The sequence below is a fragment of the Haliotis rubra genome, unplaced genomic scaffold (genome assembly GCF_003918875.1).
Source record: "Haliotis rubra isolate DU_JTF1 unplaced genomic scaffold, ASM391887v1 Scf1796, whole genome shotgun sequence".
In the NCBI taxonomy this organism is placed as follows: Eukaryota; Metazoa; Mollusca; class Gastropoda; order Lepetellida; family Haliotidae; genus Haliotis; species Haliotis rubra.
Genome location: NW_025765776.1, coordinates 1 through 72,089, shown reverse-complemented (window position 1 = coordinate 72,089; position 72,089 = coordinate 1). Strand labels below are relative to the sequence as shown.

The following is a 72,089-nucleotide window of genomic DNA, read 5'->3' as shown; positions in this document are numbered from 1 at the left end:
CTATATAGTAGAACATCAAATAGACGTACCTAGGTTCAATAAAATTACAAAAGAATGTTTACTTTTAATATTTTCACTGGAATAATCAGCTCCTGGGACAAGTCTTCATACACCTCTACTGCCGGGTATTTGTTCTCGAGAAACAACTGCTATTACCGCCTCACTTGCTTCTCGCTGTTGTTCTTACCCTAGTGTACGGAGATACAGCCTTCCTGGGTATTGGGGCATGTTCACCCAGGAGGAACTTCGGAGCTGGAAGTGTGGCTTAGGTTGCTGTAGAAACAACTGGAAGCTGTACCTCCGTTTGGATTGGTGCTCTCCACCAATCATTTGTAAGCAAACGGAGAAGTAAGCATGAAACGAACATATTTGTATGGCACGTCGTTTTGAGGCATATAGCCGTCTTTAAATATTGAACACAAAAATGACACATATGTATGTCAAGATACATTTAGGGCTTCTTGCCTCTAGGCAGGAGACCTATTGTAATCGTTCGGATTATTATTATTATTATGTTTTACAGAGTAAAGATAATATGCAGCAGAGAGCGTCAGGTGATCCTGGCACAGTCAGGCTGGTAAGGCTCATCATCAGCTCAGGGTCCTCGCCCCCTCTACACGCAGCTCAGGCAGCGAATGGACTTCTCCCAGGAAACACTGCCTAGTCGAACCCACCAAGAACTTTCCGGAGAATATGAAGGCTCCCCAACACTGCAGCTTTCTGCATTACCCAGAGTGTCAGAAGGGCTGTGCTCCCGGTGTAGAACCCGGGCACTCTCCTGATCTGCACTAAGATATCGGGGTACCGAGAACAATGGGGAGCCTGACGACAGTGTACTTGGGATGCAAGTGAGACATTTCAAAGGCGAGGTCCGCATATTTATCATACTTTTCCTGAATCTTGTCAATCACATTGCTGTCAAAAGGGACAGGAAATTCAATGAAGTAGTATAGGTAATGGCGGTAAGGGACCAGGCCCTTGGTACGGCCCTGATCTCGTACCCCCATATTTGTGATGCATGCAAAATGTCACGAAAATCAGCCAGATAGTTTAGGAGATACTGACTTTTGAGCGAGCATGGTTTTTTTGTCGTAGCACACAAACCATGAGAATTATTCAGCAGTGAGTGATCTGTAAGGGACTGTGTCGCAAGGTACAATCATCAACTCTTCTCTGACGAATGCTCTCAGCGGCCCGTCTTTCAAGTAGTACAAGTTTGGTTCGCCGTCTTTGATGTCGACCAGGTCTACGTTGTACGTTTTCATGGACCATATCGGATCGGTGGCGCATTTTCTGCTGTCTCCCTCGTATTCGCCCGGCTGGAATAAGTATCTAACGCTGACACGGTCCGGTAACGTTTTCTCCGTTTTATCGCGACGTCGTGCCACCGCCGGTGACGATTCGACTAATTTCATTTTGATGGCTTCGACGGGTCTTTTGCCACGAGTCTGGTGACTTCGTTGTTGATGGCATCCACCACTCGTGCAAGCGCACAACCCATTCCGTTTTTCTGTTTTCATGATCCATCAAATCCTGCGAGTACTGATGCGAGAACAGGCGTTCGGCTAGTGTGCAATTGAATCTCTCGACGATGGCTTGGCTGCGGTGAGCTCCCACTATACTTAGTCTCACCCATACTTTGTGTTTGGTCAGCAGCTACGACACAGCTCCCATGAACTCGCGTCCGGGATCGACTTACAATACCGTAGGCCAGGTCAAACTGCGTTTGTAGATGCGTTCCTAGGCTTTGGCGACTTCGTTCGAATCTTTGGTCGTCAACGGTTCGGCTTCCTTGTAGCGACTGGTGACGTTGACGATTTAAAAATTGAGCCCTTGGTACGGCCCTGATCCTGTACCGCCATTTCCTACACTATTGCTGTGGTGCATGCAAAATGTCACGGAAATCGGCCAGATAGTTTAGGAGATATTGTTTTTTGAGTGTCTTATCGTTAGGTGAGTGATCAGTAAGTATTATGGTATTAATTTTCATACCGTTAACATCATCAAGGGTGTTCATTAAGCCTCGGCTGTGATGTCTGCGAAACAATTTATCGTGAATCTTCTCCGATAATAAGTTGTTTGGTTTTCATGAGGAAGGCTTCTCTAGCCTGTTGCCTCCCTTTTTTTTATCGTTTTCGCTGAAATCGGGGATTTTACGAGACTTGGTTCGAATCTCTTGTTTCATTCTGTGGTATTTGGCTAGTTCCGAGAGCACCAAAGTAAACTCTTCCCCGGATATGTTACTGTCGGTGAGTGCAGTTGAAATGTGATCTTCTATGGTGTTGAGCTCTAGGCCCAATGGCAAAGGGGAGATAATTCAAAATTAATTCCAAAATTTCAAAGTTTGACAGCAAATATCTCAAGAACTAATTGTTCCAACACTTCCAAATTTCTTGTACAGATGCACAATGGGATTCCCAACAATTCCCAACAATTTTGGTCAAGTCGCTAAAACGTACCGTTTGGCAGTTATTTTTGTTTTCAGTTTTTGGCTATGTTTTTCAGTGGTTTTCTGAGTAGTTTGCTCCCAAAATGTGCTGAGCTCCAACCACCACATTCCAAACTTTCCATAACTGGGCCTATCTTTTCGAAGCTCTCTTAGCGCTAAGATAGTCGTAAGTGCCATACATTAGCATTAACTTACGACCATCTTAGCTTCGAAAATATAGGCCCTGATGTCCAGTAACCATTGCAATTTCTGCACAAAAAGTACCAGTAAGGTAGATGAAGTCTTGGTGATTCCAGAAGACTAATTGTTTTGACCGTAGACCCAAGAACAACTGACATACAGCCTTTTAAAGAGGGAACTATTTCTTCTCCAGAACTTCTTAAAAAAGGTACATGACCCCAGCGACCCCGGCTGTATTTGGAAGATCCGCTCGCCTCTCAAAAACGTGTTCTGGCTGCGTTTTGGACGATGATTTCTTGCCCTCAAATACAATAGATAGAACTAAAGCCAAGGAGCCCTCATCGTTGCTTTCAACTATATTTAGTTCTTATTGTTAGATAAATGATGAAAAAAGTTACTACAAACAGCACTGGATGGCGATGAATCGTTCTCCCCATTACTGGCATCGGTTAACGGACTTGTCCTCAGCTGATGTTGGAGGTGGATGCTGGGACTCGGCGATTCACGCTGGTAAAGGGCGGCTCTGGGCAGCACTGGAGGTGGTTCAGACGTAGAAGATATGTTATTTGGGGTTTCTTTGGGTGTTTTGTAAGGCGGATGTGTCGAGGAAGGTAATGAAGGAGTTGTAAGATGTCCGTGGAGAGTCGAGTGTCTGGTGGCGAAGCAGGGACAGACACCTGGAGGGAATCTGTATCAAGCTGCTGGGTGAACAGAAACAATTTTGAAGAAACTCACTTGTCTAAGGCGAGCCAACGTGTGTTTCGTTGTGGGGCCTGAAGTCCTAGAAACGCTTAGGAGTCAAGCTGCCAAACATGGTCACCGAGCCAAGGACTCTCCGTGACCAACGTTGCTCAACTTCAGTCGATTCGTGAATTGTGCTTCCTGTACAGGATCACACGCCACCACGCATGGCACTTGAATATATGTCATGCTTGTATTTATTTTTAATTTGAAACGTCTTTAAAACCTGCCGCTTTCGGTAAACACATTTGACATATTTTCCCCAACTGATTTATAATATGCAACATATGTTATATTTGACATTACACTCTCTCAGTAAAGTACAGGTTCTTCTACTGTTTTTAGTCCGTGATTCGAACCAATACTTACAGAGTAAGGCTTCTAATCGCCAGCATGACTCAACGATCTAACCCACTCAGCCACCATATGGGCTTCCACAAGTAATGTAAGTCTGACAACTGATAGTCTAGATAATGTACTTTGAGTGTAGACTAGCATGGCTCCAATGGTCGAATCTATGAATACTTAAGAAAGTTGTAAGCATTGCTCTAGCCTGAAACTACTACAAGAAATCAATTTTAAGTATAATGACGCAAAGACGTGACCGAGGACATCTATACTTGCTGAACTTTTATAGACTTGCATATATGTTTTCTCTTTATGTTTTTTGTACTCGTGAAGGTCCGGGTTAGAATGAACCATCAGTAACCATGCTTGTCGTAAGAGGCGACTAACGGGATCGGGTGGTCAGGCTCGCTGGCTTGGTTGAGACATGTCATCGGTTCCCGATTGTGCAGATCGATGCTCATGCTGTTGATCACTGGATTGCCTGGTCCAGACTCGATTATTTACAGACCGCTGCCATATAGCTGGATCTGCGCAATTGGGAACTGATGATATGTGTCAACCAAGTCAACGAGCCTGAACACCCGATCCCATTAGTCGCTTCTTACGACAAGCATGGGTTACTGAAGGTACATTTTAACCCGGACCTTCACGGGTCTTGTACCCATTAGAGTTGACAATGACAAAATGACAAACTAGAGAGTGAGGATGTGATCACTGAGTTTATTATACACAAGCTGCTACTTTATGGCATAAAACAACATTCGCTCACTTAGTATTCTGTAAGGTTTATTACCGTATATATTCACTTTATGTAAATTTGATATTTCATCCGGAGAGTGACACAACTGTCTTAAAAAAGGTCAGTGATGAAGTAGAATCACGGGTGTGCTGAATCATCATTTTGTATTGTTAGCTGAATACATTGTCCTCATTTTCTAGAAAGTGTCATTTAGAGCTCTTACAGTTCAAGGACTTTATAGTAAAATCTTGTTCCAGTGAAAAATCTTACATGTATTGAGCAATGAACTTGAAATGAAAGAGTCCTCAAAATTTAATAAAAGAGTTTGGTATATGTAACAGAATAAAAATGTTGCATATATGTACTGTATGTTAATTGTAATCTGCAAAACCCATCCCAGGGCTATCTTAACATGACCTTACTCTAAAACCCGAAAACATGCCAATTTCTCTATTTTACTGGATTGCAGAACTCCAAATCCCGGGAAACCAGAAATAGGCCTAAAATCAGTGCATAGCCGAGTTTAATAATATATACTTCATTATATACAACTTGTTTGAGGTGGATGTTTTTTAGTTGATAATTGATAATTGTCTTTGGGGGAGTTAAACTCTCGATGTATATCAAATTCATTTATTCGGTTACCGATTGATTAATAATGTACTCATGTCACACAGGTTATGAATCTACATGACTCTTTGGTTGTTTCAGAGGCAGCAGATCAGTGCATGGAATTCTCTAGGATCCATTCTCTATATGGATTTCAAACATGTTATGTTGAACATGTAAAACACTATCCAACTAAAAACATCTCCCGCATGCGGACTTGTTTGTTTACTCAAGAAGCAAAAGAAAATACATGTATGTGCATTATAGTAAACTGTAATGGTCGCATTAGGAAGCGCCCAGCTTGTCAGATTTGTAGATTTTAAATTCCATCAAACAGACAGAATTCTTAATTGTCAGATAGAGACAAGGGCTTCTAAATCAAACCCACCTGACCTTTTACTCCAGTCGGAATTTTTCAATTCACCCACATTAAAACCTTTTGAAATTTTGCATCCTCTCCTAGGAAAGTTGGTTGCAAAATTATACATTTATTACTTGATAATATAGTTTCTGATAACATGAGAAGGTAGAACAAAGAATTTCAAGTTAATCCACGCCTTATTGCCAGGCCTGAGAAAAAGGCACAGGTTAATTCAGATAATTTAATTGGTGTTTGTTGGATAGGTTCCTTCCACCCTACGCTTTGAGTTGGGACTTGCTTATTTCTCACAATACCATATCCCCCCCCCACACACATACATACCCTCTCCCCAGAGAAATCCTTTAACATATTTTCGTACTCGACGAATTTTCTTCACTTGCGATTTGTTGTTTGGTTGACCCAGATTTCACTTTGAAAGATATTTCTGGGAATAATGTTTGCCAACTGGTTTTCAATTGAAAATATTTCCTCCTACTATGCCACTAGGCGATTTATGGTCCTCCAACATCGTGGAGCAGCTTTCCCGTTACCTCTGACATAATCCATACTGCACTCAGCATCCTGCCAATCATGTCAAAGCTACCGTATCCTCAGTCTTTGCCAACCTGTACGTGTAGACACATGCGACATTTCCTTTACCCTTGTCGTTATTTCTACACGTCATATTTCATAATGTGATGAGTTCAACAACCTGTTAACTACCATCCATTTGTTATTAACACTTTCAATTTTGTCAGAAGCGTACATTGAGATACATCATGGTTTAGAATTTGATAGGTAGTTGCATCAGTTAAATTCTCCCTGTTCTGAAAGTTACAGCAATATTTTGTAAAATGTTTTAACATTAAATACCATCATGTTTTATCTCCATTATAAGTACAGAGGTACAATAGGAATGTACACTACTATCCTCGTTCTTACAACAATATTGTATCTTGTTTCTATAGAGGCAATATCTGCATTCGGAATTGAAGTCTCATATATTGATAGTTACCTATACTACGTCAGTTTACTTATTACTTGCTAGGATCGTTTCTTATCCGTGGTTCAATGTATGCTTTAATAGTCCATCACATATTTATCTATGTTGTTCGTTTTTGTGTTCTAAACTGCAAAGCATTTGCTGGATGTTCCAAGTTAGAAGTTCATGCACTATTATAGATTCCGGGCTTACATCGCCCAGGACAACATGGAAGACCAATACGATGAAGTAACTGTTGCAGGTCCTATGACACCCAAACGCAGTTACGTTGTTAGATAGTGTTTGAATCCGGAAACGTGAAAATATGAAGCGTCCATGCAAATGAAAAATCCACAAGATTAAAATCCACAATTTGAAAATTGTATGAATGGACCACTTAAAAGTGTTGACACACGTCCTGCCTTTCCGGTAGTACCCGTTCTAGTATGATTTGCATGAAACGTAGTGTTAATCAGTAGTCGCAAAGGAGGCCTCCTGCCATGCCTTGGCGGCACCACTCTCTGGAAAGGTTACACGGTTTGTTTCTTCTCAGAAGAACCCACTAACTGTGGTTCATGAGAAAAGTACAATATAAAATCACATATGATAATCTAATCAAGATGACAAGAAAAATAAGGTAAATACATACAGTGAGTGAGATTAGCAATGAAATATGTTAACATGAGTCTCATACAGCTGCGACTAATCTAAAGATGCTGTTGATGAATTTAGACAGGTTTTTCACATTTTTACTCTGGTGGTAGATATACATTTTTTCAGCACATATTCGGCCATTCGTAGAGATCTTTATACATATGTATATACCGCGATTGGAGAAGGGCTTCACACATAGAAAGTTAGTGGAAATCGTCACCAACCGCCGGGGAATTACATAGATTACACAAACGTTCCACTCTTGGGGTATCAGACCAGCGTCCGGTTTCAACTGGTAAGTTGTGATTTGTTCTAAATTTCAAGATTGGATAACGGACGTTTTAAGGTAGATAAAGGTATTTTTCAAAACTTATATTTTCTTTAAACATTTTATAGTACACACCTTTTCTGGCTTTGGATAAAATGTATTTTTATTCAGTCACAGAAAAGAAATACTTCTGCAATGCCTCGGTGGCACCAACTTCTGGAAAGGTTACCCGTGCAACCACGGTATACAGGGACCCAGTGTCCATGTCACATCCCTACAACGATCAAACACTGCCACAGCTGGCACCCGAACAATGGTAGTGAACCATCGGTACATTCTATATTGGTAATGAAACACACCCAAGCAGCAGGAACCTTCCCGGAGGTAAACTTATTAATATTGACACCAACAAGGATATTGTTATAGGTAGCTCTGGCACCATGACCATCAGGGACATTCCTATTGGTTACTATTAAAAGCATTAGTCAACACGTGACAAGTCGGCCGATGTTAAAGCTTGTTTCTGGTTCGCATTCATCCAGTTCGTTCAACCAGACGTACATCAGTAGGAAGGATATAAGGTGAGTTCTGGCCTTGTGATATACTGTACTGAACTGTATTATACGTCAAACAGGTATATAGTAGTTACAGTGTGGGTGTATTGGGGTGGGTGGGTGTCTTTACATTTTGTATGTGTATTATCAATGTTTTTCTAAAATATTTCACATCAAAGTTGTTGATTAAATAGGTATTTATTACAATAGGACAAAACTTTTTTACATCCATATGTACTATGTAAAATTATATTTGCTGTCCCGTGACATTATCCCACTTGTTGGGCTTGCAATAAAACGGCCAGGGCGGTTGCAACTCATGTTTGTTCTCACACATGTACGCGATGTGCCCAAATCCTGAAGTAGTGTTATAGACGACAGCAGATAAATCCCACACTGGGTCGGCTCTGCCCAGCTTATTCCGTGAGCGAAGGTTCTGCTCCACTGACCACATCGCGAGTGTGGGCTTTTCTCTTGTTTGTATATTAATCCACTTGTGAAATAAGAACAGAAGTGCCAAATGCATGCACTTGGGTGCCCTTTAACCATTGTTTTGCACAGTGATAAATATCCTGTCATTCTAAAAATAAATGACTGCGACAGTAAGGTGCAATGCAGTATGGCTTTACACGTCAGAATAACCCCGTATTGCAAGCTTTTTGTAGGGCTTTGACAGTGCGTATAAAAATATACACGGTAGGCATCATCTTGCCATTAACAAAAATGACCGAAGTCAGTTTTGTTGCAACACGTCATAAGTTTGTATGTAGCTCGACAGTTTTTGTTTCAAACTTCAATTGTCATTGTGTGACGTCACAATCGGAAGTTATTTTATGCATGTTTTGAAAACACTGAGAACCGTCGACGGATGGCCGTAAAAATGTACGTCTTTGAATGTTTTGTTCTGTATTTTTAAAATTGTGCGGGGTTGAGAGGGGTTTCCTTGGATACCAAACTGGGTTACTGAGTGTTGGATTGGATTTTATGACGTTGCAGAGCCTTCTAAATTTAGATTGAATGTTTTATGTGGAAGTTTTAGACAGATGATCTGTCCTCGGTCATGACACGCATGCGATTTTCCGTCATAATACTTTCGTAATCGGCAATTTAAGGTTCCCGTAGTGTTTTGTGCAAGGTTTCGTGGCGACAGACAGTCTCGTCTCCGCTGTCACTGTGCTGAATGAAAAATGACAGGTTTGTGATTTGCTAGCTCTAACCTACTGGCTTTGACCTAATTGGGCTGACCTTAGCCTAGAGGATATATTCGGGATATCATCAACTCTCTGAATTCACAATGTGCTGATAACTTGACGATTGGTATGACGGTGATATTCGCCGTGTATTGGAACCATGACGAGTTTCAGGATTGACGGATCTAAACAATTCTCGGCCGATCCACAATTAGGCTTCATGTTTCGTGTCTTGGGGTACCAGGACGAGTTTCAGGATTGATCGGATCGAATCCCAATCAATTGAAGCCCATTCCTGGTGTACCCCGCCGTGATGTTGCTGGAATATTGCTAAAAGTCAGTCAGTCATGTTTCAGAAGAGCAATCTGCAACGGAAATGTAACTTTTAATAATTTGACATATTTATTTGTCAATATTAGCCATTGTTTTCCGTAGTATTTCAAGGTAAAAGTTATTTGTACATATATGAAAACTTTATGTATTTAAGATTTACGAACCTTTGAGTGCTTTTTTAGGATTAACGTGCTTTGTCTAAGTCTGTGGTATTATAACAGGGTCAAAATTGGCATATTTTACTTCTAGTTTTTACTCAAATTCGAAAATACTATATTGTCTTCGGACGTGACATTGCCTTCTCATGTATGCAAGCGTAAAGTCATGTACGGACAACATGCTCAAACCAAATGCAGACCAAGCTGAGTTAGCTGTAATTTCTGCTCATCACGGACTACGGAAATGTCGCACTGGCAATCTAATAGTTGGTCTGGCATCCATTTTCACAGTCCGTTCAAGGTCTTGGCATCCACCTTGAGCCAACCCTAACCATGGAAGACCACATCAGATATCTATGAAGGACTTCTCACTGCCACTTCTAGAATATTGGTTCTGTTTGGCATCTTCTTACTATGGAAGACCATGTGATCAGATATCTATGAAGTAACAGCTTCTGGCATTTCTTAGCCACATATTGCAAAGATTGCAGAATACAACTTAGGTTCTGTTTGGCTTCATCTTCTACAATTTTCAAATCTGATGTCTTGCCTAAATGCCACAGCATCCTCCCTCACAAATTCCTGCTTCCGTACCTCTTTACCTTTTGGTGCCATCCTTCAAACGCCTGCTTCAAATACCCCGATGTGCTCCTTTCTTGATAGCCTTCAAATATGGCCTAAAACCCAACTACGCCCTAATTACTGACAATTGCTTTTAGTTGTATGTGCTTATAGTACGCCTGTGCGGCATGGCGATCAGCCCTATATACGTGATCTTATATTTATCATCAAATGTTATTGTACAAGGTGCTCGCGAACACATTTAGAAACATGTTTATATGCGTAACTTGTTTAGATCCAAATTAAATTGAAGAATCATTTATAATTTAAAAGCGTAATATACTTTTAACAAGTTTTAAATTAAATTGATCAAGGCTATCTTGATTAATCTTAATCGTTACCTTATAGTACATACAATAAGTTTTAACTTGCTCAAGATATCATTAACAGCAGTAAATATTTCGTACATGAGTTCACTTACAGTTTAGCTTTAAGGGCAATGCACATGTTCAAATTGGCAGTCAAAAACATTATTGATATAGATGATAATTTTGTCCCGTGTTGAGTCCGTCGTGGTTACAGCTATATTTACATATTTTCATAAATAATAAATGATAAAATAGATACAAACTACCATCTAGGTATATTGCCACATTAGCTTTAAAGGTATTTCACCATTTAGCACCGTTGGATAACGGTAAACAATTATACATATTTGGTGCTGATAGTATCACAGGGAGGACTCAGATCCTTAATTCAAAGATCCTGGCAATCCTGGTAAATCCGATATCTACTGACTGATCCGATGACTCTTTTAAATATTCTAAGTCAACACCAGATCTCCCATGCGGGGTTTCGAACCCGGGTCTTTGGCGTGACGAGCCAACGCTATCAATCTTTGTTCCGATATCTAAAATCTACACCAACCTTTGTTCTGACACCAAAACAGAACTAAAAAAGAGAGAGACTGAGATATTGCAGGGTCCAGCAAAATGTATTGTCTCAAACTATAATTATTAATGCAGGGAAGGGAATACTGTCCTTTAACTCACATAGTATTTGAGACACGTGGAATTTATACCTTCGGGATTCTAAAAACGTCAAAGGATCTGTTCGAATATTTGCAGTCTAAGAAAAGAACCGAATTTAATTAGGATGCGATTTTTAAACACTTTATATACTGTTATCCCAAATCACAAATTCAGGACAAAATGTCTCTCAATGATCCATCGGTCATTAGGTAAGTTGGAATTTATACCTTCGCGATTCTAAAAACTTCAAAGGATCTGTTCGAATATTTGCAGTCTAAGAAAAGAACCGAATTTAATTAGAATGAGATTTTTAAACACTTTATATACTGCTATCCCAAATCACAAACTTCAGGACAAAATGTCTCTCACTGATCCATCGGTTATTAGGTAAGTTGGAATTTATACTTTCGGGATTCTAAAAACGTCAAAGGATCTGCTCGAATATTTGCAGTCTAAGAATAGAACCGAATTTAATTAGACTGAGATTTTTAAACACTTTATATACTGCTATCCTAAATCACAAACTTCAGGACAAAATGTCTCACACTGATCCATCGGTCATTAGGTAAGTTGGAATTTATACCTTCGGGATTCTAAAAACTTCAAAGGATCTGTTCGAATATTTGCAGTCTAAGAAAAGAACCGAATTTAATTAGAATGAGATTTTTAAACACTTTATATACTGCTATCCTAAATCACAAACTTCAGGACAAAATGTCTCTCACTGATCCATCGATCATTAGGTAAGTTGGAATTTATACCTTCGGGATTCTAAAAACTTCAAAGGATCTGTTCGAATATTTGCAGTCTAAGAAAAGAACCGAATTTAATTAGAATGAGATTTTTAAGCACTTTATATACTGCTATCCTAAATCACAAACTTCAGGACAAAATGTCTCTCACTGATCCATCGGTCATTAGGTAAGTTGGAATTTATACCTTCGGGATTCTAAAAACTTCAAAGGATCTGTTCGAATATTTGCAGTCTAAGAAAAGAACCGAATTTAATTAGAATGAGATTTTTAAGCACTTTATATACTGCTATCCTAAATCACAAACTTCAGGACAAAATGTCTCTCACTGATCCATCGGTCATTAGGTAAGTTGGAATTTATACCTTCGGGATTCTAAAAACTTCAAAGGATCTGTTCGAATATTTGCAGTCTAAGAAAAGAACCGAATTTAATTAGAATGAGATTTTTAAGCACTTTATATACTGCTATCCCAAATCACAAACTTCAGGACAAAATGTCTCTCACTGATCCATCGGTCATTAGGTAAGTTAACGTGGTGACCACATCCAAAGTAACATCTCTGTCGTCAGGTTCAGGACTATATATCAGAAATGAAAACAAGTGTCACCCGACGATTACGGAGAGTGCCTAAATCCTGAAACAGATGGGGCATTCAGACCAAATAAACTCAACATGAAAACTCGTATGTTTTTGTATACCCAGTTTACTGCAGCTTACACATGCTTGATTTAATTTGTTGTATTCCAGCAGTATTTTTGCCTTTGAGGTCTATATTTCGCATCTTTTAACTGCAATTGAACATGCTTTCGACGAGGATTTGAAAGAGCGTCATACGACACTTGCTCAAACGTTTGAAGGGTGACAACATTTACGACCTAATATGACTATCAAAACGTTTTACGGTAGAAATATTGAGGGCTTTTCGAAATCTGATGCATCAGTGACAACAATGATGTCTGTTGGAATTCCTTATTTTGCCTTATAATAATTGTTATAGCAAGTGGTTTTTTTTCATGAGAATATTTGACTTAGGGAATCATGGAGTCGACGCTGTAGAGAGTGTGCCTGTAGAGAATGAACGAACTACTGCTAGTTAGTGTTGTTTGGGGAGTAAGTGGTAAGAAACGGTAATAATATGCCACACCCCTTACACTTATATGGTCTCATTTGTCAGTAAAGATTACTGGGCGAAACATACACCAGGACCAGTGAGTGGGGTTGTCCCTGGTCATTACTGTTAATCTGTGGACGGCAAAGCCAGTGCTGCGTGTATATGTCGCTGACGGGTCTGTAGGTTGTTTCGGCACGAAGATGCTGACTCAGATCAGCATCATTTACTGGTACTGTGAGGTAACTGTGAGGTAACTGTAAGGTAACTGTGAGGTAACTGTAAGGTAACTGTAAGGTAACTGTGAGGTAACTGTGAGGTAACTGTAAGGTAACTGTGAGGTAACTGTAAGGTAACTGTAAGGTAACTGTTAGGTAACTGTGAGGTAACTGTAAGGTAACTGTAAGGAAACTGAGGTAACTGTGAGGTAACTGTGAGGTAACTGTGGGGTAACTGTGAGGTAACTGTGAGGTAACTGTGAGGTAATTGTGAGGTAACTGTGAGGTAACTGTGAGGTAATATACTATGTCCAACTTGACATATGTCATCGGTTCTCATCGATGCTCATGCTGTTGATCACTGGATTGTCTGGTCCAGACTCGATTATCTACAGACTGCCGCCATTTAGCTGGAATATTGCTGAGTGTGGCATAAAACTAAACTCACTCACTATCTCAGCGCTACGACCATCTTAAGACTATGTGAGATACGATCGCAACGCTAAGATCGCCTGTATTACATTTTTACTAATTGTTACGGGATCCGACATATTTAGCAATCCCCGCATTCTGTATATCTTCAGAGAGAGTTGACGTTGATCTAGTGACTTCTTTTAATGGCATTAAGAAGTTGGTGTGATGAAGAACGAGGAGATCAAGCACGTGATGTTCACCTGCTTGATAACGCTGTTAGTAGCTTCAGCGAAACGTCTCTCATGTTTATAATGAAAACTTTGTATCTCCATAGAACTCTCCCCGTTGTTCATTGAGTAAGTGAGCTCAAATTTCTCAAATTGCAACATGCATTTCTAAGAAACAGCTCCCCTGATAATGTCATCGTTATTTCTTCTTCAACTCTTGGCCACTGGATGTTTGACAGTTTGTAAGAAGTGATGTTTGAATTCTCCTACCGAAAAGGTCATTAGCCCTTTATAGTCATAACGAATAAGCTCGGGTCATATTGTTATGGAAATGTCTATTTTAAAGATTTGCCAAATTTTTCAACTAATTATTTCTAGCCAGGTTCTTCCCATGTGAAGCCTGTGAAGACAGATACAGCAGGATTTTCACACGTATTTAGCATACACACCAGTCTGGGGGTTCTTCCCGACATATTGTGGCATTGTTGAAAAAAAAATGGATGAGAGCAGTATCATGAGCATATATCTAGGCAGCTGGGATACAATGATATGTGTCAAACAAGTCGCGAACCTGACCACCCGATCACGGATTGCTGAAGACCAATTCTAACCAGGATCTTCGCCAGTGAAATCGGATGGTATCGACTTTCCTCGCAGGACTGTGTGTACTTTTCTGGTCCAAAATAACATTCGTATATTTACTTAACTATCAATAGAAAATCCACTGGCAATCAGGACCACTGCAATCTTTTATTTAGTGGTCCTGATGAACGTTTACTAGCCAGGGACCATAGGACCAGCGTAGATTTCGCACACTGCTTGTATTGTTGAATATGTGGTTACCGATGCTCATGATGTCTTTGTCTAAAGCTGGAATATGCGGCGCAACGGTCAGCTAAAAAGAAACTAAAGAAAAACATCCTCCTCCACCCCCCCCAAAAAAATTAAATAAAATAAATAAATAATAATAATAAAAAATAAATAAATAAATACAATTTTTTTTTATAAAAATGAATAAATAAAAAAGTATAAAATAATTAATACCCCCAAAACACCCCAACCCCCCAGCCACCCAAATAAAACAAATTTAAAAAAAAGAAACAATAAAAAGGACAAAATATAAAACAAAACATAACCCCCAAAACCCAAAAACCCAAACAAATAAAATATACAATAACAGAATAAGAATTAAAATTGATTAAATAAAAAAATATTTAAACAAAGTAAAATGAGACATAACGGTCACGGTATTTTTCAGGAAATGGGTTCTACCTGCAAGGAAGAAGACCTGGCGGAGGAAGTCATGATGGCGGATATGGTTGGCCCCAGATCACCGGACAAACAAAGAGGACACTGGGCCTCGAATATGGACTATTTATTGTCTCTCATTGGCTTTTCTGTTGGACTTTCAAACGTTCTGCGTTTTCCATACGTCTGCAATAAAAACGGTGGAGGTAAATGATACATTGTGAGTGAGTGAGTGACTTTGGTTTATGCCCCTTTTTAACAGTATTTCAGTAATGTCACGGGTCTCGGACGCTATCAGCTTTGTTGTTTAACGCCGCACTCCGCAATATCCCAGGTATATGGCCGCGATGTGTATATAATCGACTCAGGGCCAGACAATCCAGTGATCAACAGTATGAGCATAGATCTACGTAATAGGGATGCGATGACATGTGTCAACCAAGTCAGAGAGCCTGACCACCTGATCCCGTTAGTCGCCTCTTACAACAAGCATGGGTTACTGAAGGCCAATTCTAACCATAATCTGCACGGGTAATCACGGTGAAGCACGGGTGTTAACAAACATAGGAACGTTCTGAAACCGAACCGCGTTTCTGATACGCCGAAAGGGCGTAATGTAAGGGACGTTAACGATTTAAGGGGCCCGATAAGAAGCACAAGCTGATATTATGCAACATGAAAGAATGTAGTCCACGTTTTACAAGGAAACTACACGTTGCTTTGTTTATATATGTTCCCCGTGAAGATCCGGCAAGACTTTGTCTTCTTTATTCCTTGTCTTTAGAGGCTACAAGCAGTGTGCGTAGTCACGACTGGGGGCTTGGTCGGTGCATGCCTTCGAATCCCATTTCCAAATGGTCTCCGTGGTTGGATCTACCACTGAAGACTCGTAGTTTACGGACTACAAAGACTGCGTTAGCCGACAGACAAATAAATGTTTCTTATGAGGTTGTCGTACAAACCCGCTAAATACGTAGCATATGGATAATTCCAAATTAACGTTTATACAACGGTGGTATATTACCTATATCCACGAAAGCATGTGGCAAATGATCAGTGAATACAGCTTTACCTTACGTTCTTTTAAGGTAGTAGTAGTGTCATAGCTATATTTTATCACTTATATCAGTAGCATAAACATTTCTAAGCGACCCATGGAAATTATGTTTTGAAAAATTCCCTTGAAACCCATTGCTTTCTTAAGAGGCGACAAAATGAATCGGGCTGACGCTAAATTACATGACATCGCGTGATGACGTGGATGGGTGCTCATCGTATCAACCATTGGGATTAATTACAGGTCACCGATACTGACGTACGAAAGAAAGTACACACCTGGTGATTTTCGTGATACCCCACAGCACTGTAAAGGATATCTGTAGTGTTAAGCAACTTTTAGAATCAAAATTCAAATAGACAAAACTGTTGTGTAGTTTCTTATGTACTTCAGTTTAGTTGGATTGCGGCATCATAAGTGAAAGTTGTTTATTTGTTTATTTTGCAGGTGCATACCTTGTCCCATACGTGACGTGCCTGATGTTATGTGGCCTACCTCTGTTCTACCTTGAAGTTGCCATTGGTCAGTTCAGTGGAAAGGGTGTGTCCCACGTTTGGAGCGTATGCCCTTTAATGAAAGGTGGGATCTGTGTGAATGTTTAATTGACATTGGAATTATAATCAGATCTTTTAGAATCGATATTTCTTAGACAGCATTCAACAAATAGTGAGGAAAGCATTTAGGCCAACACATCTGATGTCTCGAAAACGAATTTACTCGGGCAGTTTCGAATGCAGATTATTTGGAATGGGCGAATCCGAAACGTGAAAACCTACGCACGCTTCACTGTTATTCGACGTTCAAAGCTGGCAAAGGCAGAGTCAGAAAATGAGCTTTTATTATAGAATGTGTCAGTTCTCTATACAATTAAGTAACTTATGGGAGCAAATTATCTGATTTTAATGAAAATGTGAATAAACATAATATAGATATTATGAGTCAGGGTATTTCATGCAGACATATGCAGGCCTACCATACAAACGGGGAACAAATCATCAAAACTGAACTCATACACACCAAAACAGAACAAAAATCCCCAAAATAGGAAAATAACTTCCAAAACCGCAACAATATCCTCTAAAACCGAAACAATACATCTGTAATGGAAGACTAATCGTTTGAAATGGAAACAAAACTCACGTATCAGCTACAAGAGTGCGCGAGAACGGTCGCCGAGCGTACAAAACGGCTGTCTTCCATTACAGATGTATTGTTTCGGTTTTAGAAATATTCCAGCAACATCACGGCGGGGGACACCAGAAATGGGCTTCACACAATGTACCCATGTGGGGATTCGAACCCGGGTCTTCAGCGTGACTTCGGTTTTAGAGGATATTGTTGCAGTTTTGGAAGTTTATTTTCCTATTTAGGTGATTTTTTTTCTGTTTTGGGGATCAAGAGCGTCCTCTGCTGCAGCCCCCTATCTCTGGAACATTCTACCACTCGCCCTAAAAGAAATAGAATCTGCTGACGCTTTCAAAACTGCCCTCAAAACTCATCTGTTCAAACTCTCTTTTCCATAGACATTGTCTACAATCTTTTCTCTTTATAGCGCCATTGAGCAATATCTTTTGGAAATAAACGCTCTATAAATCAATTATTATTATTATTATGTTTTACAGATTAAAGATAGTATGCAGCAGAGAGGGTTCGGGTGATCCTGGCACAGTCAGGCTGGTAAGGCTCATCATCAGTTCAGGGCCCTTGCCCCCTCTACACGCAGCCCAGACAGCGAATGGGACTTCTCCCAGGAAACGCTGCCTAGTCGAACCCACAAAGAACTTTCCGGAGAATATGAAGGCTCCCCAACACTGCAGCCTTCTGCATTACCCAGAGTGTCAGAAGGGCTGTACTCCAGGTGGAGAACCCGGGCACTCTCCTAATCTGCGCTAAGATATCAGGAGGTACAAAACCAAGGGCACCGAGAACAATGGGGAGCCTGGCGACAGTGTACTTGGGATGCAAGCGAGACATTTCAAAGGCGAGGTCCGCATATTTATCATGCTTTTCCTTAATCTTGCCAATCACATTGGTGGTTATTATTATTCTTATTATTATGTTTTACAGATTAAAGATAGTATGCAGCAGAGAAGGGTTCGGGTGATCCTGGCACAGTCAGGCTGGTAAGGCTCATCATCAGTTCAGGGCCCTTGCCCCCTCTACACGCAGCCCAGACAGCGAATGGGACTTCTCCCAAGAAACACTGCCTAGTCGAACCCACCAAGAACTTTCCGGAGAATATGAAGGCTCCCCAACACTGCAGCCTTCTGCATTACCCAGAGTGTCAGAAGGGCTGTACTCCCGGTGGAGAACCCGGGCACTCTCCTGATCTGCGCTAAGATATCAGGAGGTACAAAACCAAGGGCACCGAGAACAATGGGGAGCCTGGCGACAGTGTACTTGGGATGCAAGCGAGACATTTCAAAGGCGAGGTCCGCATATTTATCATGCTTTTCCTTAATCTTGCCAATCACATTGGTGGTTATTATTATTCTTATTATTATGTTTTACAGATTAAAGATAGTATGCAGCAGAGAAGGGTTCGGGTGATCCTGGCACAGTCAGGCTGGTAAGGCTCATCATCAGCTCAGGGCCCTTGCCCCCTCTACACGCAGCCCAGACAGCGAATGGGACTTCTCCCAGGAAAAGCTGCCTAGTCGAACCCACCAAGAACTTTCCGGAGAATATGAAGGCTCCCCAACACTGCAGCCTTCTGCATTACCCAGAGTGTCAGAAGGGCTGTACTCCAGGTGGAGAACCCGGGCACTCTCCTGATCTGTGCCAAGAGATCAGGAGGTACCAAACCTAGGGCACCGAGAACAATGGGGAGCCTGGCGACAGTGTACTTGGGATGCAAGCGAGACATTTCAAAGGCGAGGTCCGCATATTTATCATGCTTTTCCTTAATCTTGCCAATCACATTGGTGGTTATTATTATTCTTATTATTATGTTTTACAGATTAAAGATAGTATGCAGCAGAGAAGGGTTCGGGTGATCCTGGCACAGTCAGGCTGGTAAGGCTCATCATCAGCTCAGGGCCCTTGCCCCCTCTACACGCAGCCCAGACAGCGAATGGGACTTCTCCCAGGAAACGCTGCCTAGTCGAACCCACCAAGAACTTTCCGGAGAATATGAAGGCTCCCCAACACTGCAGCCTTCTGCATTACCCAGAGTGTCAGAAGGGCTGTACTCCAGGTGGAGAACCCGGGCACTCTCCTGATCTGTGCCAAGAGATCAGGAGGTACCAAACCAAGGGCACCGAGAACAATGGGAAGCCTGGCGACAGTGTACCTGGGATGCAAGCGAGACATTTCAAAGGCGAGGTCCGCATACTTAGTATGCTTTTCCTTAATCTTGCCAATCACATTGGTGTCAAAAGGGACAGAAAATTCCAATTTGATATATATAAATTCATTGGCTTTATCAAAAAGGACAAGATCAGGTTTGTTGGCTGGAATTCTCCTCAGGCTGTATATGGGCCTATTCCAGAGAAGTTTGAAAGCATCATTTTCCATAACGCCCTGGACATGTTCAGGGTCGTGCCATGGATGGACCTCGGAGTCAAAGCCACAGGCATGTCGGAGACGGTAGTAAAAGCAACGAGCCATGCCATCATGTCGTTTAAGATATGCTGTTTGTGCCAAGGAAGGGCATCCACTGACAAGGTGTTGGACAGTCTCTGTGAATTCATTGCAAAGTCGACATTTCATGTTAATATTCTCTTTAAGAATCACATTTAGGCGATTACGAGTGGGAAGTGACTGGTCCTGAGCAGCAAAAAGGAAGCCCTCAGTTTCACATTTAAGACCAGCCGACTTAATCCAGGCGAAGGAGTCGGTGGGATTGCTATTCTGTCCAACACACTGCATGTACACACGATGCAATGGATTCTCAGAAAGCTTCTCCACAAAAAACCGACTCTGGGCAGACTTGGTGAAGGACTTCACCTTGTTTACTCCCATCGCTGTACCGTCCAGCAGTACATCGCCATCAGCAAAGTCAACCTCAAATTTCAGATTCTGTCCAACAACCTTGGCACGCTTAAAATAGCTGTGGAATTCCTTGCTTTCATCATGAGTCTTCACATGCATCACCAGAGGATCATCCGATAAATAAATATGTGCAAAAGTACACAATAAAATTCTATCATGAAGAGCCTCCACATTAATCAAACCCCCACCACCAGAATTGATTGGCATGTATAAACGGTTAAGAGAGGAACGAGGGTGGTGGGCTCTGTTATCAGACATGATCCTTCTGGTCAGACGGTCAAGACTCTGGATGTCTTGTTTTGTCCAATCAACTACTCCAAAGGAATAGGAAAGGACTGGCACAGCAAAAGTATTGGTGGCTTTGACCCTGTTTCGGGCATTTAGCTCTGAGCTCCAGATTTTCTTCAAACGAGGTTTGTACTCGGCCCGAAGTTTGTCTTGAATCTGGGCATTCTGGAGCTTGTCTCGAAATTGCATTCCAAGATAGGTGTAGGCCTGATCTTCCACAAGATGCTTAATAACTCCTCCCCCTTGTAACTTGACCGAGCCATCATTAGTTACCTTGCCACGTTTCAAATGAAGAATATTACATTTGTCGAGTCCAAATGTCATGTCAATATCATTAAAAAAGGACTCGACAAGGAGAACCTGCTCTTTCAAATTGGAATCACCTTTGGCAAGGAGCTCGATGTCATCCATGTAAAGGAGATGAGTAAGAGGTGTTGGGGATCTGTGCTGAGGAGGTCCGGGATGGTAACCCTCCTCTTTATTGAGCAGAAAGCTCAAAGGATTTAGAGACAAACAAAAAAGCAAAGGACTAAAGGAGTCCCCCTGGAAAATTCCCCTTCTGATTGGAATGGATTCCAAGTCTGCACCTGTCCTTGCGAGTACATCTCAAGTTGAGTCGACCAGCAACTCATTAAAGACTTGAGTAAATCAAGTAGTCGCTCAGGGAGGTCAATACAATCAAGAGACTTCAGAATCCATTCGTTAGGGACAGAGTCGTATGCTTTTTTGTAGTCAATCCAGCACATGGAGAGGTTGCTGTGCTATGCTTTAGCCTCTTCCAAAACCATTTTTTGTACAAGACGTTGATCCTTGCACCCCCAACATCCCTTTCTCGCCCCCTTCTGCTCTCTGTAAATTATATCATTGGAAGAGCAGTAAGATGACACCAGGTTTGTCAAACACCCTGTGAATATTTTATACTGAGTATTCAAACATGTGATAGGGCGGAAGTTTTTGGGATCAGTCAAGTCTCCTTTCTTGGGGAGAAGTATTGTGCGACCTTTGCAGAACCATGGAGGAACATCACCTGTGTCCACAAGAGAATTGAAACAGTTAAGTAATTGTGTTTGGACACAGGGGAACAGTTTCCAATACCTGTTTCGAATGCCATCAGGCCCTGGAGCTGTATTAGATTTGGACTTTTTGATGACACTTTTCAGGCAATCTGGTGAGATGTAACAGACAAACGACCTATTTACTTTCTCAAACATTGCATGGTCATATTCACGGACCCATGGTGCCTCCAGGTTACAGTCGCCGGGTATAGACCACAACTGTTTCCAGAACCTTTCATTGGCATCCATGGAAGGCCGTTTATCATGCTCACCATCACCGTTTGATTTCAGTTGCCTGTAGAAGTGTTTTTCATTATTTCCAAAAAGTTTATTTTGTTTGATGAATTTATTTTTATTTTCCCATTTTTTCTTTCTTTCAGTCCAAACTTTTATTTTGGCCTTAAGGGAATCGACAATTTGGAGAAGTACCTTTTCTTTTTTTGTCTTGTATTGCAATTTTAATTTTCTCCAAATTGTCTTTTGCCGTTTTGACATTGGACTCCCTGATGATCTTAGTTTCAGGCACAGGAAATGTATTTTCTAGTTTCCTTTAGTTTAACTTGAAACCGGTTTCTCTTTGGTGTACTGTTCTTAGTGTTAGATGTTTTTTTCTTGGAAACTGTGTGAATTTCCTCCAAGGTTCGAGCGGCAGCATAGACACAACAATTAACTTCATGTAATGAACAGTCCGCAGAAAGTTTCATAGAAATAATGTCATTTAATAAATTAATTTCATGTTTGGGAAAAGATTCATTTGTTTGTTGATATGGCCTCCGTTTTTCTGAAGGTATGTCAGATATTTCAGCATAAATAGACTGAAACAAAATATACACAGGATTTTCGGAAAGATCTGCAACTGAGGAAGAGGAAGAGTGAGCATCCGAAATTTCGGGGCCAAGTGGCTTTATGCCAGAAGAGTTTCCATCAGCAAGAGGAAAGAGGTTGACACGGACGTCCATTAGAAGTTTTGGGTCTGCTGCCACTTGAGCATTCTGTTCATGCAAAGGTTCCTGACGGGCACCAGTTGTGGGTTGAACTGGCTCACGGGGCACGAGATTTTTAAGCCGCCGGAATTGATCTCGGAGATTTTGCTCCGTCAGGTAAGCATACATGGGCATGGCATTGTCCCTATGCAGCTTAAGCGACTTGCCATTGATACGTGGATTTTCAGGCCATCCTACCGCTCTCGCACACTCAAGTAGTGTGGTTTTAAGGTGGTTTGACCAAGATATTCTTGGTCGTGTTCTGTGCCTTCCCCTGGGGCAAGTCCCATCTCCAGTGTGGTTGGGCAGCCCCGCAGCCCAGCTGACTGGGCTGCGAAGTTAAAAGATGGTTTGCTCCTTGTTTGTCGGTAACCCAGTGAAAAACCAGCTTCGGGGTGTCAGACCTAACTGGGTGATGTATGTTGAGTTCAGGGAATATAATTCCCTGATCTAGGCCCACCACGGACAGGCATACATCATCAGGCCCTTATTATTATGTTTTACAGATTAAAGATTGTATGCAGCAGAGAGGGTTCGGGTGATCCTGGCACAGTCAGGCTGGTAAGGCTCATCATCAGCTCAGGGCCCTTGCCCCCCTCTACACGCAGCCCAGACAGTGAATGGGACTTCTCCCAGGAAACGCTGCCTAGTCGAACCCACCAAGAACTTTCCGGAGAATATGAAGGCTCCCCAACACTGCAGCCTTCTGCATTACCCAGAGTGTCAGAAGGGCTGTGCTCCCGGTGAAGAACCCGGGCACTCTCCTGATCTGCGCCAAGAGATCAGGAGGTACCAAACCAAGGGCACCGAGAACAATGGGGAGCCTGACGACAGTGTACTTGGGATGCAAGCGAGACATTTCAAAGGCGAGGTCCGCATATTTATCATGCTTTTCCTTAATCTTGCCAATCACATTGGTGTCAAAAGGGACAGAAAATTCAATGATATAAATAAATTCATTGGCTTTATCAAAAAGGACAAGATCAGGTTTGTTAGCTGGAATTCTTCTGAGGCTGTATATGGGCCTATTCCACAGAAGTTTGAAAGCATCATTTTCCATGACGCCCTGGACATGTTCAGGGTCGTACCATGGATGGACCTCGGAGTCAAAGCCACAGGCATGTCGGAGACGGTAGTAAAAGCAACGAGCCATGCCATCATGTCGTTTAAGATATGCTGTTTGTGCCAAGGAAGGGCATCCACTGACAAGGTGTTGGACAGTCTCTGTAAATTCATTGCAAAGTCGACATTTCATGTTAATATTCTCTTTAAGAATCACATTTAGGCGATTACGAGTGGGAAGTGACTGGTCCTGAGCAGCAAAAAGGAAGCCCTCAGTTTCACATTTAAGACCAGCCGACTTCATCCAGGCGAAGGAGTCGGTGGGATTGCTATTCTGTTCAACACACTGCATGTACACACGATGCAATGGCTTCTCAGAAAGCTTCTCCACAAAGACCGACTCTGGGCAGACTTGGTAAAGGACTTCACCTGGTTTACTCCCATCGCTGTACCGTCCAGCAGTACATTGCCATCAGCAAAGTCAACCTCAAATTTCAGATTCTGTCCAACAACCTTGGCACGCTTAAAATAGCTGTGGAATTCCTTGCTTTCATCATGAGTCTTCACATGCATCACTAGAGGATCATCTGATAAATAAATATGTGCAAAAGTACACAATAAAATTCTATCATGAAGAGCCTCCACATTAATCAAACCCCGACCTCCAGAATTGATTGGCATGTATAAACGGTTAAGAGAGGAACGAGGGTGGTGGGCTCTGTTATCAGACATGATCCTTCTGGTCAGACGGTCAAGACTCTGGATGTCTTGTTTCGTCCAATCAACTACTCCAAAGGAATAGGAAAGGACTGGCACAGCAAAAGTATTGGTGGCTTTGACCTTGTTTCGAGCATTTAGCTCTGAGCTCCAGATTTTCTTTAAACGAGATTTATACTCGGCCCGAAGTTTGTCTTGAATCTGGGCATCCTGGAGCTTGTCTCGAACTTGCATTCCAAGATAGGTGTAGGCCTGATCTTCCACAAGATGCTCAATAACTCCTCCCCCTTGTAACTTGACCGAGCCATCATTAGTTACCTTGCCACGTTTCAAATGAAGAGTATTACATTTGTCGAGTCCAAATGTCATGCCAATATCATTAGAAAAGGACTCGACAAGGAGAACCTGCTCTTTCAAATTGGAATCTCCTTTGGCAAGGAGCTCGATGTCATCCATGTAAAGGAGATGAGTAAGAGGTGTTGGGGATCTGTGCTGAGGAGGTCCGGGATGGTAACCCTCCTCTTTATTGAGCAGAAAGCTCAAAGGATTTAAAGACAGACAAAAAAGCAAAGGACTAAAGGAATCCCCCCTGAAATATTCCCCTTCTGATTGGAATAGATTCCGAAGTCTGCACCTGCCCTTGTGAGTACATCTCAAGCTGAGTCGACCAGCAACTCATTAAAGACTTGAGTAAATCAAGTAGTCGCTCAGGGAGGTCAATACAATCAAGAGACTTCAGAATCCATTCGTGAGGGACAGAGTCGTATGCTTTCTTGTAGTCAATCCAGCACATGGAGAGGTTGCGGTGATATGCTTTAGCCTCTTCCAAAATCATTTTCTGTACAAGAAGTTGATCCTTGCACCCCCCAACATCCTTTTCTTGCTCCCTTCTGCTCTCTGTAAATTATATCATTGGAAGAGCAGTAAGATGACACGAGGTTTGTCAAACACCCTGTGAATATTTTGTATTGTGTATTCAAACATGTGATAGGGCGGAAGTTTTTGGGATCAGTCAAGTCTCCTTTCTTAGGAAGGAGTATTGTGCGACCTTTGCAGAACCATGGAGGAACATCACCTGTGTCCACGAGAGTATTAAAACAGTGTAGTAATGGTGTTTGGACACAGGGGAACAGTTTCCAATACCGGTTTCGAATGCCATCAGGCCCTGGAGCTGTATTAGATTTGGACTTTTTTATAACACTTTTCAGGCAATCTGGTGAGATGTAACAGACAAACGACCTAGTTACTTTCTCATGCATTGCATGGTCATAATCACTGACCCATGGTGCCTCAAGGTTACAGTTGCCGGGTACAGACCACAACTGTTTCCAGAACCTTTCATTGGCATCCATGGGAGGCCGTTTATCATGTTCACCATCACCCTTTGTTTTCAATTGCCTGTAAAAGTGCTTTTCATTATTTCTAAAAGTTTATTTTGTTTGATGAATTTATTTTTCTTTTCCCATTTTTTCTTTCTTTCAGTCCAAACCCTTATTTTGGCCTTAAGGGAATCGACAATTTGGAGAAGTACCTTTTCTTTTGTTGTCTTGTATTGTAATTTTAATTTTCTCCAAATTGTCTTTTGCCGTTTTGACATTGGACTCCCTGATGATCTTAACTTCAGGCACAGCTCTATCCAGGAAATGTATTTTCGAGTTTCCGTTAGTTTTACTTGAAACCGGTTTTTCTTTGATGTATTGTTCTTAGTGTTAGATGATTTTTCTTTGGAAACTGTGTGAATTTCCTCCAAGGTTCGAGCGGCAGCATAGACACAACAATTAACTTCATGTAATGAACAGTCCGATGAAAGTTTCATAGAAATAATATCATTTAATAAATTGATTTCAGTTTTGGGAAAAGATTCATTTGTTTGTTTAATTGGCCTCCGATTTTCTAAAGGTATGCCAGATATTTCATCATAAATAGAATGAAACAAAATATACACAGGGTTTTCGGAAAGATCTGCAACTGAAGAAGAGGAAGAGTGAGGGTCTGAAATTTCGGGGCCAATTGGCTCTACGCCGGAAGAGTTTCCATCAGCAAGAGGAAAGAGGTTGACACGGACGTCCATCAGAAGTTTTGGGTCTGCTGCCACTTGAGCATTCTGTTCATGCAAAGGTTCCTGACGGGCACCAGTTGTGGGTTGAACTGGCTCACGGGGCACGAGATTTTTAAGCCGCCGGAATTGATCTCGAAGATTTTGCTCCGTCAGGTAAGCATACATGGGCATGGCATTGTCCCAATGCAGCTTAAGCGACTTGCCATTTATTCGTGGATTATCAGGCCATCCTGTCGCTTTCGCACACTCTAGTAGTGTGGATTTTAGATGGTTTGACCAAGATATTCTTGGCCGGGTTCTGTGCCTTCCCCTGGGGCAAGTCCCATCTCCAGTAAGGTTGGTTTGACTACCGGAGGAAGGCTGACTGGGCTGCGGAAGTGAAAGACTATACTCTTCTTGGCTGTTAGTAACCCAGTGAAAAACCAGCTTCGGGGGGTCAGCCCTAACTGGGTGATGTACGTTTGGTTCAGGGAATATAATTCCCCTATCTAGGCCCACCACGGAGAGGCGTACATCATCAGGCCCTTATTATTATTATTATTATTACTATTATTATTATTATTTCTATATGAGTTCAGTCTTGATGATTTGTTCACCATTTGTATGGTAGGCCTGATATGGGAAATATGCTTACAAATGGCACAGATTCATATCTTAAACGTGGAAATAAATGATAATAACTGGATTGAAAATGCCTTAGTTCTGTGTGGCAAATGGCGCAGATTCATATCTAAAACGTTGAAATAAATAATAGTAACTTGAATCACGATGCATTAGTTCTGTGAGCAGACTTTGTGATTTTTCAAAACTGAAATGTTTATAAACTAGTGTAAACTTCGCTTATAACGAAATGACGGATATAACGAACCGCCTTTTTTCCCTGGCTATTTACGGTGTATTTAGTCAAAATGCATAATTAAAATGAACCACGGGTGTAAGGAACTAAACTGTTTGGTCCTATGGAGTTCCTGATAACCGTAGTTTACTACGCTACATTTAGTAGAAAAACATACTTTATTTCCTATCTATAACAGATTTCGAACGTACAACAGTGTGAAGTTTCGAATTTGGAAGATTCAAATCGAATTTGAAACCTCTAGCTTTTATCCCAGTTCCTTAGATAATGCTTATCTAAATCATGAATGACAAACAACCTCGGAATCTGGAGATAATTAGCCCCGGTTTAGCCCTGATTGGTATCTGTTTAGTCCCCTAATATTTTGATATTTTTTGCGAAGTTTGCAATGACCAACTCACGGGTAGGCTTGGATATGTTTAGTATGCATGTGTGTGCACACGGCACAGCTAATTAGCGGGCTGTCCAATCAAAATACACGAAAAACGAAAAGTAACTAATTGTATATAACATTGCTTCCCCTTCTTTTGGGAGACAATGACGTATGCATGCCTGATATACGTGGTTTAAATATATGAGTTTTTGCATGTTTTATATTTTTCAGGTCTCGGGCTCGGCATGCTGATCGTGATCTTCGGTACTAACGTGTACTACACCATCAACGCCGCGTGGTCCCTGTACTATGTTGTCGCGTCGTGTAGAACCGTCCTGCCTTGGTCGACCTGTGGCAATTCCTGGAATACAGACAGATGTGTCAAAAACATCAGAGCACTGAGACTCGCCACAGGTGACAGAATAAGGGAGACCCATGAACGTCTAAAATACAATTGCCCTTCAACCCTTTATGCTTGTCCTCACCGGTGAACATCGGAGTTGGAATTGCTCTTCGGCAACCCACGCTTTTGGTAAAAGGCGACTAATGACACCGGGTGGTCAGGCTCGCTGACTTGGTTGGCACATGTCATCGGTTCCCACTTGCGCAGATCGATGCTCATGATGTTGATCACTGACTGTCAGGACCACACTCGATTTTTTGTCATTTAACTTTAAACAAATGCCGAGTGCGCCGTAAAATAACCAAAAATAAAAATAATTAAATTCAAATAATTGATAAGCGCACCTTTACTAGAAATAAAAGATGCCAGCCTCATCTCTTTTTCAGCTTAATATCACACGCCAAATATGATTGTTGCTTATAATTTATATTGAAGTATTGAGAAGTTTTTAGAGTAACCGTTTCAATATTTTATGATATTTGACATATTATAACAACACTACGAAAGGAATGTCAAAACGCTTGGATTGTCACTCCAAATATATTCAAACATGTTCATTTGTGCTTAGTCAGCAACTTTACAATGGTTAATGGAACCGAGGCCAACTCAAGACTCGCAGCTTACAATGGCACCACAGAATTCGGCAGCAGCGGCTGGGGACAAAATGAAACATTATCCCACACTGCAGCGGAGGAATTCTGGCAGTATGTATACAATAACATAACTTTCACGCCATTTAGGTATGGTTTCTTGTGTTTTGTACATATGCGATAAATGTTATGAAAATGTCAGTTTCTAGGTAGAGCAGAACCTTGTTAGTCCGGTCCTTGATATACCGGAACCTCCGTATTCCGGGCGAGTCCGTTTCCTTTACCTTAAAGGGGACAATTTCTCGAACGATATCATTTCGAATTTTATGAAATCAAACTTCAAAGCAAACGTCATCAAAAGTTATTGAAATATTGGACTTCCTTATTTTGATAAAATATTTTGACAGAAAAGACATTTCGGCAAAAAGTAACCATCCTCATGAGTGCAAATTGTGCTACCCTTCTAGCAATTGTTTTCTTTCTTCTTTCAAATAAAGGAACTTAGCCAAGAAGTTGACTCAATTTCAGATTCCGGTAAATCGATGGTCGGATATTGTTGAATAATTGTAAAATACCCAATTTCCTCCCCATTTTCTACCAACCAATCCCGTGCTAGCGGGATCCCATGAGATTGCACGTGCGCATGCGCGAGATCAGCGCAAATGGCGCCTTATGCGAGGTAGCAGTGAATTACGTAGACGGCTCAATGACATGTGTTTTTCCCTACCTTCTGATATTATTTGGAAGTGTTTGGTTTTGATAATAGTCCCGAGGGGCTATGTATACGTTGTGAAGGTGTTTACCCTTACTATTGTGACTGTGACTGTCAGTTTTCAATTCGAGTCAGCGAGCTGACTGATGCAACGTGCGAAAATGGGAGACGTCGCTCGCCCTCGTGGCGACTCCCAACAAACTCAACAAATATCACCTGCGGGTAATACAAATGAAAAAACTAAAGCTAAATCTAGCAAAGATGTTAATAAGACTTCAGATACATCGGAGAAAACGAAAGCTAAGACAAGCAAAGACACGAAAAATTCAGAAGGCCGCAAATCTTCAGACAGTAATTCTGAACAACATGATCATGAACTTACATCGTGCATGAAAGATATTTTAACAGAAATGAAGGCCATGAATTCGGGTATGAACAAAATGAGTGACAAATTCTCTCTCAGTTTGAGGGGACAATGCAAATGGAAGAAAGGTGCCCGATGGATTATGAACACGACTACGAGTCTCATAATGAGAACTACGATGTTGACTATCAGTATCAGTGAGAGTGCGAAATTCAGCCCGATGGGCCTACTCATGATGAACCCTCGAACAATTAGATTCAGGGGACAGTACGGCTGAAGTTGAAGTAGAGGATGAATTTTTTACTCTGCAAAAATCACTTGGACTCCCACAAGATAAGGGGATACCCCTTGATGGAAAGTTGACTGATATAATTTCACATTTTTCAGTACAAGTCAGTTGAAGATTCAGTTGTGAATGAACGAATGAAGGAGTGCAAAACACCTTCAAATTGCTCAGTATTGAACCTGAACTGAACAAAGTTGTGTGGGACAATTTTTCTGGCCCAGCCAGAACAGTGGACACTAAGATGCAAAAAAATACAATCAGGAGTTATAAAAGCTTCAATAGCAAACTCAAAAGCACTTGAATTTCACCATTGTTTCAGTACAAGTCAGTTGAAGATTCAGTTGTGAATGAACGAATGAAGGAGTGCAAAACACCTTCAAATTGCTCAGTATTGAACCTGAACTGAACAAAGTTGTGTGGGACAATTTTTCTGGCCCAGCCAGAACAGTGGACACTAAGATGCAAAAAGATACAATCAGGAGTTATAAAAGCTTCAATAGCAAACTCAAAAGCACTTGAACTTATTTTCCAAAACAAGAAGGATTTGCCCAAACCGTTGTTCGACACTTTACTACTTCAGCTGGCTGACTCTCTCAATTTTCTGGGCCATACCAATTCTCTCATTCTTCAAAAGAGGAAAGATTTCCTGAGGCCTGAAATACGCCCAGAGTTTCGCAGCCTGTACTCCCCCACGACTGTTGGAACGCCTGAACTCCTCTTTGGCGAGGATGTGGTTAAACAACTAAGAGATTTGGGTTCAACCAACAGAATCGGACATCGTTCATTATCTACTCTAGGCGGTAGAGGCCGCTATCACCCATATTACAGGGGTCGTGGACGAGGGTATTCATACTCAGGTCCAAATACAAACTATGCTTTGGGACATCCAGGCCTGCCTAGATACAGACCTTTAAGGCCAAGCCTTTCAGTATAACAAGATTGCCCCAGAGAAAATGGGGAGGGGCGGCGGCAAGTAGCAGCCTGAGGGTGCAACAAGGGCAGACACCACTGTAGGTAAGTCCATGCATTTTTCAGAGGTAGGCCAGAGTGGGCCATGGGCAAGGTCATTGTAGATCATATCAAAGGTGTTAAACTTGAATTTAAGGGTAAGGAGTCTCCTTATCAAACTAAAGAGCCAAATCAGATTAACTTCACCAGGAAAGAGCAAAACATTCTCTTGGAAAAAAATGAAACATTTCATAGTAAAGGCATTGTAGAAATCGCAAGTGAAAGTTCAGATCAATATATTTCAAACATTGTTTTGAGAGAAAAGAAAAATGGTTCATATAGAATGATATTGCATTTAAAATATCTTAATTTGGGAATTGAGTATAACCATTTTAAGAAGGAACCCCTTCACAAGGCTCTCATATGTGTTCTGTGGATTTGAAAGATGCGTATTACGCCGTTAATGTTGATCCAGAATATAGGAAATACCTCAGATTCAGATGGAAAGGAAAACTTTATCAGGTTACTTGTTTGCCCAATGGCTTGTCCTCTGCTCCTATAATAATTACCAAAATATGCAAAGTTGTTTATGCAACACTTAGGAAAGAAGGAGTTAATTGTCTCTGCTATATAGATGGCAGTTTTGTTGCGGACAGAACAATAGCAGAATGTAGAAATGCCGCTGTTAAGACAGCAGATCAGTTTACAGATTTAGGCTTTACTGTCAACAAGGAAAAATCACAACTAGAACCATCACAGAAAATAAAATTCCTTGGTTTGTGGTTTGATTCTGTCAAAATGACAATCTCTGTGGACAATGATTAAGCAATTAATATTCAAGAAATTGCTCGAGACTTGTTGAAAAACAAAGGCTATAAGATTAGGAAGGTTGCTATGTTAATTGGTAAACTGATAGCTTCTCTACCAGCTGTAAAGTTTGGAAAACTCCATGTCAGGGCCATCGAAAAGGATAAAATTGTAGCTTTAAGATTAAGGAACTGGAATGACGAATCAAACATGACCTTGAGTAATGAATCAAAAAGTGAAATCACTTGGTGGCTAGGACATGTACTAGGCTCTGAGCAAACATTGAAAACCTTCAATCCTGACCGTTGTATGCAAACAGATGCTAGTATGGACGGCTGGGGAGCATGTCTAGAAGAAATGAAAGCAAATGGTAGATGGAATGAAATTGGGAAACAAGCACACATTAATGTTCTAGAAATGAAAGCAATATTGTTCGGCCTCCAATGTTTTCATAAGAAATTAGTCAACAAAAAAGAACATGTTCAATGTGACGACAATACAGCTGTTGTTTACGTCAGAGAAATGGGTGGTATTAAGTCTGAAACTTGCAATGTTTTGACAGAAACAAATTTGGCAAGTTTGCATTCAGAACAATATTGACTTAACAATAACACACATACCAGGAAGTAGAAATACCCATGCGGAAATTTCTCTGACAGAACAGAATGGACTCTAGATTCAAAAACTTTTGACAAAATACTTGATTTATGTTCTTTAAAACCAGAAATTGATTTGTTTGCCTCGAGATAACAAGAAGTTGCCTATATATGTCTCTTGGACGTTTGATCCAGATGCCTTTCATACTGACGCATTTACTATGGCCTGGAGTGGCGGAACATTCTATTGTTTCCCACCCTTTTGTTTGATTGCAAAATGCTTACAAAAAATCATGTTTGATAAAGCAAAAGGTATTATAGTTGCCCCAATATGGCCTACACGATCATGGTTCACAAGTTTAATGAATCTTCTTGTTGACAGGCCTGTCGAGATAACGACAGCAAGAAGCAGACTGAGTCTTCCGTGGGATGCGACAGGTCATCCGAATCTGACCCACCTGAGATTAGCAGCGTTTCCCGTGTCTGGACTCACTGGGAGCAGAGAGGATTTTCTGAAGGAATCAGGAACCTCCTGTGGGATTCCTGGAGAAAGTCTACCAGACGGCAATATCAAGTGTTTTGGGACAAGTGGTTCCCCTTTTGTGATCAGAGGAAACGTGATCCATTTTCTGTGGATATAAGATATGTGTTGAAATTTTTATGTGAGTTGTTTCAACGTGGTTTAGGTTATAGTGCCTTTAACACGGCTAGATGTGCGTTGTCCGCTATTATAGATAGCACCATTGAGTCAGGGGGTGATCACCCTTTAGTGAAAGATTTATGAGAGGAGTTTTTCAGCAGAAACCCCCGACACCCAAAGATCAAGATGTTTGGGATGTCAATGTACTTCTTGAATACCTTCGTAAATTCTCTCCAGTTAAAAAGTTAACTTTGAAACAACTATCTATCAAACTTGTTTTACTTTTGTCAGTTGTTACTGCCCACAGAGGACAAACGTTGCATTTATTGGACTTGGAATCTATGAATATTTCATCTAGTTGTTCTTTAGTTGAGTTCTTATTGAAGGATCATGTCAAGCAGTCTAAACCTGGTAATGTTTTTGCTTCACTGAAAATACGGGCTTACGCCCCTGACAGACGTTTGTGTCCCATCACACCGCTCAATGAATACATTTCATGTACTGACTCTCTCAGAGGTGATTGTTCATCACTTGTGTTAAACGAGTATCCAGGGACACTATTAGTCGTTGGACAAAAACAGGACTTAACAGTGCTGGAATAGACACTACAATGTATGGACCTCATAGTACCAGGGCAGCAAGTGTGTCGGCTGCCAGTAAACTCAATGTGCCTGTGCATCAGATCCTCGACAGAGCAGGTTGGGCTTCCGCAAAGACTTTTGCGAAATATTACAAAAAACTTGTTGTCTCAGAATGCTCAACTTTGTTTGCAAACACTGTTTTATCACAGGAAAAGTTAAAGAAATGAACATTTTTCATGATGACAAATTTCATGTGTTTTTTGTTTCAAATATGTACCGATACATTTACTGCAGTTGATATGAAATGTTTTTCATATAAGAGGTTAAAGTTTTAACCTAACCAACAATTTGTAAGGTTTACATGGTTGTTTATCATTTTTGTAATACATGAATTGCATTGAAGTTGGTTTTTATTTCACTGCTGTTAGTATGTACATTAAGATGGCTTTGAATATCTGATGGGATCCCGTTGGCACGGGATTGGTTGGTAGAATTAGAAAATTATACGAGACTTACCTGTAAGTTGAAGTTCGATTCTAATTCTGCCAACCAATCCTTAGTGCTGAGGGGTCACATGCCCTCCCGTTGGGTTCCCACCAATGTGACCCCTCTCATCTTCATGTACATACTGTTAAAGACTGATCTCGCGCAGGCGCACTTGCAATCTCATGTGACCCCTCAGCACTAAGGATTGGTTGACAGAATTAGAATCGAACTTCAACTTACAGGTAAGTCTCGTTTAATTTTCTAATTAAAGACAACAGGTGCGCCATTGTCAAGTTCTGCTCACCTTGTTTGCTCCTTCTTCAGATACAAGGCCCTCAGCATTAGCCCAGGTTTGGACCAAGTGGGGACAGTCAAATGGGAACTGGCTCTGTGTCTGTTTGCCATATACCTGCTGATATTCGGCTGTATCATCAAAGGCATCAGATCAGTTGGCAAGGTGAGACCGCGTGTCACAGACTTCATTCTGATAATCAGCGTGGATTCCTTTCCGGAACAGATTTCGTATAATATGTGTTTTGTTATAAGATCCTATTTGATGGTCTTACTTGTTTGAAGTTCCCAATTTGTGCTAGAATGAAGTTGCCCTATGTGTATTACTGTATCCATCTCACAACTGTTAAAGTTTCATACTTTGTGTAATTTGACTTAAAATCTATAAGTAAAATTGACGAACTGTGTAAAAAGCGGTTTGAATATTGAAGCATGTTAAAAACATGTTCCTCTTCGACCGTTGTCTGTATCCCTGTTGTAACGTATGCGAATACGCCATTATCATCCATCATCATCATCACCATCATCATCATCATCATCATCATCATCATCATCATCATCATCATCATCATCATCATCATCATCATCATAGGAACGCAATAGCACTCAGTGTGAAACCTCTGTATCAGCACTGTGTCAATAACGACGTTGTTGCGAACAAGGAAGTGGTATGCATGTCAATTTCTGTAGTTACACTGTGTCAGTAACGAAGTCGTTATCATAACCAAAGACTTGTTAATGGAAAACTGCTGTATCAGCACTCACTTCTCTGAAATTATATGTGATAACCATACATGTAGTATAGACACACATAGTATTTTACTGCACGAATATGGTCAGACCATTGCTTCATTGTAGGCTGTCTATGTTACTGCCACTCTACCTTATGTGTTCCTCATCATCCTCTGTATCCGCGGGCTGACTTTACCTGGAGGACCAGCCGGCGCTCTGTTCTACATTTCACCGAATTTCAGCAAAATTCTCAACATAGAGGTTAGTTATCTTTAGTTACTTTAGACCCGTGAAGAATTGTCTAATCCGGGTTAGAATTGATATTCAGCAACCCATGGTTGTCGTAAGAGGCGACAGACGAGATCGGGTGGCTGACTTGGTTGCCACGTGTCATCGTATCTCAGTTGCGTAGATCTCTGCTCATTACAAGGATCACTGGATCGTCCGGTCCAGACTCGACTATCTAAAAACCGCCGTCATATAACTGGAATATTGCTAAGTGCGACGTTAAACAACCAACAGAAGAAATATTTTGAGTAAATTTAGGGGATTTAGGGAGATAATAATTTTCACACCAACATCAGTACCATCAGCAGATTGATGTTCGACGACTTCTTAAAATTCCACCAACCCGTGAAGATCAGGGTTAGAATTGATCTTCGGTCACCCATGCTTGTAGTAAGAGGCGAATAACGGGATCAGGTGGTCAGACTCGGTGACTTGATTGACACGGGTCATCGTATCCCAACTGCGTAGATGGATACTTATGATGTTGATCACTGGATTGTCTGGTCCAGACTGTAAATCATTTAAATAACCGATCCCAAGTTTAAATACGATTCAAATACGTCAATATAGAATGTCTTAGAACATTGCAACCAAGGCCTAGATTTTCGACGCTCTCTTAGCGCTAAGATAGTTGTGAGTTAATGTTAATGTATGGCACTTACGACTATCTTGGCGCTAAGAGAGCTTCGAAAATCTAGGCCCTGGGAAGGTAATGGAAAGGTGTGAATATTTTACTGTGAAGTGTTCTGTATCATCCTGGATCCAGGTGTGGCTGGAGGCGTGTGCACAGGTGTTCTTTTCCCTTGGTCCAGCGTGGGGAAGTCTCATCACGATGGCAAGCTACAACACCTTCCATACCAACTGTCTCAGGTCAGGAACTTACCTTGCAATATTCCAGCTCCTGCCTTGGTGTGAACCTTCTGTATCATCATTATTAGTTATCCCAATGTCACAACAAACGTAAACTTTCCTCTAAAGGAATGCAGTCATCTGTACATTCGTATGTGGAGGAACGAGTCTGTTTGCTGGTGTTGGTGTCTTCTCCGTTCTTGGATTCATGGCTTATGAAGCAGATGTGCCCATCACAGATGTTGTGTCCTCTGGTACGTATCTGTTTACTTGTGTTATCCTCAAGAATACATCTGTTCCCTTGTGTTGTGTTCTCTGGTATGTGTCTGTTAACATATGTCGTGTCCAGTGACATGTATCTGATCACATATGTTGTGTCCTTTGGTATGTTGTCCTCTGGTATGTGTCCGATCACAGATGTTGTGTCCTCTGGTATGTGTCAGATCACATATGTTGTGTCCAGTGGTATGTATCTGATCACAGATGCTGTGTCCTGTGGTATGTATCTGATCACAGATGTTGTGTCCTGTGATTTGTGTCTGATCACATATGTTATGTCCTCTGGTATGTGTCTGTTACATATGTAGTGTCCTCTGGTATATGTGTGTCCTGTGGTATGTGTGTCCTCTGGTGTCCTGTGGTATGTGTCTGATCACAGATGTTGTGTCCTGTGGTATGTGTCTGATCACAGATGTTGTGTCCTCTGGTATGTGTCTGTTCACAGATGTTGTGTCCTGTGGTATGTGTCTGTTCACAGATGTTGGTGTGTCTGTTCACAGATGTTGTGTCCTCTGGTATGTGTCTGTTCACATATGTTGTGTCCTGTGGTATGTGTCTATGTCACAGATGTTGTGTCCTCTGGTATGTGTCTGATCACAGATGTTGTGTCCTCTGGTATGTGTCTGTTCACATATGTTGTGTCCTCTGGTATGTGTCTGATCACATATGTTGTGTCCTGTGGTATGTGTCTGATCACAGATGTTGTGTCCTGTGGTATGTGTCTGATCACAGATGTTGTGTCCTCTGGTATGTGTCTGTTCACAGATGTTGTGTCCTGTGGTATGTGTCTGATCACATATGTTGTGTCCTCTGGTATGTGTCTGTTCACATATGTTGTGTCCTGTGGTATGATGTTGTAGTATGTGTCTGTTCACATCTTGTCCTCTGGTATGTTTGTGTCATATGTTGTGTCCTGTGGTATGTGTCAGATCACAGATGTTGTGTCCTGTGGTATGTGTCTGATCACAGATGTTGTGTCCTGTGGTATGTGTCAGATCACATATGTTGTGTCCTGTGGTATGTGTCAGATCACATATGTTGTGTCCTGTGGTATTTCAATAAATCTTTCTTTTATGTATTAGTATGTGTCAGTCATGGATTAATGCCGCTTCTTCAAATGAAGAGGATAGCTACATCCAGTGGTGATTCCCTTGAACTACGAAATATTTTTAAATTTTGTAGAACTGCATTTTTTTACTAGATATAGTTACCCGTATTTCGAGACTTGCGGAGTGACTATTAGACCACAATGTCGATCAGGAATTCATCAAGACCTGAAAGTTCCATCGTCTTATATATGGAGTTCGAGTCAAGGTCCTATTTCTGGTCCATTGTGATGTGTACATTGTCAAGTTCAGGATTATATGACAATATATTGGTACTGTTAACGGATCAAAATGATGATATCGCTTCTGTGGAAACCAAAAAAGGACAGGGTATTTGACCATATATAGTGAAGTTCAAATGTTATAATTTAGATTCAGACCAGTTTTATCGGTCTTTGCACTCTAACCAAGCCTCGTCTCGGTCCCATTTACACTCTAAACCATGACATTGTTATCTGTTCCAGGGCCTGGATTAGGCTTCGTTATTTACCCGGAAGCCTTAGCCCAACTTCCGGTTCCTCAGCTATGGAGCTTCTTCTTCTTCATTATGCTCATTCTTTTGACGCTGGATTCAGCGGTGAGATTCTATGATTTACTCAAATTCTCATAATATTAGATTCAATGTTCAAATATTCCATAGGTATATTCATAAATATTCAGTTTGCAACATAACACGATATCCTGCAAGATATATCTCAATTAGAACCACGAAAGCAGATAATTGACGAAGTTATTATTATTTTTTTTGAAAATCACTCTCCAGACAAAAAGAGAGAGAAAAAAAAGTTAATTTTGTGATTTTATGGCAACTTCTTATCGTCATAAATTCATCGGGATTTTTTTAGTTATATTTATTGAATGCAGCGATGCTAAAATAAACGTTAAAACAGTTTCTTATTTATTGGTTCTATTGTCAGTTGTAAGTTCTGGCAATGACATTAGTTTTATAACTGTATACGCCTTTCGTTTATTCCAATTCAGGTACTTCTACCGTACCCTCAGACGGGGGTAGGGTGATATTAGGGTGGGGGTCGGTCAATGCGATATTGTCTTTCGGCATGTCCAGACACATCTTACAGGTGTCTGGATGTACTGAACCGAGTTTGGTTTATGTTGAATATGACATATTTACGTGCTGTTCTGTTGTGAGTGAACAACGGTACTTCCTTCTCGTCGATCTTTGTCTTTAAATATTTTAATATTATTACAAAATAATTTTCAGTGTTTTATTCTATAGTTTACAATGGTGGAGACTGTGATATCGGCCATAATGGACTATTTCCCGTCACTGATGAGATGGAGATTATGCGTTAACGCTGGGTATTGTCTTGCTGCCTTTCTGCTGGGTCTGATATTCGCTACTGAGGTTTGTTAACTGATATGTTGGTCTTGACTCAGAAACACCAATGACAGCATGTAAAGGTATACACAAAAAGAAGGTTGTTCTGGTTGATACGTTAGCTTGCTTACAGGGGCGTAAGTACCATTATAGAAAAGCCCGGGCTTACACATGACTGTTGCTAAAAAGGTTGGGCAAACCCTCAATACTATATAAATAATAAAGTTTTGCATCCTATCAAGCTTACAGAAAAACATTGGCTTGCTACGCGCCTGGCATAGCTCTTGGCATATTGTTTCGTTTTCGCATAGTGACCTCGCTAATAGTAATCAATAGTTTTGTAATGACGAAATAAAATACTGAGTTTCGTTTTTTGTCACTGTTTTCCCTGATATTACTAGATGACAGAGAACCGTGTGTTGTCACTGGCAGTCGCCATGTTGCAGGTGTTTTTCGCAGACGAAGTGACAAGTGATCATGTTATGTCTCAATATTGATCACATGACAAGTAACATGAAGAGAGTTTAACGTCGACCTTTTTTTACGAGGAACACGTTTCGGAGTATATAGACAGTATTCGAAGACCAAATACTGATCACATATGACAAGTCAATACTGATCACATGACATGTCAATATTGACCACATGACATGTAAATACTGATGACATGACAAGTCAATACTGATCACGTGACATGTCAATACTGATCAAATGAGAAAATGAGAAAATGTTATGTTTCTTAACCATAATTATAAGCATCATTTCTTTAAGCGTTTCTCGTATAAACTTAGGATTTCTACTTTTAGGGCGGAATGTATGTTTTCCAACTGGTTGATTGGTACTTCGTAACCATATTCCTCATCCTGGTCGGTCTTCTGGAGTGCATCATTCTGGGATGGATATACGGTTAGTCACAGATCCTAAAGGCGCAGAAATGGTCCCTCTTTTACCGCAAGATTCCTGACATTTAGATTGGAACTCGATAGGGACGATTGTCAGTGATGATACTAGTGTTAAGTATTACTATGATTAACATTTTAATTATTTTGGTCACAGGGACAGACGGGACAGCCCTGGTTCGATTCCACAAATGGTACAAAGTGTGAAGCCGATTTTTATTATCATAGTGATATCAGATATTGCTGAAATGTGTCTAAAAGCGTCGTAAAACCAACATCACTCACTCTGAGGCAACATATTTAATATCAGGGGCGGATACAGTTTTTTGAGAAAGGGGAGGTGCACACTATTGAGAAAAGGTGGGGTGCACACTATTGAGAAAAGGTGGGGTGCGCACCCTTACTTTATCAAACCTCTGAATAGAGCAGTGTCTATTATAAATTCTGTCCTGTTTCCTATTCTCGCGGTAAACACGTTTTCTACCGAGATCGCCAATGGGGGACGCTTAGCGATTGTTTACATCACCGACCAGTAACTATAGGAAGTAGCCCAAGTCTGTGAGTGAGCAAAATCTTGCAATGTCACGAATATTGGTGAGTTTATACAAACTTGGACATATCATAACTTTTCCCCGCCTTTGCGGGATTGCTCTTCCATACACTCCATAACGTGACTTCCTTATAATATTGTTTATCACCGGGATCACAAGTGGTAATTCACCTGATGGATCTAGCAGCTGATAGATGCAGATGTTAGAGGAGAAGGACCTTCATTTAAAACTACAAGCATTCATACGATAAGAATTGTTTGTGATATTTTTTCAGCCGATACCCGTAAGTACCGCGAGAATAGGAAACGTTTTCTTAACAATTGCACTTCATGACAACCATGTGCAACTCATGCTTCTTGTGACAGAGGGCTGACGAGATGGGGTGGTCAGGCTCGCTGACTTGGTTGATGCATGTCATCGTAGACAAGTTGCGTAGATCGATGTTTATGATGCAGTCATTGCATTGCCTGGTCCAGACCCGACATTTTACTGGCGTTAAACATCAAACAAACACTATCATGTGTTTATAGATTACCTATCACAGACACACTCAGAGGCAAGTCAATTGTTAAGGTTTCAAAACCACTGTCAAATGGGTGTGGAGCTAATTAAACACTATTTCTGTTTCAGGTGTGAATCGTGTCAGCGAGGATGTCGAGATGATGACGGGGAGGCCAGTCCCATTGTTCTTCAAAGTTTCATGGTGTTTCATCACACCTGCACTGCTTCTGGTAATCATCTTCCGTAATATTTTCTGTCACCCTCCTTGTTCATGCATCTCAGGATGTATCACGCCCCGACATAAGAATGGGTCTTCGGCCGATGCTCATGACATTAATTTTTGTTTGTTTGTTTGTTTGTTTTGACGTCACCCTCAGCAATTTCCAGCTTATGGCAGCGGTCTGTAAATAATCAGGTCTGGACCAGACAAGCCAGTGGTCATCAACATGACCATCATTCTGCGCAATTGGGATACGATGACATGTTTCAGGCAGCCTGATCACCCATCCCGTCACACGCCTCTTACCACAAGCATAGGTTGCTAAAGATCAGTTCTAACTAGGATTTTCACGGGTCTGATAACATTAAGTACGGTAGGAAACGTTTTCATAAGGTGTTAAATACCAGACAGGAAAAAATGGCCACTGTAATCGATTTAATACTTGATGCACAGTTTGACTTTTAAAAGGATGCTGCACTATCGGTTTGTTTGTTAACTGATAAAAAGATAGGTCTGGTGATGAACCGCTGGGTTTTGGTGATTTGGGAATTTGAAATACATTATTTCTCGTCCCTCTTCATTTTTTATTGAACTGATGTATTTGGGAATGAACCAAAGGAGGCACACTCCATTTCAAAATTTCAGAATTTCAACGTTAAGTTCAATCAGTAATAATTATCCGACGAAAAAGATCCCACTAAGCGTAAAAAGCAAAACATTAATAGCAGTGGTTATTATGTGAATGGATCACTGAAAATCAGGGACGACACCAGCCATTCATGAAAATGGAGTGTCTGTCCTACTCTTCCGTTATCACCTTCCACTCAACACAAATTTCATGAAAAAGTAATATTTTTTCTTCGTTTCTACGCGAAGGGCTCTACTCCGGCCATACGACGGCACTCCGTTAACATTCGAGTCTGGATCAGACACTTGAAAACGCTTCGTTTGGTTATGACACAACAATGATCTTAGATGTAATATTATTGTCTTGAACATTTTCATATTTATATTTATGTGTAAGGAATTCTGACATACTCGTTGTTGGATCATATTTTGCTTTCGTTTTACATTCAATAACGCTTATTAGACGATTTGAGAAAGTGTTTTGTAATCCTATACGTGGCTTCTTAAACACGCATTCGTAAAATCCGATGTTCATTTGGTTTCTATTGAATATATCCTTGTCAAAAGTCAACAGATTCCTGATATTAATTCGACATAGAACATTTAAAATAAATGCACAGCTATTTCAAGCACATGAATTAGTTTATAAATGTTGATGATCCAAAAATACAAATGTTCCTTTATTCTTATTTTTCAGATAATATTCATATCTACTCTGGCCCGCTATGAGCCGCCAACCTACGGCAATTATGTTTATCCCAAATACGCTGCTACCATTGGTTGGTGCCTAGCAACCATTCCCTGCATTCCATTGGTGGTCGGGATGTTTCTGACCATTTACAAGGAGGAGGGGACCCTATTGCAGGTATTTGTCAAGATACGTCTGAGAATCGGCGGATTTAAGAAGCCTTTGAAAATATTGATCTAAGATGACTCAGTTCCGAATCAGAATAGGGAACACACAGTCATAATTTTCCGATGTGCTCAAGGACGCAACTCACATCGATGTTGTACAGTGCGAATAGTGGTTAATTCTAGTTTTTGGAAGCGATGTATATTATACTATATAAATATGCATGCACGATTGAATTCATATCCAAAGTGAGTGAGTGTGTTTTGGTTTTACGCTGCTTTAGCAATATTCCAGCAACATCAAAGCGGGAGATACCAGAAATGGGCTTCAAATAACGTACCCATGTGGGGAATCGAACCCGGGTCTTTGGCGTGACGAGCGAGCTCTTTAACTACTGGGCTACCCCATTATACCCAAAGACACGGAATGTTAAGATTTCTTCGACTCTGTTATCTCCTCTCCTTTAAAGCTTGTATTTTGTCATGCTTCAATATTTCAGCGTCTCAGAAAGTCCGTGAGACCAAACAGCTCCTGGGGTCCGGCGGAATCGTCCTATGGGGAAGCAGTCCGAAACAGACTCAAGAGCACCAACTCTCTCAGGGATACCTGCTTATCAATTGTACCGTGTAAATTTAAAAATTAAACGAGACTTACCTGTAAGTTGAAGTTTGATATAAATTCCACCGACCTATGAAGTACAGAGGGATAACATGAGAGGTGCGCATGCGCATAGGAACCAGCTTTTAAAGTGAAAATATGGTTTGCATGAGCCAATAGGGATGGGATGGGAGGGCATGTTATCCCTCAGTACTTCATAGGTCGGTGGAATTTATATCAAACTTCAACTTACAGGTAAGTCTCGTTTATTTTTTTAATTACACCTCCCTATTCCGTACTTTCGGAATACCATGAGATTTTTAGAGCAAAACCATATTTTCTGACGTAACAAGTAAGAACAAAACTGACATCATAACAGTTTTAGTAACACAACTGTATTGGCACATGGAATAGCTACAAAGTTTGGCACATGGTACAGTTATCATGTAAAGTGAAAATGTTTAAACCTGGTATTCTACAAACAACTTCTACCTTGGCACATGATTTAGGATGGCTTCACTGAACTGTCCTCCATTTGCTACTGGTTTTCATAACATTTCTTGAACACACAGTCACTGCTCCATCCCGCAGTCCTAATTATTGTTTGCAAAGGGACATTGGCCCGTGATGCTGCATTGGTTGATGCAGATCTAATACTGTGTGGCTCAAAGATGGCTAAGTCTATACCAGCCTGTGATAGCACAATCCTGATCCATCTGGACAGAGTACCTTTAGACACTCTTCGATGGGGTTTATGAAAACTAACAAAAAGTGCAGCCTCTTCACCCCTAATGGGTTCAATCCGAGCTAAATACCGTTGCAGATTGCGGACCACACACAGGCGAGGGTCAGGAAATCCTGTAAGTGTCAATTCACTTTGGTGGTATCCAGGTCTAGATTGTTTGAGCAAGTCACCATACCTAAACAGAGATTGAAGGCGTTGCCCTGATAACAAAACCATCAGCATAGCAAGTTTTAAAATTACGCTTTTCAAGTTGTCCTCTGTAAGGTCTCTCAAATACTGCAGCACAACAGACACATTCCATGTCACATTGTATCTTGGCAATGCGGGTCGAAGATTGAAAATGCCCTTCATGAATCTGATCACCATTGGATGTTGTCCAAATTTTACATTGTCAACCAATGGTATTGTTGATAAAGCAGACCGTGCAGTATTAACAGCAGAATAGCTTAGTCCTTGAGCAAAGAGTTCCTGCAGAAATTTTAGTCCTTCGCTCAGAGGTGGTGAAATGGGACTAGTGTCCTTTGCATTGCAAAATAACAACCACTTGCGGAAATATGTCCCATATTGTCTATGATTGCAGAATAATGTCTGCAACTGGTTCCTGTATTCTTTGACCCTGTAGTTCTTCCCTGATAGTCTGAATGCTGCAAGTTTCAGCTTTCCTTGGAGTGGATGTTGCCTGTCGGGTTGGTTTGCTAACCTTAGAAGGTATTTTGACTTTGGGAGCAGCCCTGGACAGTCAGTCAGTAAGTTCAGCAGCCTGCTGAACGAAAACTGTGTTGGCCATACTAGAGCTATAATCAACACTTCGGCCTCTTCCTGTTTTATTTTCTGCAGAACCCCTCCGATAAAACTGAAAGGGCAGAACATATATTCGTAAGATTGTCCCCAGAACGAGGAAAATGCATCCACAGCTACTGCCCCTGGGTCGGGGCACCATGATACATAACGGTCTCCCATATTGTTAATGTAAGATACTGCTGTAGTGTTGTCAATTAAAAGTCTTATATGCACATTCTGTTGTTGTGAGCACAATGATTGCAAAGTTAGAAAAGCAGCAAAAAGTTCCAAAGAGTATATGTGTTTTGTCACTTTCTTCCTTGGTCCACAGACATCCTGTCCTGTTCTCACAATGATCACTCATCCACTCCTGTTCTTTTTGAAGACCAGTCATCTGACATTTGTTAAGTCTGAGCTGTATGAGCTGAGGGGAATTTCCTGCATTCTCTATCCACCAAATTAGATCATCTGTACATAACTGATCAAGTTCAACTAATCCACCGAAGCTCCCTTTAGCCAATCTCTTATAAAAAAGAGGAGCGTGCTTCATTCCAAAGGTGCTTGCATTCAGTTGCCCAATAAGAGCCGACAATTCTCTGATAGAAATAACTTTGGCACTTTGACTACTTCCAGTAGCGCCTACACCTGAAAATTCCGCTGTTCTCAGGTTATTGCCAGTTTCTCTCCAGCGGGAGCACTGTTATCCACTTTTGGAGATGCCAATGTATCTGCCAGTTCAAAATACTGTGGCGTGTCGTCTTCACGACCTCATCGCCCAATTCTTTGTCTCCCCGCGGGGGGCATTGCCATATTGGTAAATTCAGGCGAACAGACCACGACCCGCGGCCGTATAGGTCAGATAGCTTAGTAGCTAAACTTCGATAACACTGTCCATAAAACTCAGTGAACCGCCTCTGAAGAACTTCTTGCACACTATCCTCGTAGCATTTCCTTCGAAACACCAAAACACTGAAGATATTCACAATATTCAACTCAGTCGAAAACTTCTGATACTAACCGATTCCTATAAACATGCGTACTGATGTGATTCCTATGCGCATGCGCACCTCTCATGGTATTCCGAAAGTACGGAATAGGAGGTGGAATCTTAATCCAAATGTTCCGATTTATCCATCTGTTTTAAACATATTTATATTCATGAAAATGAATTGGGATTGGTAAACAAGCTTTACAACTTATATTTATCCATTTTATCATACAATTACACTGTCTTCCATCTAACTTGTGTTTGTAGTTGCGGCATCTTCATATAGAAATGTAGCAGGATTACATTTCTTCGTAACGAAACAAAATATTGTTGTATGTATTTTGTAAGTTATTCCAAATAGAAGACACCGCCATGGTGCATCGACTGCTGCATCTTCTGGCTTGTGATCATAGGGTCATGTTCATATATAATAAACGATATACATATTTCTGTACCTGAAAACATGTTAAACCATTGGAACACCGATATGAACAGATATGACAGACAGTCAGTGAGGGAGTGAGTGTTATGTCACTTTTATCAATATTCCAGGAATATCACGGCGTTTGACTCCAGATATGGGCTTCACACATTGTACCCATGGGGGGAATCGAAACCGGGTCATCGGCGTGACGAACGAACGCTTTGACCACTGGGCTACCCGACCGCCCCTATAACGTTCAGGAGAAGGTTTAAGAGAAGAAAGCTAACATATCTGGAAAGATAATCATAAGTGTACTTTTATGTTTCAATACACTGAGATTATTTTCCGAGACATCATAAGTCATCTTTTCCATAAATGTAATTTCAAAAGCATTGTTATGCGTGAACACCTTTAATACGATACACAATGTTTTTAGAAAGTGGTCAAATGTAGCATATGTTATATTTGTGATTACACTTTCTTAGTAAAGTCATATTCTATTACTTTTGTTGGAATCCGGCATTCGAACCCACACCCCAGAGTCAGGTACCTAATCACCATCACACAAGCCACGCTGGCTGAGCGGGTTAGACGGCTGACTTTGTGTGCTGGCGATTAGGTGCCTGACTCTGAGGGTGTGGGTTCGAATCCCGGATGGGACTCAACCCAACAAAAGTACTAGAATCTGAACTTAACTAATAAAGTGTAATCCTAAATATAATATATGTAACACTATTAATAGCTGATCAGAATAAGGATTCTTTATCGTAATCTACATTGGTAAAGATACATGTTTGTGTTTGAAGAGGCCTGATTTGGAAGGAATACTTTGATGAGGCTCTCCAAGAGAAACGTTGATGGCGTGATTTCAGTTTTTTATAATTACATTCCTCTTCATGCCAAATTTTAAATGTTTCTATGAAAGATAGATGCTTTCACATATATTGATCTTCACTGTGTCCATTTTCATACAGGAAAGAATGCTTTGTATCAATTGTACTGATTTATATTGGAAGTCTATATTGTTGTTTTCCATTGTAGAGTTTTGATTAATTTAAGAAACGTGTGACGAGACAATTTGAATAAAAAACTCAACGTTGTTTTTAGTGATTTATAATCAGGACTTAGTTTTAGTGCATGATCAAGTTAGGTTTGCCGACAAGAATTGGTCCCCAGTAACGAACCCGTTAAGGTCCGTGTTAGAATTGAATTGTCGTAAGAGGCGACTAACGAGATCGGGTGGTCAGGCTCGCTGGCTTGGTTGACACATGTCATCGTATCCCAATTGCGTAGATCGATGTTCATACTGTTGATCCCTGGAGTGTCTGGTCCAGACTCGATTATTTACAGACCACCGACATATAACTAGGATATTGCTGAGTGCGGCGTAATACTAAACTCACTCACTCACCACTCCCAGCAACGATGCTTGACGGCTATTATGTGAAAAGCTCGGTGACTTGGCTTCTTGACTGCATGCACCATACCACGATGTCGCCGTACGTTCTTCATAATATCAACCACTGGTTTGGCAAGCCCAGGCTCGATTATGAACAAGACACCGGTTTATTGCCACAACAATAACCCACGTAATCATAGATTAAGCGATATCAATTAAATGTCCTCGACGTATTCTGGAAGTTATAAATCTACTTCGGATCAAGTGGCAGTGGGGAAGGATGTTGCAATACTGGACCATGTGATTCGTGCTTCTGGCAAAGTTCAAATCGTAATACTACTTTAGTAGGAAGTGTCTATTTACGTCACTTTAGCAAGTTTCTATCATATTACGTACACCTACCGTCAAATACTGGACCATTGACGTAATGAATCAAGGTTTAAATCAACTAGCCTACCAATGGATCGTCTCTCGAGGACCCAATGACGTCGCTCGAGGACCTCACACCACCACGCCATCTACAAAACACAAGCCGCTTTGTGATCAGAAGATGATTGACGTAAATAACTCATAATAAACACACAAACAATCAATGCTTCACAATGTCCCGGATGAGGTTAGTCAGTCAACATTAATTACACCAGTGTCAACAGTACTGAGAAACGGGTGAGTCTTGGTGATCGAGTAAAGATCACTTGCTGAACCAAGTGTGAATGTTTGTACTGGGTAACATTTGCTTCACCAAGTGTGAATGTTTGTACTAGGTAACATTGCTTCACCAAGTGTGAATGTTTGTACTAGGCAACATTCACTTCCGATCATAAGCTAATGAACAAACTTCCATCCATACGTGGATTTAGGTCATAACCGTGTCAATTCCTTAGATTTAAGCGTTGTGTCAATTAACATCTATCAAAGTTGAAACATCTTATGTCTATATGTACTGTTGAAAAATAAGATTATATATAACTTCTGTTTTGTAAAGGTTCACCTCTAATAAACAACGTTACTATACGCTTGTAAATTGGCCTGCAAAAGAAAGTACACAGGTGAAACCAAACTTCCAGGTCTTAAAACAAACGTCGAAACGCTGCAAACTGAAGGTCGAACACGGCACTATGACATCTGTATAAAATACATCGAAATCCAATAACCATTTTTATTTGTGTGTCAATTTTAATCAACGTCAAATATATGTGTATGCATTTTTTTCTGTCAGTTCAGTCATCTCGTTAGCTGTTCTGAAACTCTAATTCAGTTTTCGAAACTCACAACTTTGTGTATTGTTCCGTAAAAATAGATGAAGTCAGACAAAGACAGCAGCAGCTCAAAGGAACTTGAAGGTACGGGTCTCAGGGGATACTTCAAGCATGGCAAATTAGTTACTGAACCGGATACACGTCGTACAACCCGATGAATCCACTACAACCCGAAGAACGCTGACAGCACGACGCCCTAGCTCTCGCACTACGCCAGAACGGAATTCACAGCCATAGGGGTGTGGCCAAGACTCGGGTGTCAGTAAACAGGAAACTTTTAACAGCGATACTAGTGAAAATGATAACGTTGATGACTTTAGCCTTTGTAATGGCAACACATTTACGTCTGTCAATGAGGGGTAAACTTGCGCATTCTATCATGGAATGTAAACGGACTCATGGGTAAATATCCAGACTCAAACTTTGCTAGCTATATAAGTTCATTTGACATTGTGTGTCTAACAGAAACCTTCCTTAGTACAACACCACAGCATTGGTTTGCGGACTTCGATATATGTTTTGCACCTGCTGTTAAACTGGCAAAATATGGTCGCTTTATGCGGTGGTGTATGCGTATGTATAAAGAAGAAGTTCAGTGAGCATTTCCAGATACTCACGATGGGGGTGGACAACTTTATTTGTATAAAGATTGGCAAAAAGGTTTTCGGTTTTACCAAGGATATTATACTTATCTGCGTATACATCCCTCCCACGGGATCAAATTATTATCACACGGTTAACTTCTCTTGTGCACTCGATAAGCTTGAGGAATTCTTATTTGAAAATATTTCTTCCTTCCAGTAGTTGTGCAATTCTTCTTTGTGGCGATATGAATGCTAGAACTGCAAGTGAGAACAATCCGTGTTCACCTTGAGGCTGAAAAACGAGGCTGACGATATTATTGGTCCTTCCTTTATTGATGGGGATAATGATCCTGTCAGCGAGAGGAAATCCAGCGATAGTGTGATAAACGCTTTGGTCGAAAATTGTTAAATATATGCTACACATATGGATTGTTCATTGTTAATGGCAGAGTACCTGGCGATGCTAAAGGTGAATTTACGTTCATAAGTGCACAAGGAAGTAGTGTAAATGACTATTTTATCTCTTCAGCTGAGTTTTTCGACATAATAGCTATGTTAAATGTGGGTCAACGTCTTGAAACTGACCACCAGCCCTTGGAGCTGTTTTGTTACTCTCCTAATTCGCTGTCAGATAAACAACCAGGTATTACACTTAATCTCGCGGAAACGTACAGGTGGAACAGTGCTTTATCAGATCACTTTATAGCTTGTCTAACTGGCAAAACTAATGCCTTTTTCACAGTTAACCTGAATATATAGATACTAATCTAGATGGTGCTCTTAGCCAGTTCGTAAGTCATCTACTGGATGCAGCCAAATGTATGAAAAGGTCAGCTTTTAGATGCCAGACTTTAAGACGCCAACCCTTAAACGACGAGTGTAGGTCTGCAAAGCGTGAAGCGAGGAGGGCGCTTTAGGAAATGTAGACTTACATGAAACGACTACAACAGAAAGACTTGTTGTACTTTGAGAAATAGATATAAAGAATCATGTCGAAAAATATAAAGAGCAAAAACAAGAGATCTCCGATTGAAAAAAACTTAGCACTTTCACTCAAAAATTTGATAAATTTTGGCGGGAGATTCGTTCCTTGAAAAGTAAAGATAATGTGGTTTGTAAGATAACAGCTGACCAGTGGTTGTTACACTTCCGTTCTGTTTTTTTCACATTTTCATGAAGAATATGAATGTAATGATACAGCTAGCTTGCAGGAATCTAAGGCTAGTTTGGAGACCAGTGGTTATACAGAACTTGATGCTGAAATCCTTGATTCAATAATAACCGAAACCGAAATTGTCGATGCCATAGGAAATCTTAAAAACGGAAAATCACCTGGTCCGGACAAGATTTTAGTGGAGATGTTAAAAGCTTCCCAAGACATTATATTGCCATTTTTACATAAATGTTTTAACTATGTCTTTAAGACTGGATACTTTCCAAGAACCTGGGCGCAGGCTATCATAGTACCTCTACATAAGAAGGGTGACATCAATAACCCTGACAATTACAGAGGCATATCTCTGTCGGGTAGTATTGGTAAATTGTTTACATCTATCCTCAACAAAAGATTAAACATGTGGGCTAATATTAGAGATAAAATTCCTGAAATACAAGCTGGCTTTAGGAAAGGTTATTCCACATCTGATCATATTTTTTACATTGCATGCAATTGTGCAAAAGTACTTAATAAGAAGAAAAACGTAAATTATATGTAGCATTTATTGACTTTAGGAAAGCATTTGACTCTGTAAATCGACAGAAATTGTGGGCTTGTTTAAAGCGGGCGGGATTAGATGGGAAAAATGTTATTTATGTTACGAGGTATTTATGCCAGCGTAAAGGCTTGTGTGCGTAGCAAGTAAATGGGGATTCACTGACTATTTTGAGTGCCCACTCGGTGTGAAGCAAGGATGTTTGTTAAGCCCTATTCTCTTTTCCTTCTTCATTAGCGAATTGGAAAATGAAATAATTCATAAAGGCAAATATGGTGTACATCTATATCCTGATATTTTGGAGATTTTACTGCTACCGTTTGCTGACGACGTGATATTAGTATCGGACTCCAGTGGTAGGTTTACAGAACCAATTAGACATTCTGGAGAACTACTCGAAAGAATGGAAATTAGATATTAATCTTGATAAGTCAAATATTGTTGTATTTAGAAGGTGGACCAATCGCTAATGGCGAAAAATGGTCTTATAACGGCATTCCAATGCAAATAGTTTCTGAATACAAATATCTTGGAATACTTTTTAATTATACATTGAATATGGGTAAAACTGCTATTGCCTTATCAGCAAAAGCAAAAGGCTCTGGTGTATCTGCTTTCGTCACTATATCCATTAGCGCTAATAACACCAAAGATGTTTTTAAACTCTTCGATGCACAGATACAACCAATGCTTTTGTAGGGGTGGAGATTTTGGCTTTCAGACTTTTGAACCGATTGAAAAGATACATCTATTGGCATGTAAGAAGTTCCTTAATGTTAACATTACAACACCAAACTATATGGTATATATGGAGAATGGAAGATACCCACTTTATATAAACTCTCACCTTCGCTGCATAAAATACCGGTTCAAAATACTGAAAATGCATGAACAGCGTCTACTAAGAAAAGTCATATAACATGCTACTTAATTTAGATAATATTGGTTATGTAACATGGGCATCAAATATAAGATATCTGTTATTTTCGTATGGATTTGGATATGTATGGATTTTCCAAGGTGTCGGTAACGAGTGGCTGTTTATGAATGAATTTCGCCAAAGAGCCGTGGATATGTTTCGCCAGAATTGGATGAATACCCTTAATCTAAGTTCAAGATTTGATGTATATAGATCCTTTAAAACATTGATCGAACCTGAGACATATCTATCAAACATTACAAGCAAGAAATTTAGAAATACAGTTATTAGATTTAGACTTGGCTTGACAGATATAATGATCAATACTGGCCGTAACAAGTCACTCGCCAAACATCTCAGAATTTGCCCTGTCTGTATGGCGGATATCGAAGACGAGTATCATCTGTTATTTATATGTGACGCTTTTGCCGATTTAAGAAAGGAGTACATTCCACAAAAATATCTGGGTCACCCTACAAGGGAAACACTTTATAAGAATTTTATCTTCAAAAGACGAATCTGTCTATGTAAAATTAGCCATGTTTTTAACAAATTCCGCCGTCTTTAAGGAAGAGTCTAATTTCTCCTGTCAACTAATCTAACAATGTTATGATGCTTTCCACTGTTTGCAATGTCCGTACCTTGCCTGTCATTACAATACTATGTATACGGGCCAGAGGCCTTATGTACAATAAACCATCTTGATCTTGATCTTGACCTCGCCACTTTGCACCGTATATCTTTAGTGAGATAACAGGTAAAAGATCAAAATGGCGCCTCTTCTCAGCTTGTGTTTATTTCTACAGGCAGACCGTGCCGTATTAACAGCAGAATAGCTTAGTCCTTGAGCAAAGAGTTCCTGCAGAAAATTTTAGTCCTTTGCTCAGAGGTGGTGAAATGGGACTAGTGTCCTTTGCATTGCAAAATAACAACCACTTGCGGAAATATGTCCCATATTGTCTATGATTGCAGAATAATGTCTGCAACTGGTTCCTGTATTCTTTGACCCTGTAGTTCTTCCCTGATAGTCTGAATGCTGCAAGTTTCAGCTTTCCTTGGAGTGGATGTTGCCTGTCGGGTTGGTTTGCTAACCTTAGAAGGTATTTTGACTTTGGGAGCAGCCCTGGACAGTCAGTCAGTAAGTTCAGCAGCCTGCTGAACGAAAACTGTGTTGGCCATACTAGAGCTATAATCAACACTTCGGCCTCTTCCTGTTTTATTTTCTGCAGAACCCCTCCGATAAAACTGAAAGGGCAGAACATATATTCGTAAGATTGTCCCCAGAACGAGGAAAATGCATCCACAGCTACTGCCCCTGGGTCGGGGCACCATGATACATAACGGTCTCCGATATTGTTAATGTAAGATACTGCTGTAGTGTTGTCAATTAAAAGTCTTATATGCACATTCTGTTGTTGTGAGCACAATGATTGCAAAGTTAGAAAAGCAGCAAAAAGTTCCAAAGAGTATATGTGTTTTCACTTTCTTCTTTGGTCCACAGACCCCTGTCCTGTTCTAACCTCCTGTTTTGAAGTCTGGCTGCGTTTGCTGTATGAGCTGAGGGGAATTTCCTGCCTTCTCTATCCACCAAATTAGATCATCTGTACATAACTGATCAAGTTCAACTAATTCATCGAAGCTCCCTTTAGCAAATCTCTTATAAAAAAGCGGAGCGTGCTTCATTCCAAAGGTGCTTGCATTCAGTAGAGTAAGAGCCGACAATTCTTTGATAGAAATAACTTTGGCACTTTGACTACTTCCAGTAGCGCCAACACCTGAAAATTCCGCTGTTCTCAGGTTATTGCCAGTTTCTTTCCCAGCGGGAGCACTGTAATCCACTTTTGGAGATGCCAATGTATCTGCCAGTTCAAAAATACTGTGGCGTGTCGTCTTCACGACCTCATCGCCCAATTCTTTGTCTTCCCCGCGGCATTGCCATATTGGTAAATTCAGGCGAACAGACCACGACCCGCGGCCGTATAGGTCGGATAGCCTAGTAGCTAAACCTCGATAACACTGTCGATAAAACTCAGTGAACCGCCTCTGAAGAACTTCTTGCACACTATCCTCGTAGCATTTCCTTCGAAACACCAAACCACTGAAGATATTCACAATATTCAACTCAGTCGAAAACTTCTGATACTAACCGATTCCTATAAACATGCGTACTGATGTGATTCCTATGCGCATGCGCACCTCTCATGGTATTCCGAAAGTACGGAATAGGGAGGTGGAATCTTAATCCAAATGTTCCGATTTATCCATCTGTTTTAAACATATTTATATTAATGAAAATGAATTGGGATTGGTAAACAAGCTTTACAACTTATGTTTATCCATTTTATCATACAATTACACTGTCTTCCATCTAACTTGTGTTTGTAGTTGCAGCATCTTCATATAGAAATGTAGCAGGATTACATTTCTTCGTAACGAAACAAAATATTGTTGTATGTATTTTGTAAGTTATTCCAAATAGAAGACACCGCCATGGTGCATCGACTGCTGCATCTTCTGGGTTGTGATCATAGGGTCATGTTATATATAATAAACGATATACATATTTCTGTAGCTGAAGACATGTTAAACCATTGGAAAACCGATATGAACAGATATGATGGACAGTCAGTGAGGGAGTGAGTGTTATGTCACTTTTATCAATATTCCAGAAATATCACGGCGTTTGACTCCAGAAATGGGCTTCACACATTGTACCCATGTGGGGAATCGAAACCGGGTCATCGGCGTGACGAACGAATGCTTTGACCACTGGGCTACCCGACCGCCCCTATAACGTTCAGGGAGAAGGTTTAAGAGAAGAAAGCTAACATATCTGAAAAGATAATCATAAGTGTACTTTTATGTTTCAATACACTGAGATTATTTTCCGAGACATCATAAGTCATCTTTTCCATAAATGTAATTTCAAAAGCATTGTTATGCGTGAACACCTTTAATACGAATACACAATGTTTTTTAGAAAGTGGTCAAATGTAGCATATGTTATATTTGTGATTACACTTTCTTAGTAAAGTACATATTCTATTACTTTTGTTGGGTTGAGTCCCATCCGGCATTCGAACCCACACCCCCAGAGTCAGGTACCTAATCACCATCACACAAGCCGAGCTAGCTGAGCGGGTTAGACGGCTGACTTTGTGACTTTGTGTGCTGGCGATTAGGTGCCTGACTCTGAGGGTGTGGGTTCGAATCCCGGATGGGACTCAACCCAGCAAAAAGTACTAGAATCTGAACTTAACTAATAAAGTGTAATCCTAAATATAATATATGTAACACTATTAATAGCTGATCAGAATAAGGATTCTTTATCGTAATCTACATTGGTAAAGATACATGTTTGTGTTTGAAGAGGCCTGATTTGGAAGGAATACTTTGATGAGGCTCTCCAAGTAGAAACGTTGATGGCGTGATTTCAGTTTTATAATTACATTCCTCTCTATCTAAGATAGATGCTTTCACATATATTGATCTTCACTGTGTCCATTTTCATACAGGAAAGAATGCTTTGTATCAATTGTACTGATTTATATTGGAAGTTTATATTGTTGTTTTCCATTGTAGAGTTTTGATTAATTTAAGAAACGTGTGACGAGACAATTTGAATAAAAAACTCAACGTTGTTTTTCAGTGATTTATAATCAGGACTTAGTTTTTAGTGCATGATCAAGTTAGGTTTGCCGACAAGAATTGTCCCCAGTAACGAACCCGTTAAGGTCCGTGTTAGAATTGAATTGTCGTAAGAGGCGACTAACGAGATCGGGTGGTCAGGCTCGCTGGCTTGGTTGACACATGTCATCGTATCCCAATTGCGTAGATCGATGTTCATACTGTTGATCCCTGGAGTGTCTGGTCCAGACTCGATTATTTGCAGACCACCGACATATAACTAGGATATTGCTGAGTGCGGCGTAAAACTAAACTCACTCACTCACTCCCAGCAACGATGCTTGACGGCCATTATGTGAAAAGCTCCGTGAATTGGCTTCTTGACTGCATGCACCATACCACGATGTCACCGTACGTTCTTCATAATATCAACCACTGGTTTGGCAAGCCCAGGCTCGATTATGAACAAGACACCGGTTTATTGCCAGAACAATAACCCACGTAATCATAGATTAAGCGATATCAATTAAATGTCCTCGACGTTTTCTAGAAGTTATAAATCTACTCTGGTTTACCACTTCGTCAATAGGTTTGTGAGTATAGTGGGGAACCTGTTCTCGAACACCTCGTGATTCATGAAAACGTGCTTCTGGCAAAGTTCAAATCGTAACATCTACTTTTAGTAGAGATGTCTGGTCGCTTCTATTTACGTCACTTTAGTTTCTATCATATTACGTAAACGCAAGAGGACAATAGGCAGGGGCGTCAAATACTGGACCATTGACGTAATGAATACAAGGTTTAAATCAACTAGCCTACCCAACTGGATCGGCTCCTGGACCCAATGACGTCGCTCGGGGACCTCACCACCCCACGCCATTCTACAGAAACACAAGCCTCTTTGTGATCAGAAGATGATTGACATAAATAGCTAATAATAAACACACAAACAATCAACGCTTCATAATGTCCCGGATGAGGTTAGTCAGTCAACATTAATTACACCAGTGTCAACAGTACTGAGAAACGGGTCAGTCTTGGTGATCGAGTAAAGATCACTTGCTTCACCAAGTGTGAATGTTTGTACTAGGTAACATTGCTTCACCAAGTGTGAATGTTTGTACTAGGTAACATTCACTTCCGATCATAAGCTAATGAACAAACTTCCGTCCATACGTGGATTTAGGTCATAACCGTGTCAATTCCTCAGATTTAAGCGTTGTGTCAATTAACATCTATCAAAGTTGAAACATTTTATGTCTATATGTACTGTTGAAAAATAAGATTATATATAACTTCTGTTTTGTAAAGGTTCACCTCTAATAAACAACGTTACTATACGCTTGTAAATTGGCCTGCAAAAGAAAGTACACAGGTGAAACCAAACTTCCAGGTCTTAAAACAAACGTCGAAACGCTGCAAACTGAAGGTCGAACACGGCACTATGACATCTGTATAAAATACATCGAAATCCAATAACCATTTTTATTTGTGTCAATTTTAACCGCCGTCAAATATATGTGTATGCTTTTTTTATCTGTCAGTTCAGTTATCTCGTTAGCTATTCTGAAACTCTAATTCAGTTTTCGAAACTCACAACTTTGTGTATTGTTCCGTTAAATAGATGAAGTCGTAACTTCCAGGAAATAATACAACGCTTCAAAACATGTTTGCAGTTTGAAAAAGTAGATTAAAAGGTGACAAGGCAAGGGGGTATATTAAAACAGTCCATCCCTGTAATCAGTTTATAAATAATTCCACCATATTAAAAGTACCTATATATAACAACCCAATTAAAAGAGATGTATGGCGGAACTATTAATATGAAACGTATGTTACAAAGAAAGTATACATTTTATGAATGCTTCGATGTATAAGGAATTGATGAAATATTATTTCTCTTTTCCTACTCACTTAATTCTAGAAAAGGGATTAAACATGCATTTTACCGCCATTTTCCCCTATCTGCATATTTACGTGGTATCTTCCCGGGAAGACGACATTTGGTATTACTGTGAAAATCCTTTGATGTTTCGCCGAGGTAGACATATGTTGTTTCAATGGATTAGAGAGGTGGGTTATACTATAAACTGAACTGCATAACGAGATCGGTGTTTATTGACATGATATCAACTCACTGCTTATTCATTGGCATTGATTGATTTCAACTCACTACTAACTGATTGCCTTTGACACTGATTTTAGTTCACTGATTATGTGTTAATATTTACTCACTAATTATTATGGGTATATATCCTGCTTATCCGCAACCCAATACATCACCTTCGAAATGGCAAATGAGCAGTTAGAGTACAAGTTCATTCCAACTTCACGTAGAGGGAGGTATCTCTGTGCAGATGGATACAAGTTTAGAGTGAATCGCAAACGCAATGCTGCATCGTGGACGTCATGGATGTGCCTAGACAAGAACTGCACTTCAACTATTTCTACAGTTGACGACATCATCACCAAACGTCCTGGCCAACATAACCACGGACCGGTAAATAATGACATAAAGGTGAGTGTGAGAGGAATTTTCATTCATGTGTGATGTTTACATTAATAAATGCTTCTTAATTGTGGATGGTGTATAAATAATTGTGGTGTTATTGTTTATAATTTACATGTAATTAATTAATTCATATTATGAAAAATGTATATCTATATGTATTTAATACTGTGGACATTCAATGCTATCTTGTAAAAATATACTTTCCATGAAAATAATGACATTCAATGTATATCGAATAAAAATGTGATATGTATTTTAAGGGGTGTAAATAATGGTTCGTGGGAGTATTTCATTTATTTACCGGTTAACAATTTAGTATCATCCCTGTGCTTAAAATCACACAAAATCCTTGCATGCTCCACGGATTTGTTGTCGTCTTCCCGGGAATGAACCCTCTACGCATACAGGCAATGATTAGATGTTTTTACAGATGCTGCTGCTGATTGAGACGTCATGTCACTGTGATCATTTAATCCTTCCCCAGTCTGTCCCTTTGTCTGAGGGAGACGACAAGTGAACTCACTCATCACTATAAAATGCTAGGATAGTTCTCCTTGGTCTTTATAGCACCTCCTGTCTGTCCTGAAGCATCTTGAATATATTGAATACAGATCTACCAAAATGGATTCTACACAGGTACACACATGAATATGTTGTAAGCCATAGCTGAACTATTCAGCTCAACTATACAGCTCAACTACACAGCCCCATACGCAAATCCCGTGCTCATAAGTGTTAATGCAAAGAAAAGTGAATGGTTTACATTGAAATAAGTTAACATGTCATGAGATGTGATACAGAAACATGTTGCGTCAGAATTCAATAACACCTATTTGCATGTCGCGTACAACACACATTAAATGCGGAAAATCTTGAATTTCATTTTGTGCCTGTATGGTAGTTTTATTCAAGTATGTTATGTCTCAACCTGTAACACCTTTCACTGAAAATTGTTTCTTTTGAAAGTTTTGATGTTTAATATAATACATGTCTGTAGACTTCCTAGACTATCGTTACTCATGCAATTTCTTGTATTATACCTTTTACCTTTCCACTTCATATATCTATCTGCCCATAGTAAGTAGAGAGCACATTCCATCCTTGAAATTGATGCATTCGGTTTGCGTAAAATCTGAAATTGTGGTGCTGGTTGATTGTTTACAAGGCTGACTACTGACATTGTAACTGCTTCCTGTGAGTCAGGACATGCTCACGCCCAATGGAAACTATTTAGTCGGGTAATCGAGATTGGCATTGACCAAAGCATACCCGTACACCTGTGAATATAGCATCTGCCTTCGTTATTACGTTTCAGGTTGTGCCCGAGGCTGTTCCGACTCCATCTGGAAGTGTGTTCCAAGGTCCCACGAATACGTTGTCCTCAGAGGCACAGAGAGCGCCTCCCAGACGCCGTGTTCCATTCTCCATCGAGGACATCATGAAGTCAGATGACGTCCAGACCTCAGAGCCCAGCATCACAGACAGGACTTCATTAACCAAACCAGAAGCAGCATGTGAAGGCTTCATAGCAACGACCAATCCCCAAGGATTCGGAGGCCTCAAACTTGAACATCTTCTTCGTTGTCAGATACCAGAGTCTCCGCAGACATGCAAAGTAGATGGAAAGCTCAGTCACCCTTACAGATGTTACCTTCAAAACAAAATCGAAAGATGTGAAATTCCTGCTTTTCCTGTCAGTCTTCACCACCTCCAGTCCTACCCTGAGTTACCCCTCAGTCTCCAGACCCGTACAGACACGCCCCCTACCATCCGCCTACCGATTAGCCTGTGTCCATCACACGTAGAACAACTGGATGTCCGGATTCTGAAGACGAGCACGCTTCCATCATCAAGCGATGCTTATGGTAAGATTGTCGTATTACACATACAGGGATCAAGAACCTGTAACATACTAATATTCTGTCAAAGAAATTATGTTCTCAATTTACTGTAATTATTTATGTATTAACTGATGAATTGGTTGATTCATTCATGTATGCTTTACACCAAGAGACAGTATACTATGTACTACTACGAATAAATAATATTATCCTAGTATACACACCACTGCTTTTAAGGGGTGGGGTAGCTTAGCGTTCGGCCGTCATGCTGGAGACCCTACATGGATACGGTGGATACAGTACGTGAAGCCCAATTCTTGTGTTCCCCACCGTGATATTGCTGGGATATTGTTAAAAGCGGCTTGTTAATATGTTATTGCGTTTCTAAAGACGAACCGTACCTTTTATCAGCAGATGACCTCATTGATGTCGAAAGCGCCAGTCCAAACGGAAGTACAGCTTCCAGTGGTTTCTACAGCAACTCCAGCCCGACCCACAGCGCCGACAGTTCCTCCTCTCAGGGCGAACCTCTACAGGTACTCAGGATGATCGTGGTTCCCCAAAAGGTCAGGAGGAAGATCATGTCTCTGTGGAAACATCCTCTATTGCCGAGGAAGAAGAAATTGTGTCAGAGAGGTCCTCACCAAAGACACTGGAGGAAGACTGTGTCTCCGCGAATCCGAGGAAGAACTACAACGAGAAGCAAGCGAGGAGGTTGAAGCAGGTGTTTCTGGAGAACAAATACCCTGATGTAGAGTTGTATGAAGATTTGTCCCAGGAGCTGAATATTCCAGTAAAGAGATTAAAGGTAAACATTCTTTTGTAATCTGATTGTACCTTGTTACGTACATTACGTACACAATGCCAGCATAATGATGTAATGATGATTGTTCATTTCTTCTCATTCAGTCTTCTGTTGGACTAAGTGATGTGACTGAAAACATTCCTCTTAATTGAGCCTTTGTTTGACAGAAGTCATTTCTCCTTATGCGTTTCTTATGTGATGTCGAACAGCCAGAATCAGTGTACTAGTGGTGCTAATGCTGTTCTTTGAGTTACCAAATTATTCTTTTTTTTCCTCACAGGTGTGGTTTCAGAACAGGCGATCACGCAACAAGAGAGCATCCGACACCAAGATGATGAACTACCCTCTCCAGCAGCAAAACATGGCGGCCATGTTGTCGTCTGCTCCAGGATACGGCTACACGCCTCCCATGATGCACCAGCCCATGTATCAGTACCCAGCACCCAACGTACCGATGATGTACCCTCCCAGTCTGTACCCAGGGTATCCCTTCCCGTTCCACTATCAGCAGTGAAGGAGCTGATCCCCAGATAGTGCTTGTTAGACATTGAAGCGGACCTTAGGTACTGTTTTTGTTGAAAATAACGTGAAATAAAGACAAATGAATACTGATGTTTGTCATCATGGTTTGCCGACTCTCCCCTCTGCTACATGCGTCGCCAAGACTGTTACTGTGGGACACCCGGTGTTGGAGGTTTTTACTTCACGTCTGGTTGGTTGGTTGTTTTACGCCGCACTCGGCAATATGCCAGTGGGGTAACAGCGGTACACTTCAGGAAAACCCTTTCATAATCAGGACAAACCATTTTGACTATATCATTAGGACCGCCTCCATGGCGTAGTGGTTAGAGCGTCCGCCAGGAGAGCGGAAGGTCGCGGGATCGATCCCTAGCCGCGTCATACCAAAAGACATGGTCCCTGTATGGCGCTCCGCATTAATGGGTACAACGAGGCCTGGTCGGCTGGGAGTCAGTATAATGTAGTCTGAGCTGGGTATTCATGTGGCAATGAGCTAGCAGTATAAAACCAGCTTCAGATCTGGGCTAGTACAAACAGCCACACATACACACGCATGCACGTCGTCATTAGAGCGAAATATTCTTGAATACGACGTTAAACCCCATTTCACCTCACCTCATCTATATCATTAGCACGTGTATATGCTCAACTAAACTGACGTACAAAAGAAAGTACACATGGTTTTCTAGTGTGAAAGTGAAACATTTTGAAAAATTGTTTTGATTGTGGCTTCCAAGTTGCAAACACTACACTATTGCGCTGTTGCCAGTGCCCCACGCCCCTGGCTCTAAAATCGACGGTTTAGTTGCTGGGTTCATGGCACGCCCGAAATGGTCGATATCCCGACAGTTTGAAACAATGAGCCTGATTAACACATTTCAGGATATACACTACTCTGTCAGTCCGCAGCATAATTTTCTTTCAAATTTTTAAATTTTCAGCAACAATTATTTTCAAAAACGAACATAAATCGTTACCCCTACGGTATTTCCTAGTTAGGTATTTAATAAGAGTTAGTGAGCGGCAGGTGTTACTGGTAGGGTGGAAGTTTCCCTCGCGAACACTGATGTTGCCACAGTTTTCTGTGATTAGTTCATCGAATATTATTATTATTGAATATTTATATAGCGCACATATCCACGCACTAGTGCATGCTCAAGGCGCTGGTATTTTTTCCGTCGATCACTGGATGTCAATCCCAGAGGCACATCTTATTATCAATCTCAACTCCCTGGGGATCATACAACTCTTGCTGCCACAGGGCGCACTGAGTTATTGCGGCTTTCGCATCCTTACGAGGTACCCATTCACAGCTGGGTGGACTGGGGCACACAGTCACAGTACTTTGTCCAAGTTCATTGCACGTTGCTGTACCCTCAAGCAGGTGTTTGCGGGTATTCGTGTGGCCACCACCTGGTCATATACCAACGGATTCGTGGGGTTGTGCACAGGGTTGTGTACAGTGCACTAGAGGTTGTGACAACACTGAAAGAGTCTGCACACAAAGTTGACTCCAAGGTTTTTACACCCGGTCACAGGTGGGCTCGATCCCGTCACCTCAAGTTCGCTGGATCACTAGTCTGGCGCCTTAGCCAGCTCGCCCACCACATCAGTATTTGTATTTTACATCTAACGTAGTCTCTGAATATTATAATACGTAGTAACACAAACCCATTTTACTTAATTTAGGACTCTTATAGACAGGGTGAGGTGAGGTTGAAATTGGGTTTAACGTCGTGCTGGAATATTATAATTTGTGATAGTAACTAGCAAGACCCATTTTATAATAGCTGAAATACCATGCCGGAGTGAAGCATGAATACCCCAGTCTTGAGCCGACCAGTCCTTGTTGTACCATTAATGCCGAGCGCCAGGCAGGGACCAACAAGTACCATATTTTAACGTCTTTTGTATACTGAGGCGGTCATCATTGCAGGGAGGACTATGCAGTGGGGAAAATGATATGGTTCAGGGACAGAGACAGACTATGTAACTTTGTGTTTCGGCAGATATTTTAGGCTAATAATGCTTTGTCGTCACGGTTTACCTCTTGCATTTTGCACGCGATCAATACCTCAACACATTTTTTCACATAGCGTTTTTGTTGTTTAACGGAATATTGAAAGAATATTGAAAGTATATAACGACTCCCTGCAAATAATGCAGTCTCGACAAGACCGTCCACTTATAGATATCATATTGAAATTAGGATGACATTATCAACCAAACCAGCGAGCCTAATCACCCTAACCCGTTAATCGCTTCTTCCCAAATCAAAGTTTGCTGAATCAGTAATCTAATGAGTATGTTATAGTGGCGATTGTTAATCTATCTTTTTAACAGTTGACAATAGTGAGACTGGAATGACGTCATCTGACAATGGAGTAACGTGATGAAGTGACTCCTGATATATAGCTGTAATTCGACACCCTATCTTACTACCTCGTGAAATGTCAGTCTGCACCGCATATCTTTAGTGAGATAAGAGGCACAGGATCAAAATGGCGTCTCTTCTCAGCTTGTGTTTACTTCTACAGGCTACCGTGACAGTGTTTGGATACCCTAGTACAGGTAAGACTTGGCTACCCCGGTACAAGCACGACTACCTCGTAGAGAAATAACCTTATGATCTTTAAACCACGTACAACGTCCAACATAATCCATCTTGACAGTATTAGCCGTGCAGAGAGTGGGGAATGTATTATTTACTTTTGGGGTATCAGGATCGACAATTTGGACATGAGTCTTAAGGTAGAGTCTTTATTTACGGGCACTGGTAGGCGTCGACGAAGAACGTGACCGAGGGCCCAGGACAGGGGACGGAGAGAGCGTCCCGTGTCGATGACAGAGTGTCCCTGTCCCGCCCTCCGTCCGTCCACCCCTCAGCCTCAGTATTTATAAAATCAGATGGACATGAATAAATTGTCTTTGACCTATAATTTACTAACCTATAATGAAGTTGGGAGTCTCTACAGGGGCGTCAATCAACAGTCCTTAATGACAGATGGCAACGTCATAAGGACCGGCCAAGCCTTTATTCTCAAAATATACATGTATTTTGTGGCGTCAGTCCGCCATCTCCGAGATGTTGACTCCATTTAATGACTCAACTTGTAACTATATATGTCTTTATGTATATGATTATGTAACTTGAGTATTCGTGTACAGATAAGCTATGTGACAGCATTCACTGACATGTCGACATGTCAGATAAGGAAGTGAATTACAACTCATCTCATTCGCTATGCATGGCCAAAAACTTTATATATTAAACAATAGACTAGACAATTGAAATCGTTATGATATTTCAAAAACTTGAAATTTCGAGTATTTTCTCGTTGCTCCGAGTATATTCTCGATTATGCATAGGGCTGATTGGGGCCATCGCCATACTGCCAAAGTCCAGGTGGTATGGCGACAAAGAGATAGCAGGACACGGCCTGGCGACACCATGTAGCAACATTGCGATGCAACCAAACACGGAGTAACAGTATCAACATAGTGATAACACGACATGAAAAGGCGATAAAGCAACGGGAAAACACGACATGAAAAGGAGATAGAGTGATATCGCGATTGAACGAGACTATTACACTCTTCAAAAATAGAAACGCATAGGGAAAAATCAGGATTTATATTGTGTTTATTCAAACGAGCATATACCATAGCAGAATAAAGCTAGTGAGCCAAATTGAACCTAATTGCGTACACAGATTGACAACTGTATTGTAACGAGTGTCATCACGTTGTCAGACCTGTCACTGTACAAGGTGTGGCCCCAGGAGGCGTTATAGTCAGTACCTAGTGTGAGCACCACGTGCTGCTATCACTGCTCGACACTTCCTCGGAACAGACCAAATGAGACGTTGGATTCTTGCCTCCGTTGGATTCCTGCAAATTCTCCAAGCGTCTGCTGGACCCGTTGACGTTGACGTACACGGCGATCCAGCTGATCCCAAAGATGTTCTATGGGGATCAAATCTAGGGACCTGGACGGCCATGGCAAGACATTAATGTTCTCATTGGCTAGGTAGGCCATTGTCACACGTGCCGAATGGGGTCGAGCGTTATCTTGCTGTAAGATCTCTGGCTGGCGGTTGATACTAGGACGGACGGACGTGTGGACGAAGTCTGGTTGATGTACCGGTTTGCATTCCGATTTCCCTGAATCAGCACTAAGTCGGTCCTACCAGTGTATGATATGCCACCCCACATCATAACACTACACCTATCGAAGCGATCGACCTGTCGTACGCAGTTAGGCGCGTAACGTTCATTCCTACGTCGGTACACACGTAGTCTTCCATCATGGCGTTGCAGGAGAAAACGTGATTTATCACTGAACCAGATTCTCCTCCATTTAGTGAGATTCCAGGGTTGTACGGTGGTGCACCAACGAGGACGTCGACGTCGATGTAGACGGCGCAACACAGGCCCAACCATAGGGCGTCTCGCTCGAATTCCCGCCTCTCTCAGACGGTTGCGGATCGTTTGGTCGGATACTCGTCGTACACCTGGCACATGTCCTGCTGTATCCGTGGCTGTGGCTTGCCGATGACATAGGTGGAACACCCGGATGTACCTATCCTGAGCAGGGGTGGTCAGTCGTGGTCGTCCACTTCTTGGGCGATCTCGTGTCAAATTGAATGCTGTATAACGGGCCCACAGACGAGATATTGTGCTTTGGTGGACGTTATAATGAAGCTTTCTCCAGCTTCCAGACGTCCAATAGCAATGTTCCGGTCAGCGGCATTCAGTCATGGCATTTTGCGTCTTTCATTCCTCATCAATATGTGTGATACAATGAAGTAAATGTATCGGGTTTTTATAGTCATTGTCTCTACTGATGAATTCCACTCATTTCACGTGCATTGTGATCATGCATTTTCTTCACAATTGCTGACAACGATAACATTATGGTTTTTTTTATTGTGTTTGCACGACTTAACCATTAAAAATCACATACTTCACATCATTCAAACATAAACATAGTCTTTAGATCGATTGCCGTGTGTGTGTGTGTGGTATGTACAAGTAGTGTGTAACGTCTCCCTGGCGTGTTTTTCAAGATGGCGGCATCCGGTCCCCATAGGCGCCGCCATCTTGGATCAAGATGGCGACCCACGGTGACCGGATGTGCCGCCATCAGGAGATCACTCGTGTTCCGGTTCCGGTGCTTCCGGTTCCGGCGGGTGCGCACGCATCGCGATGACGTCACGACCGGTTCCGGTGGGTGCGTGCACATGACGATGACGTCACCTCCGGGCCAAGATGGCGGACGCGTTTCAAGATGGCGTCCCATCCGGTGGGATCGCGTGAGATCTCGCGGGATCTCGCGAGCGTAGACGCCTTTCAAGATGGCGGAACGGACGAGCGGCGGACGGACGGGACGGAGAGGGAAGGGAAGGGAAGGAGAGAAAAGGAGAGGAAGGAGGGAGAGAGGGGTGAGGCGGACACGATGGCGTGGCTAGACAAGTGTGTGTGTGTGTGTGTGGTTAAAACAACATTGGATGTAGCATTCTTTCGAGCCAGGTGGGTGGCCCTGAAAAGGGCCGTTGGTATGGATGGGTGAGAGATCACCGTGGTATCTATCGTGGTGATGGTGGTGCACTGGAGGCAGTGCTGCTGGAATCGTCCATGGGTTCGACAAACTCCAAGATGCGTTGAAGTAGAGAGTACATGGTGTCTATGCGATCTTGAACGAGGAGGACCTTGTCATGGAGTAGAGCCAGTAAAATGATGGCTTCACGTTTACTCACTCTCTTTGGCGGTTGACTTGGCTGGTGGGCGGATGCCGGACGTTTCTGGCCCTTGTTAGAGCAGTTCATACTCTTATGGTCCTCTTCACCACAGTGACGACAGGGATGTGGACAGGCGTAACTGAGAGATGACCTTCGTTTTTCCACAGTTGTAGCAGGTGTTGTTATCGTGCTTGTTGTTGTCCTTGGTCTTCTTGGGACATACGTAATAGCGATGACCTTGAGCACCACACTCGGCACAGGTCACCTTGGGACAGTGTAGATAACTGTGGTCATCTGTTTCGCACAGGCGGCAACGGAAGGAGGCGGAGGCGGAGGCGGGAGACGACTGCATGCTTCCAGTTTCAGTGAGCAACTGATGAGGAGTGCTGGAAAACCTTGAATTTATATAGCTGGGGTTGATGACGTCACTTTGACGCATCTGGTTCGCACCGGTTGCATCCGGTTCGCACCACTCTCCTCCTGACTCAACAGGCTAGTGTGACGTCGTCATGGGTATGACATCATTCCTATAAATAACACATGAGCTCATAGTGCGCACTGGCACGACCTATTGTGACGTCATAGGGTGGCGTGATGTATATAAATCCAGGCTCAGCGTGGCTCTGACCAGTTCTCACCATGTCGTCACCACGAATGAACGAAGATGAACTTGAAGAGGAGCCTGTGCCCTACGAGTTGGAGCGGACGACTCAAAACAACCAAGAAATTCCGGACTGGTACCCAGCGCTACCACCTCGAAGTTCAACCCTGTTTGGCTGCAGCGTCAACAGCCTGAAGACCTTCCCGTCGTTCTCAGAGAACAGTTTGATGCCGTGTTAGCAGATCTGAGAGACGATGTGGGTGGCCAGGATGGTGATCGCGTGGATTGGCCCTGGAACACCCTGCCCTGGATACAGACATCTGAATCACGTTTCGGCGGATGGGTGACTTCCAGAAGTCGACACATCATGGGCGAAGTGGAAAAGTACAACAAAGCAACCACGACTTACATACTCGATGACACCATGGACATTTTCTTACTGCATGTAGAGGATCCTGATCGTATCGGTGAGGGACACGGCCGGGCAGCACACCTCGTTGAAGCTTAAACGCCTTTCCTGGAAAAGAAACAATGCATCGTTCAAATCAAGAATGAGGATCAGCTCTGCTTTGCCCGTGCCCTGGTCGTAGCCAGATCACCACGCACACCAACCCGATCCTGTGACAGACCAAAGAATGGAAGACGGAATGGAAATACCGCAATGCGACAAACGTATTCCAGTTCAACTGAAGGCTGCCACAAGGCTTGTTTCATCAACTCAAGATCCCCGAAAGGGCCTGCGTACAGGCGTGCCACGTGGAGCTTGTTCAGTCAACGTTTGGCCCCTTACTATCAGCCCAAAGTCTACCCCGGAAGAGGTGATGAATCGCCTCCCTGCGGCAAAGTGAAGTGCCTCAACCCACCAAGATCCTTCACTTGTATCATCACCATCACCATTACGATGTCATTACCTCCATGCCTGCTTTCACAGGTTATCCCTACTATTGTGAAACGTGTGACCAAGGCTACGCCCACGCTGAAGATCATCGTTGCACCCGAGAATTCCCGGATGTTACTGGTGCCAATGTCTTGATACACGTGGCGACGTGGTCAGGGGAGGACTCTCCTGTCTCCAATGTGGCGGATGGTTCGGGGAACCCTACCTGCTTTGAACGCCATCGGACGGCCTCCATGGCAATCCCAGTACCTGCTCCATCATCCATACCTGTCACCGTTGCTATGCCAAAGTCAATGCGTGAGGAAAAATTCAGGGCATGGCTAACTTTCACCAGTGTGTGCACGAATTGGGACTGTAAAGATCTGCAAAGAACCCTTTGAAACCCAACCACCAGTGTTATATGTCCATCATCGAACCACCGAAACTAAAATGAAGCATTTGCGGTGAAAAATGGATGAAGACAAAGAACGGCAACAGCGTCAGTTCATCTTCTACGACTTTAAATGTACCCAAGATCAAGGGACTCATGTTCCAACTTGTGTGTGGTGCATCTAGGATGGAAAATGTATTCGGAGGGCTCGGATCAGTTGTGTGACGGAGTGCTCTGAAGCGAAGGAAGGAGAAGGGCTCCTAGCCGCGATCAAAGTGTTTCGGGATCGGCGACCTTAGAAGGACATGGGCTTAACTGGCTGATGCGCCTGGCGGAAAAGAAAGAGAAGCAGAAGAAGAAAACGTAAAGGCATCCCAGCAGCAGTCGTCAGGCCGTACTTCCAAACAACCCAAACTGGTATCACCCAGAACCCGGCGATGATGATGATGTAGAAATGCAACAAGACAACGACGACGTAAAGAACAAGGCTTAATTTAAGACGACATTTCTCCTACCCTCGATGATGACGACGCCTTGGTCATTGCTCACAACTACCGCTTGGTATGATGGACACTTGCTCCAACAGTACTTCCATCAACATCTCGCGGAAAGCACCCCAGGTCACACTTCGAGGGAATCACATCTTGCAAAATGACCGTGGACGTCTGGTTTTCATGATTCCTCTCAACTTCTAATGCGATGGCTCTGAAGCAGTTTCCAAAAACGTTTGCCTTTTGACGAACTCAAGAAAGGCTACTTCCCTCACTTCTTCAACACCAAAGCTCACTAAGCGCTATGTGGGTCCTTATCCTCCCGTGTCTACTTCGGACGATCCTGATGTAGTATGTTTTCTGCCGAACGCAAAGCTTCTGGCTCCGGTACGATGCACGAGAGGGCTGGAAGGGACTGTTCTTTGATCTGGATGAAGAATTGTTGACTTACTGTCAGGAGTGATGTGGACGTTTTATGTCGAGGTTGTGCTGCATTCCGCGAACATATTCATCCAACAGAACAACGCGGACCCTTTCTATGAAGCAGCAGTGATCGCTACCCATGGCTTGCATGCTCACCTTCCGGAAAACAGTTTTGGAACCCCGCACCTATCGCCATCCTACCTACCTGCTAAGGTTATCGTCCCCCAGCGTCGCTACTCTTCCGCTTCAGTGTCTCCATTGGCTCAACTGGGTCATGCATCAACACCCTGGGGTTCACATCCAACATGCCTCGAATGGTGGAGAAGTAGGCTTTGACTGTGCTGACGGAAGTCGTTATATGGCAGATGGCTACGACGCCAAGACACGCACCGTGTACGAATACTTGGGCTGTTTCTGATATGGTTGTACTCGCTGGTTACAAGACGGACCGATGTGAACGCCATACTAGCTTGGCGTACCACCCCTTTGGGAACGATACCATCATACCATGTACCGACTGGGTGTGTTACGCCAACATCCCGACATCGCCAAGTGGTGACCCTCTGGGAATGTGTGATTTCTTGAAACAACAGAAAGACAACGGTGATCTGAGAGCCCTTCCTCGACTTCACCCTGCAAGGACCCCATGCCTACATGCCTGACCTGTTGAACTCCTAGAGATGCTTTCTTTGAGGTCGTACCAACGCCACCAAACTGTACTCTCACGGCCAAAGAAGATGAAGAAATCAAATATGTGGACGTTTGCTCGCTGTACCCTTACATCTGCAAGTATGGGACTTTTCCGTGGGACACCCCCGATCAAAGATCATCCTCCCGTCTGACTTGTTTGAGCTCCACGCTGCCCGATCCAGTGTCTCGAAGTCTCTTTAAGCACCCACCGACCTTCTCATCACTCATCCTGTTCTTCCTTACAAGGTAAAGTCAAGGCAAACTGCTCTTCCGCCAGCCGTGCCGACGTGCTGAAGAGCAGTTGGATGCCCCTGCCCCCACGGGATGAAGACCGGGCATGGATCGGTAATTTACGTACGCCAGCAAAGAGCTTCCAGTTTGCTGTTGAAAAGTGCGGGCTATCAAGTGCTTCAATATCTTTGAGGCTTGGCACTTTGACACGCTTGCCACCTACGACCCTTAATATTACCTAAGAGGGAGAACTGTTTGCCAAGCATGTGCAACAATTTCTTCAAGATCAAGCAAGAGGCCAGTGGCTACCCCAAGGCTTGTCCAGACCTAAGCACACATCCACAGAGATACAGCAGAAAGAGGGAGTCACCTTGATCCTGCTCGCATTCACAAAAACCCAGGACTACGCGGCCTTTAGCCAAGGCCTGCCTGAACAATCACTGGGGCAAGTTTGGTCAACGCTATTAGGCTTGGCAGGACGGAATATATCAGTTCCCTGGAGAGGTACTTTGCCCTCCTCCGGATGATAGCCGTGGTGGTGAAAGACATTAACATCATCAATGAAGACCCCATCTGTGTCACTCATGAACCCTTTGTGGCAGACTTTCATTGACTTCTCATCCAGCCCACAATGTAGCTACATTGCAGCCTGGGTGACAAGTAATTCGCCTCAAGTTGTATTCTTTATTTGCAACCGTTGGATCGACGCGGTCCTCTATTTTGATACGATGAAATCATTTACATTCACCGTCCACGGTAGTTACAACCCGCCACTGGGGGATACCTTGGGGAGCTTCTGACTGATGAACTGGGAGAGGGCAACAGCATTCAAACCTTTGTCTCCGCAGGACTCAAAGAATTACGGCTACAAGCTGCTACCATCCTCAATCTTGACGGCAGGTGGGGCATCAGCTTAAAGGTCCGAGGATTTACTTTAAATCACAGGGCGAGCCAACATGTCCACTTTGACAGCATGAAGAACCTCGTCCTGTCAGAGGGACTCAAGCCAACATCACGGTCCTGGTACCCACACCGCATCATTCGCGGAGGACTTTGTCAGGGGTTAACGTGTTGTTGTCCAAGGACACCACCTCAAAACTTATCGCTTGGTCTACACCAAACGCTGAGTGCAGTACGACCCCAAAGCGTCCCTCCTCCTAGGGAAACTCTCCCCTATGGCTATAAAGAGTGAACCCATCCCTCCCATGGACTTTTGATGTAGACATGCCTGATGTATTGATGTTTAACCCATAAAATGTGATTGCCTTGTTCATTTGTTGTTCTATCATTCAATAAATTGTGATTGTATTGTACTCTTTGTGTTATGTTGTCTCTCTCTCTTCAGGGGTCAGACCTGGTGGAGTCCATGGTCACCCGCGAACCCTGTTGTACCCTGTTCTTAGACTCCAGACCT

At 41.8% G+C, this 72,089-nt stretch overlaps 2 protein-coding genes across 2 annotated transcripts; both read left to right on the top strand.

Annotated features, from left to right (window-relative positions):
• The first annotated feature begins 15,156 nt into the window (after positions 1 to 15,156).
• LOC124273313 (sodium- and chloride-dependent glycine transporter 2-like) lies at positions 15,157 to 59,555 on the top strand. Its single transcript, XM_046708552.1, has 16 exons — positions 15,157 to 15,334; positions 16,633 to 16,764; positions 27,803 to 27,985; positions 28,543 to 28,678; positions 34,309 to 34,441; positions 35,134 to 35,268; positions 36,062 to 36,165; positions 36,274 to 36,398; positions 37,994 to 38,106; positions 38,767 to 38,895; positions 39,675 to 39,774; positions 40,949 to 41,049; positions 42,364 to 42,531; positions 43,019 to 43,138; positions 57,911 to 58,071; positions 59,381 to 59,555. The coding sequence occupies exons 1-15, from the start codon at positions 15,184 to 15,186 to the stop codon at positions 57,929 to 57,931; spliced, it is 1,851 nt and encodes a 616-aa protein (XP_046564508.1). The 5' UTR covers positions 15,157 to 15,183; the 3' UTR covers positions 57,932 to 58,071; positions 59,381 to 59,555.
• An 896-nt stretch (positions 59,556 to 60,451) lies between these two features.
• LOC124273314 (retinal homeobox protein Rx1-like) lies at positions 60,452 to 61,225 on the top strand. The gene is made up of 3 exons (XM_046708553.1): positions 60,452 to 60,472; positions 60,520 to 60,714; positions 60,992 to 61,225. Exons 1-3 carry the CDS (start codon positions 60,452 to 60,454, stop codon positions 61,223 to 61,225), a joined length of 450 nt encoding a protein of 149 aa, XP_046564509.1.
• Positions 61,226 to 72,089: the final 10,864 nt, after the last annotated feature.

What these genes read in the sequence shown, in the direction of transcription:
- LOC124273313 (XM_046708552.1), top strand. Translation starts at nt 15,184, where the DNA reads ATGATGGCGGATATGGTTGGCCCCAGATCACCGGACAAACAAAGAGGA. An exon ending in GTCTGATATTCGCTACTGAG is followed by an intron (nt 38,896 to 39,674) that starts GTTTGTTAACTG and finishes TTCTACTTTTAG; the next exon opens with GGCGGAATGTATGTTTTCCA. An exon ending in TCACACCTGCACTGCTTCTG is followed by an intron (nt 41,050 to 42,363) that starts GTAATCATCTTC and finishes CTTATTTTTCAG; the next exon opens with ATAATATTCATATCTACTCT.
- LOC124273314 (XM_046708553.1), top strand. Translation starts at nt 60,452, where the DNA reads ATGATCGTGGTTCCCCAAAAG. An exon ending in TGATCGTGGTTCCCCAAAAG is followed by an intron (nt 60,473 to 60,519) that starts GTCAGGAGGAAG and finishes TCTATTGCCGAG; the next exon opens with GAAGAAGAAATTGTGTCAGA. An exon ending in TTCCAGTAAAGAGATTAAAG is followed by an intron (nt 60,715 to 60,991) that starts GTAAACATTCTT and finishes TTTTCCTCACAG; the next exon opens with GTGTGGTTTCAGAACAGGCG.